General features: G+C 42.3%; 1 protein-coding gene across 1 annotated transcript; it reads right to left on the bottom strand.

Annotated features, from left to right (window-relative positions):
• Positions 1-31,866: 31,866 nt before the first annotated feature.
• Positions 31,867-55,286, bottom strand: LOC140870872 (uncharacterized). Its single transcript, XM_073273278.1, has 2 exons — positions 55,237-55,286; positions 31,867-32,392 (listed from the first exon to the last, which is right to left on the bottom strand). Exons 1-2 carry the CDS (start codon positions 55,284-55,286, stop codon positions 31,867-31,869), a joined length of 576 nt encoding a protein of 191 aa, XP_073129379.1.
• Between the last annotated feature and the right edge of the window lie 16,803 nt (positions 55,287-72,089).

Raw genomic sequence — 72,089 nt, 5'->3', positions numbered from 1 at the left:
CCTAGAGTTGGTAGAGCTTGCACTGTTTTTAGGTACGAAAGTACTGTTCGAGATATCCTGACTGAGTATGCATGTATTATGTGACTGCATGGTTTATATGTCATTGATTTATGCTGCATTTGCATACTGAGCTATCTCCTTCGAGATGTCTGTTAGTAGGGTTTTTCCCTATCCTGTTAGTGGTTGGACTTCCATCGATTTGGGTCCGGCATATCCACTGGTATTATGGTATGGGAGCCACCTTCTGAAGCGACGGCACAATGTGCTACATACCAGGGCCCGGTCTGTCTCTGTTATTTGATCCTTGACCTCGAGTTTATAGGGAGTTCACTTTGCATGCATGTATACTCATACTCTCGTACTGAGCATTATGCTCACGTCTCGTACTCTATGTTTCTGGACACCCTATTCCATGGGGCAGGTTTGCGATTGGACGAGGCGGGTGGATCCAGGAGGGGCTAGTCAGTGGTTGACCAGCTGGAGCTTCGTCTAGGTTTTATTTCTGTTGTTTTGCGGTTAATATAGCTATTCGATTTGGTTGTATATTATTTGGATAAATTACAGATTCCTTTACATGGGATTGTATAATGTTTATGGTTTCCGCAAGATTATTTTGATATCTGTTTTATTAAATTAATTGCATGCCTAAGTTCTGTTAGTAGGTGATCCGGGTAAGGGTTACTACATTTATGGTATCAGAGCATGCAAAAGTATTCTTGGGATTTAGTCTCATCATGAGGTATTTTTGTAGATGGCAAATCGTGATGACCAGAGTTCTCATGGCAGTATTGGTGGGCGTTGGGGTGATGCCGACCGAGAGCATCGTCGAGAACGGCGTCATCGTCATCATGACGATGAGCGTTTCACTGTGCGTCGATTCTTAGCTATGGGTCCTAAGCCCTTAGTTGGAGGTGAGTCTCTGGAGGATGCGGAGAACTGGTTATACCGCATGGAGACAACTTTTCAGACTTTCCAATGCACCGAGGAGCAGAAGATAGAGACCCTTGGCTATCTTCTGGATGGGCGTGTGCGCAGGTGGTGGAGGTTTACTTCTGCACCTTTTGTTGCGGCGAGAGGAGTGGCCACCTGGGCCGAGTTCCGCACAGCTTTCCAAAAGCGGTATTTTCCTCCTGCACTCCGTCAGTCGAAGGCAGGCGAGCTACTGAGTCTGCGACAGGGAGCCATGTCTATTGATGAGTATCAGCAGAAGTTCTTTGATCTGCTATCCTATTGCCCCGAGATTGCTGATAGCTCAGAGATGAAATATAATTTGTTCCTTCAGGGCCTTAACCCTGAGATCCATGACCGTGTGGCGGTTGGCGACGACATGTCCTAAGAGGGTTTGGTGAGCCGTTGTCACCAGGTGGATGACAGCTTGCACTGATTTGAGGTACGGAAGTACTGTTCGAGATATCTTGACTGAGTATGCATGTATTATGTGACTGCATGGTTTATATGTCATTGATTATGCTGCATTCATTTTCATACTGAGCTATCTCCTTCGAGATGTCTGTTAGTAGGGTTTTTTCCTATCCTATTAGTGGTTGGACTTCCATCGATTTGGGTTTGGCATATCCACTTTTATTATGGTATGGGAGCCACCTCCTGAAGCGACGGTACAACGTGCTACATACCAGGGCCCGGTCTGTCTCTGTTATTTGATCCTTGACCTCGAGTTTATAGGGAGTTCACTTTGCATGCATGTATACTCATACTCTCGTACTGAGCGTTTTATGCTCACGTCTCGTACTCTGTATTTCTGGACACACTATTCCATGGGGCAGGTTTGCGATTGGACGAGGCGGGTGGATCCAAGAGGGGCTAGGCAGTTGTTGGCCAGCTGGAGCTTCGTCTAAGTTTATTTCTGTTGTTTTGGGTTGATACAGCTTTTGATTTGGTTGTATAATCTATTTTTGGATATTTACAGATTCCTTGTCTTGGGATTGTAATTTTAGTAATGTTTCCGTAGTTTATTCTGATATCTGTTTATTAAGTTAATTGCATGCCTAAGTTCTGTTTAGTAGGTGATCCGAGTAAGGGTCACTACATTTATGGTATCAGAGCATGCATAGTATTCTTGGGATTTAGACTCTGCATAAGGTAACCGTGAGGTGCTTTTGTAGATGGCGAACTACGATGACCAGAGTAGCCATGGTAGTGGAGGTGGACGCTGGGGAGATGACGATCGTGAGCGTCGTAGGGACCGTCATCATCGTCGTCGTGATGAGGATCGTTTCACTGTACGGCGATTTCTGCAGATGGGTCCTAAGCCCCTTGTTGGAGGTGAGTATCCGGAGGATGCGGAGAACTGGTTAGACCGTATGGAGATGACTTTTCAGACTTTCCAATGCACCGAGGAGCAGAAGATGGAGACCCTTGGTTATATTCTGGATGGACGTGCGCACAGGTGGTGGAGGTTTACTTCTGCACCCTTTATTGCGGCGAGAGGAGTGGCCACCTGGGCCAAGTTCCGCACAGCTTTTCAGAAGCTGTATTTTCCTCCTGCACTCCGTCAGTCGAACGCAGGTGAGCTACTGAGTCTGCGACAGGGAGCCATGTCTATTGATGAGTATCAGCAGAATTTCTTTGATCTGCTATCCTATTGCCCCGAGATTGCTGACAGCTCTGAGATAAAGTATAATCTGTTTCTTCAGGGCCTTAACCCTGAGATCCATGACCATGTGGCGGTTGGCGACGACATGTCCTACGAGGGTTTGGTGAGCCGTTGTCACTAGGCGGAGGACAGCATTCGGCGGAATATGTCTTTCCCTCAGTCGAGGCCTGCTAGTTCTTTGGGTCCCCGTGCCCAATATTTCAAGAAGTCTGGATCTACTTCTTCCTCTGGTTCTGAAGGTGTTGTCCGTTTCGGTAAGAAGGACTAGTGTGATCATTGTGGGAAAAACCATCCGACCGACCGTTGCCGTAGAGCTTCTAGAGCTTGTTTCCATTTTGGAGAGACTGGTCATATCCGGAGGGATTGTCCACTATCTGGGGGAGGAGGTTCTGGTTCTGGTTCAGGATCGGGTTCTCAGGCTACCGTTTAGCAGAGGACGCAGGGACAGCCTGCTGGGAGTTCTCATTTGAGGCCACGAGCTTCTGGTCAGGTGTTTGCCCTGAGACATGATCAGGCAGTGGAGGAGAATGAGAAAGTCATCGCAAGTACATTTATGCTTTATGGTATACCTGCTCTTGTACTTATTGACACTGGTGCATCTCATTCCTTCATTTCTGCACGTTTTATTAAGAGGCATAAGTTACCATGCATTGCACTAGACGTAGTGATGTCTGTTTCTACTCCGATGGGCCAATCTACTTTGGTTAAGCGTCTAGTGATGGGTTGCCCTTTAGAGTTCGAAGGGAACATTCTGTTAGCGAATCTCATGGTCCTGGCAGTGGACGACTTCGATTGCATTCTGGGGATAGACATGCTGACTACCTATCGAGCTTCAGTGGACTGCTATCAGAGATTAGTACGCTTTCATTTGGAGGGGAGTGATAGCTGATTTTTCTATGGAGAGGGAGCGCGACCCCCGATGCCCTTGGTATCAGCTTTGAGAGCCTGTCGAGCTCTAGAGTCTGGCGGGGAAGGCTACCTTATCTATGCAGTTGATTTGTCCGCTGAGAGCATTGGGATAGAGAGTATTCCTGTTGTGGATGAATTCCCAGATGTTTTTCCTGATAAGATTCCGGGTTTTCCTCCTGCTAGGGAAGTCGAGTTTGGCATAGAGTTGATGCCGGGTACTTCTCCTATTTCTCGAGCACCGTATCGTCTGGCTCCATTAGAGATGCGTGAGTTGAAGAATCAGCTACATGATCTTTCTGAAAAAGGGTACATTCGTCCTAGTGTATCTCCTTAGGGAGCTCCTGTTCTTTTCGTAAAGAAGAAGGATGGGTCGATGCGGCTGTGCATTGACTATCGACAGCTGAATCGAGTCACTGTGACGAACAAATATCCGTTGCCTTGTATTGATGACTTGTTTGATCAGCTACAGGGCACGTTAGTTTACTCCAAGATTGACTTGAGATCTGAGTATCATCAGTTGAGAGTCCGTAATCATGACGTAGCCAAGACTGCATTCCGTACTCGCTATGGGCATTACGAGTTCCTAGTGATGTCATTTGGTTTGACTAATGCGCCAGCTATGTTCATGGATCTGATGAACCGCGTCTTCAGGAAGTATTTGGACAAGTTTGTCGTGGTCTTCATTGACGACATCTTGGTGTATTCGCGTAATACGGAAGAGCATGTTTCTCACTTGCGGATGATACTGCAGACTCTTCGGGATGAGCAGTTGTACGCCAAGCTGAGCAAGTGTGAGTTCTGGATGGATCGAGTGGTCTTTCTTGGCCATATCATATCCAGGGAGGGGATTTCTGTTGATCCAAGCAAGATTGAGGCGGTGCTTAATTGGTCGCGTCCGACGACGATTGCTGAGATCCGTAGTTTTCTGGGTCTAGCAGGGTATCGTGGCTTCATTCTGAACTTCTCTCAACTAGCTCGACCTTTGACGTAGCTTACCCGCAAGGGTGTGGATTTCGAGTGGTCCTTCGAGTGTGAGGAGAATTTCTGTGAGCTTCGACGGCGGTTGACTTCTGCGCTAGTGTTGGCATTACCGTCAGGATCTGGAGGGTATGTGGTATACACTGATGCTTCTCTTAAGGGGTTAGGTTGTGTCCTGACTCAGAATGGGCATGTGATCGCGTACGCTTCTAGATAGCTGAAGCTTCACGAGAACAACTACCCAGTCCATGATTTGGAGTTAGCAGCCATTGTCTTCGCTTTGAAGATCTGGCATCATTATCTGTATGGCGAGAAATTTGAGATCTTCACCGACCATAAGAGTCTCAAGTATTTGTTCACTCAGGCGGAGTTGAACATGAGGCAAAGACGTTGGATGGACTTGCTTAAGGACTATGATTGCGAGATTAAGTACCATCCGAGAGCTGCTAATCTCACCGCTGATGCTTTGAGTCGCAAAGTGCGACTATCCGCACTTCAGAATTGTTCGATATCTAGTGCGATCAGTGACTGTTGTACTTCGGGATATACCTTCAACCATAAGAAAGGTATGCAGAGTATCCAGATGTTTGCGATATTATCTGAGTCAGCTTTGTATTCGCGGATTCGAGATGCTCAGATGTCTGATTCGAAGACCCAGCGTTTAGCTTGTCTAGCTAACGAGGGTAGCTCGTCTGGATTTCATTATCAGTCAGATGGCTTTCTGTGTTTGTTTGGTAGGCTTGTGATTCCGCAGGATGAAGAGTTGCGAGAGGAGATTTTGTCTCAGGCACATCGCACTAAGTTGAGTATTCATCCTGGGAGCAACAAGATGTACAAGGATCTATGTACTTATTTCTGGTGGAAGGGAATGAAACGCAGTGTTTATCAGTTTGTTTCGAGATGTTTGGTGTGTCAACAGGTCAAGGCAGAGCACCGACGACTTGGAGGATTGCTTCACAGTCTGCCTATTCCTAAATGGAAATGGGAGTTTATCACAATGTACTTTGTGAGCGATTTGCCGATATCCCCGAGGAACTGTGATGCTATCTGGGTTGTGATGGACCGACTCACCAAGTCAGCGCATTTCATTGCCTATAGCCGGGAGTACAATGTGGATCGTATGGCTCAGTTGTACATTCAGGAGATCGTTCGACTTCATGGAGTGCCTGTGAGCATTGTCAGCGATCGGGACCCCAGGTTTACTTCTAGATTATGGGGGAGTGTTCAGCGTGCGATGGGTACTACTATCAGTTTGAGTACTGCCTATCATCCGGAGACTGACGGTCAGTCAGAGCGCACTATCCGTACTTTGGAGGATATTCTTAGGGCGTGCGTCATGGATTTTGGTTCAGCCTAGCAGGATCATTTGCCATTGATCGAGTTCGCGTACAACAACATCTTTCATACTAGTATTGGGATGGCACCTTTTGAGGCGTTGTACGGGTGACGTTGTCGTACTCCACTCTTCTGGGAAGAAGTGGGGAGAGACAGGCTGAGGGACCGGAGTTTATCCAACAGACGATAGACATTGTTGATCAGATCAAGAAACGGATTAAGACTGCACAGGATCGTCAGGCCAGCTATGCTAATACCAAGTGTAGGCCTTTGTAGTTCGATGTCGGGGAGAAAGTGTTTCTGAGAGTGTCACCTTTCCGCAAGATTCTCAGATTTGGCCTTAATGGCAAGTTGTCTCCCAAGTTTATCGGCCTGTTTGAGATCTTGGATAGCATTGGCGATTTGGCTTATCGACTAGCCTTGCCACCACATCTTTCTAGTATTCACGACGTGTTCCACATATCTCTGTTGCGACGGTATGTGGCGGATGAGTCTCATATTCTGCAGAGGTCTGAGGTTCAGGTAAGCAAGGATTTGACTTATGTTGAGAAACCTATTCGTATCCTGGATTATAAGGATAAGGTTTTGCGGAACAAATTCATTCCTCTGGTTTTAGTTCAGTGGCAGCGCCAAGGCACTGAGGAAGCTACTTGGGAACTTGAGGACAGGATGCGTGAAGACCATCCTGAGTTGTTTTGATTTCATTCTTAAGTTGTATTCAGTTGCAAACTCTGTAAACGTTTGATTTGAATAAAGAATGTTTCTGATTTCTGTATTACATTCAGTACTTAAGATCTGATTTCGAAGACGAAATATCTTAAGTGGGGGAGAATTTAGTAGCCCGTAACCAAAATCAGTAATTAAGGAATTAATCATAATTACTTGGGAAGAGTTCGGAAGCTCCGAATAGGATCGGAAGCTCCGATGCAGGATTGGAAGCTCTGATGGTATTACGTCAGGGATGACGTGTGGCAAGATCGGAAGCTCCGATCAGAATCGGAAGCTCCGATCACCCCTATCCGAAGTCAACAAGTGATATTTTGACATGTGGTAGATTAGGATCTTCGGAAGCTCCGATGTCAGGATCGGACGTTCCGATCGAGGTTCGGACGTTCCGATCGAGGATCGGAGGCTCCGATCATTGTCTATAAATAGAAGGCCGAGAATTCACTTTCAATTGCCAATTCCGGATTTCCTCTCTACTCCAGTTTTATTTGAGTTGTTCTAGCCTTCCTAGGCTTGACCCGGGAGTCGTGGAAGCGTTCGATAGTCGTAGCGGAGTTGTGCCCAAGTTCTGTAGGCATCGACATCAAAGGGCTAACGACGGACGAAGGTATAGCTTTTGCTTCCTATAAATATTTAGGAGTATGCAATAGCTTTGTTAAGACTTTTAGAGCACTATAATGATAGTAGTATCATTTGGCAGTGTAGAGCAGACTATAGGCATGGACCTAGAGTTGGTAGAGCTTGCACTGATTTGAGGTACGGAAGTATTGTTCGAGATATCCTGACTGAGTATGCATGTATTATGTGACTGCATGGTTTATATGTCATTGATTATGCTGCATTCATTTGCATACTGAGCTATCTCCTTCGAGATGTCTGTTAGTAGGGTTTTTCCCTATCCTATTAGTGGTTGGACTTCCATCGATTTGGGTCCGGCATATCCACTTGTATTATGGTATGGGAGCCATCTCCTGAAGCGACGACACAGCGTGCTACATACCAGGGCCCGGTCTGTCTCTGTTATTTGATCCTTGACCTCGAGTTTATAGGGAGTTCACTTTGCATGCATGTATACTCATAATCTCTTACTGAGCGTTTTATGCTCACGTCTCGTACTCTGTATTTCTGGACACCCTATTCCATGGGGCAGGTTTGCGATTGGACGAGGCGGGTGGATCCAAGAGGGGCTAGGCAGTTGTTGGCCAGCTGGAGCTTCGTCTAGGTTTATTTCTGTTGTTTTGGGTTGATACAGCTTTCGATTTGGTTGTATAATCTATTTTTGGATATTTACAGATTCCTTGCCTTGGGATTGTAATTTTAGTAATGTTTCCGCAGTTTATTCTGATATCTGTTTATTAAGTTAATTGCATGCTTAAGTTTTGTTTAGTAGGTGATCCGAGTAACGGTCACTACACCCCAAACCCTAGAGAGAAGCATCAGTGAAGACTACAAAACCACCTAATCCAGACGGTAAAGCAAGAACTGGAGGTGTCGTCAGACGACGTCTCAACTCACAAAAACTGTCTTCACAAGCATCAGACCAAACAAAAGAAACGTCTTTCTTCGTAAACTGAGTCAAAGGCTTAGATATCTGAGAAAAATTCTCCACAAAACGACGATAGTATCCTGCTAAACCAAGGAAACTACGAATCTCAGAAGCTATAGTCGGGCGTGACCAATTCAAAATAGCCTCTGTCTTGCTAGGATCAACAGATACGCCCTCCTGAGAAATGACATGACCAAGGAACACAACTCGGTCAATCCAGAAGTCACACTTACTCAGCTTCGCGTACAACTGTCTCTCCCTCAAGACTTGCAGTACAGTAAAGAGATGGTAGGCATGCTCATCCATGCTGCGAGAATACACCAAAATGTCATCGATGAACACCACCACGAATTTATCCAGAAAGTCACGGAAAACTATGTTCATCAGATCCATAAAAACAGCTGGAGCATTCGTCAAACCAAACGGCATCACTAGAAACTCATAGTGTCCATACCGCGTACGAAATGCTGTCTTAGGAACGTCCTCTTGTCTAACTCGCAACTGATGATACCCAGACCGAAGATCAATCTTCGAATAGACAGAAGTTCCCTGCAACTGATCAAAGAGATCATCTATCCGCGGAAGAGGATACTTATTCTTCACTGTCACCTGATTCAACTGACGGTAGTCAATACACAACCGCATCGACCCATCCTTCTTCTTGACAAACAGCACTGGGGCTCCCCATGGCAAAACACTAGGTCAAATATAACCCTTATCAAGAAGATCTTGCAATTGCTTCTGCAGCTCTTTCATTTCTGACGGTGCCAATCGGTAAGGAGTTCTGGAAATCGGTGCAGTCCCTGACACTAACTCAATGCCAAACTCAATCTCCCTTACTGGTGGCAAACCTGGAATCTCCTCCGGAAACACATCTGGAAAGTCACGAACCACTGGTATCTCTCGGATATCTGACTCTCCTAAGGATGCGTCAATGGCATAGATAAGGTAGCCTTCCCCGCCAGACTCTAAAGCACGCCGGGCCTTCAGAGCGGAAACCACTGGCATCGGGGGTCGCGCTCCCTTACCATAGAAATACCATGACTCGTCATCCTCTGGACGAAACTGAACAATACTCTAATAGCAATCCACTATCGCTCGGTAGGTAGTCAATAGATCTATCCCTATGATGCAATCGAAATCCTCCATCGCTAGAATCATCAGGTTAGCACTAAGCTGATGTCCCTCGAAATCCAAAACACAACCCACAACTAGACGCTTGGCTAAAACCTCGCTCCCCATAGGAGTAGAAACCACTAGCAACACGTCTAAAGGAATAAACGGCAATCTATGCTTCTTAGCAAAACGTGCTGAGACAAAAAAATGTGATGCACCGGTATCAATTAAAACAAATGCAGGAAAACCACATAAACTACAGATACCTGCAATCATCCGATCACTGTCAGCCTCTGCCTGCTCCTGGTTAAGCGCAAAGACCTGACCCTGGGCACGTGGCCTCAAAGAAGAATGACCCCGAGAAGGAGTCTGAGTAGGCTGTCTCTGAGACTGCTGCGGCTGCTGGCGCTGCTGCGAATATTGCTGCTGGAAATGTGGCTGCTGGTACTGAGGTGGCTGAACAGATGCCTGAGAACCTCCGGAACCACTCGCTGTTCCAATCAGCATAGGACACTCTCACTTCATGTGACCCTCCTGGCCACACTGGAAACACGCATTGGTCGATCGACCACACTGCCCTGGCGGATGTCTGCGTCGGCACTGACTACATTGGTTTGGTCTCTATCCACCAAAATGATGCACTCCCCCAGATCCAGAGGAAGAAGAAGAAGTACCTCCTGGCTTCTTGAAGGACTTCCCCCTAGGGCCCAAAGCACTAGCACTCGCTGGCCTGGAAGAAGAAGAGTAAAGTCCCCTGTTCCTCCGAATACTGACCTCGGCCTGGCGACAACGGTCCACCAAATCCTCGTAAGTCCCATCGCCGCCCACAGCAACCATACGATGAATATCAGGATTCAAACCCTGAAGGAAATGATCAAACTTCGCCATAGAACTATCAGCAATATGAGGACAAAAGGGTAGCAGATCAAAGAACTTCTGCTGGTAGTCCTCGATCGTCATCGTCCCCTGTCACAAACTCAACAACTCACTGGCTTTTGCCTGATGAAGAGCTGGAGGAAAATACAACCTCTGACAGGAAGTACGGAACTCAACCCACGTAGCTGCACCTCTAGCTGCGCGCTATGAACGGTGAGGAAGTAGATCTCCACCACTTCCTCGCTCTGCCCTCAAGCATAAAGGCAAGAATTTCCATCCTATCCTCAGCCGTGCAACGAAACTCCTGGAAGGTTCAGGGTAAATAAATCCCTACCCTCTACAACCTCGCACTCCCCAAAGCTCAATCTTGCTGAGAGCCGCCTGGACCGTCCAGCCTCAAACCTGCCCCGCCACAAGGTACACAATAGCCAAACACAGGGGCGTGAGCTAGAACTCTCAATACGAAGCAATGATATAAATACAAATATGCGCACACAGATGATTTAAAACTCAAGTGAAAACACTTGCTCATGGCGCCGGGAATATACAGTACCGACTAGAGAGCTACTCCGCGGGGTACTCGTATATTCCATATCACTGCTGAACCAACCCCATCCTGACCCGAATCCAAAACAGGATACAAGCCTCATATGAAAACTGTCATACCTGACTCGAGTCCAAAATGAGATCATTGTTCCCTATGGAGACTGTCAATGACTCACATCTCTCCGGATGCAGTCACACGTAAAATCATGTATGTGCTAAGACGGTAAAACATGCTAAAACATGATAAAACATATAGCACATACTCATGCAACATACAAGCAAATATATCATGCCGGCTATCTCGGTCAGTACTTACGTACCTCTAACACTGCTGGTCAAACCTAGCTCCACTGACCTAGACTTCAAGCCTACAAGTCCAGTCTACTGCTACTACAATGCAAATATCCATGCATCAAAAATTAAGCTCTAAAAGCCTTAAGTAAGCTATTGCATACTCCTAAATATTTTTAGGATGCCAAAGCTATACCTGCGTCCGTCGTTAGCCCTTTGCTGTCGATAGCCTCAAAACTAGGCCAAAGCTCCGCGACGACATCTAGATCACTAAGCCACTTCCGGATTTCCCGTAGGACGCCTAGATCTCCCTAGATCTGAGTTAGAAGGCCTAGGAATCAGAGAGAAGAGAGGGAAATGTGCACTTGAAAATGAAATCTCGGCCCCCTATTTATAGACGAAGTTCGGAGCCTCCGAACCCGGTTCGGACCGTCCGAACACGATCGGAACCTCCGATCGCACCTTCGGAGCTTCCGATCGATCAATATTACATCAGCCATGACATCACCTTGCTGACGTAAGCGATGACGTGTGCCCTGGTCCAGATCGGAGCTTCCGATCTTGCCGACGGAGCGTCCGATCTCGATCGGAGCCTCCGATCCTGCTGAACCAATTCAACTAATTCAAGTGCTCTGAATCCATTTCTGAAGTCAACAGGAACTTACCTAATCATGTTCTACTTAATCTAAACATGATCACGTGATTAATTACTCATTAATCACTAATTAGAAATGCGGGTTACTACACACGCAAAAATCAAAACATGCTTTCATAAAGCCTAAGATCAACAAGGAGTCTAGATCGATAAAATTCCGAACATGCTTCGATTCTAGACTAGGATCCGAATACAGGACAAGTTCAAATTACAAAATATAACAAGTTCGAGTTCTAACATGCTTCAATCTTAAACTAGATAAACATGTTGATTCGACTTTTAAATCGAGTCCCACCACTAACTCTCCATCTTGATGCTAACCAGGTCTTCGCTGACTTGATCCTTCCCCACCTGTTTCCAAGTACACATACAAAACAAAGCAACAGCCGGATAACTCCGGTAAGAAAGATATTCCCAGTAAAAACAGCATAACAAGTAATACATGTAATATATCAACATAATTCTTTCAAGACAAGATAATCAACACAAAACGAATGATATGAATGTCTTTAAAACAGGGATATCAACTCTGATAATCAAGGAATTGCTGCTCTGCTTTTGGGATCCCAAGGATGAGATCTTGTAAACAACCCACCGACACTCCCAATATAGGTGGTGCCGCGTATCCCACTCATCTAGACTTTGAGCAACTATAATGAGTATGCTAGCACTAGGCGAAACGGCTACGACCTAGGCCACTCAATTATAGCTCTCAAACGTCTAATAAAGGGCTGTTCTGCCCGCTGAAACAATAATGATGGCTCAATATGAATGCATATGGAAACATAAAACATTAAGCCATATAATAACACTCAATCAACAACAAAATACAGGTTCCACATGCTAGAAAAAATATTGATGCTAGTGTGTGATTTTAAGGGAAACTCGAGAACCAACTGTCCCGAGTATGCTATCCCGCTAACAATGACTGCTTTTACCTTTCAATGCAATAGCTCCAAATCTGGATAAGCTACAATAAAAAGGTTATATCAGAAACTATACAACCTAACAACAATATCGGCTCAAGGTAATCTCTCTACCGTTCTTCGTCCAAATCTTCTACGAACGAATGCTGCTAACACCGAGCTTGACAAACTCCAAACAATCTGTACGGAGACTAATAGATTATCAACAACAACGATAAAACTCACAAGACAAAGTTCTACAATTCACACGGTTCAAAACCTCAAAAACTCAAACCGGCGGCATAACGGCTATAAAATGAACAAACCGAAAACATAGACAGCAGTACAATACCGATATCAAGTCAATTCAACACATAGACTACAACAACAATGCAAACCCATAAAATCTCAAACTCCAAATTTTTGAATAAACTTCCGAAAATCATAACAAATACGAATGACGCTCTAATTCAAAACCGACAGATAATAAACGATCAGAACTCTGCTAAGAACAACATACTCGAACATCAATCGATTCTAACAACATCCAAAAAATAGAATGTATCTGATCGTAGAAAAACTTACGATATAACAAAGCTCTCGCTGCAGTAATCGTTAATCTTCCTTCAGAAATAAATTCTAACGGCCGGATCGAGCTCGGGACAAAATCTGAAAGCTTGAAAACCAAAGAGGCGGCCAACAATGGTGGGAGGCAAGATGGAGGAAGGAGAAGAAGACTTTCCAACTTAAAAACAAGTGTAGATAATATATAAAATCCACTATTTGCGTTTTAGTCCCTGAAATTTCCAAAATTTGCAAAATAGACCCTGATAAATATTAAAACGGCCCTCGACTTCTGAAAACTCTGATTATCTCAAATAAGCTCAATTAAGATAAAATCAGGGCGTTACAGCACCAGTGATGTTGCAAAGCTTTAAAAGGTATACTCATTAGAAGTCTATTTTTAATACTTTTATAATATTAAAACCCAATATTTAGTTATATACATTATATACAAATATGAAGGATGACCAATCTATTCGAAATATGTTAATCGATATTTTTTAAATAATTGTGTTGTAAAATGGAGATAAATGATTTACCTTTAAAAATTTGTGGTAATTTTGTCAGATGCTTCATTTTATTGTGTTTATTGTGTTACACACGCATTGCGTGTGCTCCATGGGCTAGTATTTTTTTGTGACTCGAGGAATTGGTGCTGAGATATTTGTATGAAGAACTTTGAAATTTAGTTTTTCTGATGCTAATATTTCTTGTTATATTGTTGTCGATACCTGTCTTTTTTGTGCAACATGGCTTATGTGATCGAAGATATCAAGGAATTATGTAAATGAGCCAACTTTCAAGAGTGTGAGAATTTCTTAGACAACAAGAACTTTAAACCAAAAAAAAACAAAAGGAAAAAACAAGTTGTGCTAACTTACCTCAATAATTTTTTTCCATATAATGCAGACAGAGGATCTGAAGAGATTTTATGTCCTGGACTTTGTTACATAGTCACTGGAAAAGAAGGTAGAAGCAGAAGCTCTTAAAGACAAAATCGAGCAGGTGCGATTGCTTGTTAGAGATCATCCAGGATCAGAATCAGTAGAAAATTCTACACAGAAACCACGTCCTCGATCATCAGCTGCATATCATGACATCGCAACATCTGTTGCATGTTATGTACAATCTTGAACCAAGGATTCGACAAAGCACAGAAGTTTGGAAAATAAGATTGAAATGAAGGTTCCAAGTTTATCAAGACTAAGGGTGTAATAGAGCCGAGCCGAGCTCGAGTAGCATAATACTCGAGCTCGAGCTCGACTCAAATTTTACTACTCGAGCTCGAGCTCGATCGAGTAGTAAATTTTGTACTCGAGCTCGAGCTTAAAAATTATATATATATATATATATATATAAATAAATATAATATTATATATATTATATTTATATATATATTTATATTGTATTTTATATATGTGTGTCTTATCGAGTAGCTCGGCTCGTTTGCACCTCTAATCAAGACTAGTTCATAGCTCTACTTTCTAGTATGCATTTAAATTAAAATTTGAATTTTGAATGATTTATAATACTGATAAAATGTATATTAAATTTAATTTTTGAAATTTTAAATTTTGATTGATTTTTAATGTTGAAAATTTGTATATTAAATTTTAACTTTTTTTGTTTTTTTATTTGAGAAACGACAACATTTTTTTCCTGTTGTCGTAGGGGTTTAAACTGTTGTAAAAGGGCATGTTGTTAAAAGTCAAGTACAAAGACAATAGTTTTTAGTTGTTGTCTTTGAGCTTCACTTTTAACAACATGGTCTTTTACAACAGTTTTAAACCCCCTACGACAACAGGAAAAAAATGTTGTCTTTAAGAGTTTTTATTGTAGTAGTTTGGAAGGTGCGAAGACATGAAGTTCGAAAGATCCGATGGTGTTCGGATGATCCGATGCATTTATATCATTATTATATTCTTTGGAAGGGATTTCGGAGGCAACGAAGATGTTTTTCGTACGATCCTAAGTCATGTTCAGACGATCCAATCTTGTTGCGGCTATCAGAGATTTGTTCAGAGAAAATTTGCCCGACACAGCATTTAATTTAGCCATTCTAACGATCCTAAGAGAGTTCGGTTGCTCCGAAGGCCGTCAGATTTGAATTTGAAATTGATTTGGGCGCGTACAGTTTGGACGCTCTGAAGCCTGGATCGGATGATCCGATCTCTATCGAGTTCAGCACTATAAATAGACAATTTCGAAGGCTTTTGGAAACACAACTCATCCAACAATTCTCTCATCCATTCAAGCATCTCTTGAGCATTCCTTCAAGCTTTCTAAGCATATTTCGAGTCTCTCAAATAAATTTGTATAAGTGTGTTTGTATAGTGTTTGAAAATCAAAGTCGTGTATACTTGAGCGTGAAGTTAAGTGTATCGAGTTGTACTTGTGGCTGTCCTTGGAGCCCTTAAGGCCAGGAATACGCGATGATCGTGTTGTTGTATCGGCTAACTTGGAGTCATCAAGGCCAAGACGAAATTCTAGTGATACCTTGGTTAATCAAACTTAACCAAGAAGGGGAGACGTAGATGATTTATCATCAAACTTCCATAAACATATCCTCTCTTATTTACTGCTTTATTTACTTTTCTCCATTTACTTTATTTACTACTGCATTTATAATTTATTGTCCCTAAGTCTTCCGATTGCGTTTTTGCAAAATTATTTTAAATTGCTAAAGAGACCAATAGAACCTAATTCCCCCCCCCCCCCCTCCCAACCCATTAGGCTCTAAAAATAACCTTGGACGTGAGCATAAATAGCCCAGTACAAAAGCACGAGTATACAGGTACTATGAATGCATATGCAAGTGTAAGGTATTTGAAACCTATCCAAAAACTCCTCAGTGAAGACGCCATGGTATGTAGCACGCTGGGCCGTCGCATCAGAAGGTGGCTTCCATACCATAAATCCTATGGGCTTATCACCGGATCCAAAACCATGGAATCCACCCACAAATATTGGGGCTGAGCGACCCCTCTACCGGTAATATCAATAGAATAACAGGCTCAAAATGACAATGCATGTAACATAATAATCAGGCATAAATGCACTCATAAACATGCAAACACAGAACATGTATACTCTACCAGGGTATCTCGGATAGTACGTCCATACCTCTCAGTAGTCAAATCCCAGCAGTCCAAGTCCACTAACCAAGCTTATAATCATAATTCACAGCATCACTATTTATTCTCTAAAAGCCTTAACTAGACTAATATCTACTCACTTAATCTATTCTAAGCTAGTGTTATACTTGCGTCCGTCGTTAGCCCACTGATGGTGAAAGTCCCAAAACTTGGACACTGCTCTGCTACTACTCCAGTAGTGTCCCGTCTCCCCTTAGTTTAGATAAGAACTCCTAAAAACCCTTATAAACGAGCTATAATATGAGAGGGGAGTGGATTGTGCGATTTCCAAATGGGGCTCTCGGACCCCTATTTATAGACGGAGATCGGATGATCCGATCCCCAAGTTCGAATTGTCCAATCATCCCCAACGATTCCCTTCCAAACACATGTCCCCTTATCCTGATAGCTGGTTACCAACAGATTTTGGTTGGTCCGATCCCTAGTTCGGATCTTCCGAACTCCCTATGCTTCTAAACACATCGGAGTCTCCGAAGACTTCGGATCATCCAAACTCCTCTTTGGATCATCTGAACTCCTGCTGATGTCCAATCAAATCTTGATTTTACCTTATCTTATCCATTGGATATCGGATCGTCTGATCCTAGACTTCGGATCATCCGATCTCCTCGGAGCTTCCGATCTATTGCCTTGCCCAGTTTGGATCGTCCGAACTCCTAAGCACTAGGAACTCCTCTTGGACTATTTCGAATGTCCTGAATCCTATTCTTCCCTCCTTTAACTCATTTGAGTATTCCTTAATCATGTTTTAGGAAATGGGTTAGTTGGATTAGTAGTCGGGCTACTACACAGATTCTAGTCTCGAGATCGAGCAATCCTTATCCTTATTTTGGACAACCCAATCGACTTGGAATTTGATTTAGAACATACAATAATTTAAAATATGTGTTTCATGATTGTCATCACATGTACAACCTCATATTTATTACTATAGTATATTCAAAGTTTTTATCTATGCAGCTTGCATGGGTATGCAGATAAAGTAAATGCCAAAATTGAATAAAAGAGTAATTACATTAAAATAAAGATTGTTTATTACACTTGATTCAATAAAATCTCTAGCCAACAGTTGGCTTGCTGGGCATCTATTCTAACAAGTTGCACAAGCATTTGATTGCAGTTGTTTCACCCATCCGCAGATACTCGTCCACACATTTGCATCACACTTTGTATCTTGTTATTTTTTTAGCTCCCTTATCTCGATTGGTATTATAGTATGCTACCATCTGTTTCCAAAAAAACTCACTCTTCTAGGCATTACCAACTATTGGGTCTTCGCTCATGATTGTGTATGATGTGCAAGGAGTTTATCATCTAATATTGTCCACAATGTTCTCTTGACATTATCTCCATCAGATTTTTGGCCCGTCTTGCTTGTCTGATTGAGAATAATATGTTCAAGTCCTATTTGGGAAGAGAATGTAGGAAATTGAATTTCGGACTTTGTGAGGTATTTATATCTCTTTATCAATGTCACGTGCATCAACACCAGCCCTTCTCTATTCATATGATTGAACCTCCGGTGATTGAAGCGGATTAATTCCATGAGATGATGGTTGCATAAAATATTGTCTACTCTGTTCATGATGCCCTGAAACAATCGGGTAGTTGGGGAGGGTGACTACTCGGGCAATAGTAAAAAATCTTGGACAAGTGATCAGTAGATGACCGAATGATGGCTAATCTCGGTATATGAATTTCCACACACTTAAACAAAAGCACGTTAGTGGGGCACCAGAATATTTTACGTGGCCACTCTGATGCTTAAGTCAGCAAAGGGAAAATATATAGGCTGGAAAATCAAGGAAAATTTAGAGAGTATATGTAATACGAAGTTTTAGTGAACATACCCCCTGTTATACCTTGTTCGGGGGTATTAATAGGACCTTGGAATGGAGGGACTCCTACGAAATTCCTAGATAGTGGCCACAACTACGAATCGTGGCTTGTACTACGAAAGTAATCGAGAGCGTGGTAACGTGGGGATGTGAGGAGGACGTGCTCCTGAATAATATGTGATGTCTGTTTATGGTTGACCAAGTCTTACCCTGACTGCCCGAAACCATTAGTTCCCTCTACTCCCTACCCGAGCTTTTCACTTCGACCTGGGTTCTCATCTCTTTCCCACCAGGGCATTTTGCCTTGACCCAGGTTCTTGATATTTTCTACCCGGGCACTTCACCTCGACCCAAGATATGTGATAACATGGGATATTCTCGGTGTATCACCACTCCCCCCTAAAATAGTCGGGCTAGAGCCTGTCTAGCTGTCCCGATTAATCAATGTTAAACCCCCGCGGAGAGGTGATATTTTCTTCTCAAAACCTTATCCAAACCAGTGCTGACATAAGAAAAACGTTAGCCCTAACCGCGCAGGTGCATATGTGTGTCAGAAAGTGTCAGGTGTCTCTTCCACTACTGAAACCTGCCATCGCGTCCGTCCAATTATTTAGCTTTTAAATGGTTACGATTACTAGGTTACAATTATTTCCCCTTTCCCTACGCTTGTATCTTTACCTCATTTTCATCTTCTTCTTGCTCGAGTTCTTCCTGTCTCGTAGGTACCCAGTGCTCTTTCTTCTGCAACTTCTGATCGATCTTACACCCTGTAAGTGCCCATTTATTTTTAGTTATGTATAACTCTACTTACTCTACCTCTGGTGCAGTCTCTTGAGGCTTGCCCGCATATGAATCAGCGGGTAAGAGCTCGAGTGAAGACCACTCTATCTCCGTCGTTCCTTCCACCGCCACTTCTCAAAAAACCACTGCTCAGCCACCCCTCTGCATTAAAGGACCCACCTCCCAATCTTCTCCTAAACCAAAACCCCACCATTCCCCTGCTCGATTTTTTGGCCCTCAAGGGAAAGGTAAACAAAAATCATCCCAAAGGCTTGAAATAAAACACCCCTACCCCTGACCAGCCTCCCCGCAGAAAAAGACACCTCCGATTTCCCTGGTTATCCCACTTACCTAGCACACTGTCTAGCGGGCAATCAAGGAAATCCATAATTCAGGAGACATCCCTTCTCCTATACTATCCTCCGCCCTCGGCCCGAGGATACCCCTGACCTTCCTCCTCTAGGTCACTAAACTTTTTCCGAGATCAAGTCCACAGTGTTCTTTGATTCCCCATCCATACCTTTTATACCAAGGTTTCCCAATTCCTTGGGATCCCTATTAACCAGTTTCACCCCAACTCCTTCCGGATAATGGCTGCCACTTATGTGTTGTTCAAAATGAACAATCTGACCATTACTCCTCTCATCCTCCATTATTATTATGTCTGCCTCTTTAATGAATGGGCTTTCTCTCTGACTGCTTGGCTGAACAACCTCTTTTTTAGTGATATACCCTCTTCTCTGAAGGGTTGGAAATGAAGGTATTTTTACATCCAACCCCCAGTCCCATTCACATGCCAAACCGGCTTCCTGACCTGACCTCCCTTCCTACCCAACCTGATCTTCCCCGCCACTATAAAACATAAGAACCCTATCTCCGAAGCCATGAACTGCTAGACCAAAAGAAATTCCTTTCCCCTGTCCTTATATCTAGGGACAATTTGGAATCTTACGGGTTGAGTGCCCCAGCCGAGGACCCTACAGATAGGTTCATTGATGAATTTGATGCATCGGGTTCTCAACCTGGTAAGTCCTTAAATGGATGTCTTATTTTTTATTCTCCCATCTTTATTTGTCTGACTCCTTTACTTTTATTTTATAGATGATGCTAAGATTATGAGAGAAGCATTTTCCAAGAGGAGGGCCGAGAAAAAGGCTGCAGAAAAGGCCCTGGCGGAGAAAAAAGCAGCTAAAGAGCAAGCCAGGGCTGCCATGCTATTAACCAAGGATCGGGATACAGCCCGAAAACTGGGGCCGGGAGGAAATGAAAAAGGCTTTGAGAAATTTGTCCTGGACCGATCTCGGGTGCCACCAGTCGCACCCCAGGTGATGAAAGAGGTCCTGCCCTAGTAATGAGTCCCACCAACAATTCCTTTTCCTGCCCCAGTTCTCGGGGGGAATAATGAGGGCTTCCAGCTTTACCTATCTCCTGAAGGTTTGGATGATCCCTACCCTCTCAATCACCACAAGAGGAAATACACCTCCACCCTAGAGTCCATAATTCTCAACGAGTTTGAAGATATTTCTCCCGGGTCCTCTTCCCTTCAGGGCCTAGATAAAAATCTTTTGGAGCAAGCTGCCCCGAGTCCTTCCCATGCTATGGGAAAACTGTTCATAGATGGTCCTACATCGGCCAGCATCACCCTTCTGAAGAGCCTCACTTCCCTCGCTAACCTGGCCTACATGGATGAGCGGGGGACTCAGACTAAGTATTTGGATGGCATCTCCCAAGCCTACACGGTAAGTGTTTACCCCCTTCTTGCTTTATATTTATTTACACTTTATCTTTTTCTGATGCCCCTCCGTTCTTGGTGTCAGGGTATCTATATGCTGATAGATGCCTTCAAGGAAACTGTTTCCAATCTCTGTGGAGAAGAAGATCGAGCCCTGGATACCTCAAATATCTACGACCAAACTCGCATCAAACTGGCCTGAGCCCGAGAAACCCATGAATCTGAGGTAGCTGCTCTTAGGAAGGCTAACAGGGAGCTACAAGCAGAGCTGGCCGGTCTTAGGGCGGCCCATGAAGAGTCCCAGGCGCAAATGATCGAGGCCTGCCAGGACCAAGAGAACTACAAGTTCCAGATGGAGGCTAATCAGGCTGAAGCGACAGCTGCCAAAGCGAAGGCCGAATTCTTGAAGAAGTTGGATGATGAGGCCATGACCTCCCTATAGAAGAACTTGAAGTCCGAGGTCGATTGGCGGACTACTTTCCTGGGATCTGCTGAATTCCAAAAAGTGGTGATTGACAAGTCCTTCAACTTCTTTGAGATGGGATTCAACATGTAAAATGCCCAATTCACTGAGGCTAGCCTGATCCCGGCTGACAAGGAAGACTTCCCTGATTTGGACAAAGCCATTGAATCCCTTCCCGAGGAGTCTAAAGGGGAGACCGAAAAATATACTTCTTTGGTGATCCAAACCTTAGAAGCTGAGCCAAATATGGAGAGAGAGTCTCCAGAAAATATTGTAGAGGCCACTGAGCTTGTAGGTGATAGGATATCATGACAGAACTTGTAATGATTCCTCAATGTAATTGCTTTGATTATCAATGAATACCCTTTCTATGCTTCTATCTTTGCTTCTTATTAATTTTTGAATGCTCTTCATATTTGTACCTATACTTTAGATGTTGTAACCTTATACAACAATCGCCAACACCTGCACTTAAGGATACCTGATGCTACTGGATAGAGGGCACCGGGTCCTTATGCTCTTTAGGAAAGGATCTCGGGTCTGATGCCTCTTGATCTTTTAAGGATGTTCCATGGCCTCCAGGACTTTGATAAGTGTCAGGGTCTCATGTCTCCTGGGCTTTGAGAATGCGCCTGGGATTCATGCCTCCTGGACTTAGAGGATGTTCCAGGGTCTCATGCCTCTCGGACTTTGAGAGGTGTCAGGGCCTCATGCCTCCTGGACTTTAAGAGGTTTCGTGGCCATGTCTCCCGGGCTTTAGAGTGTGCCAGGGCCTCATGCCACCTGGACTTTAAGAGGTGTCGAGGCCTCATGTATCCCGAGCTTTAGAATGTTCCAGGGCCTCATGCCTTTTGGACTTTAAAAGGTGTCAGGGTCTCATGTCTCCTCGACTTTAGAATGTTCCAGGGCCTCATGCCTCTTGGAATTTAAGAGGTGTCAGGGTCTCATGTCTCCCGGGATTTAGAGTGTGCCAGGACCTAATGCCTCTTGGACTTTAAGAGGTTCTGGGGCCTCATGTCTCCTGGGCTTTAGAGTGTGTCAGGGCCTCATGCCTCCTGGAATTTAAGAGATGTCGGGGCTTCATGTTTCCTGAGCTTTAGAGTGTTCCAGGGCCTCATGTCTCCTATAATTTGAGAGGTTCCGGGGACTCATGTCTCCCGAGCTTTAGAATGTGTCAGGGCCTCTTGCCTCCTAGAATTTAAAAGGTGTCAGGGCCTCATGTCTTCTCGAGCATAGAGTAATATGTCGGGTGCTTATGTTCTCGAGATTTTCGTACAACATTCTTTCGAAGAATAACTGAATTTAATTAAAAAATACTGAAATACATGTAGTAGCCCGTACCCTAATTGAGTAATTAAAGGATTAATGTTAATTAAATAAATTGGGTATCGGACGGATCGGAAGCTCCGAAGGCACGATCGGAAGCTCCGAACAGGATCGGAAGCTCCGATGAGCGATCGGAGGCACCGATGATATTATGTCATCCATGACGTGTGGTTGGATCGGAAGCTCCGATCAGGATCGTAAGCTCCGATCACCCCTATCCGAAGTCAACAAGTGATATTTTGACACGTGGCAGATCAGGATCTTCGGAAGCTCCGATGGCAGGATCGGACGTTCCGATCGAGGTTCGGATGTTCCGATCGAGGATCGGAAGTTCCGATCGTTGTATATAAATAGAGGGCCGAGGCTTCATTTCCAATTGCCAATTCCGAGTATTTCCCTCTCCTTTCTAGTCTTTTCGAGTTGTTCTAGCCTTCCTAGGCTTGACCCGGGAGTCATCGAGGCGTTCGAAAGTCGTAGCGGAGTTGTGCCCAAGTTTTGGAGGCATCGACATCAAAGGGCTAACGACGGACGAAGGTATAGCTTTTGCTTCCTATAAATATTTAGGAGTATGCAATAGATTAGTTAAGGCTTTTAGAGCGCTATAATGATAGTAGTATCATTTGGCAGTGTAGAGCAGACTATAGGCATGGACCTAGAGTTGGTAGAGCTTGCACTGATTTGAGGTACGAAAGTACTGTTCGAGATATCCTGACTGAGTATGCATGTATTATGTGACTGCATGTTTTATATGTCATTGATTTATGCTGCATTCATTTGCATACTGAGCTATCTCCTTCGAGATGTCTGTTAGTAGGGTTTTTCCCTATCCTGTTAGTGGTTGAACTTCCATCGATTTGGGTCTGGCATATCCACTGGTATTATGGTATGGGAGCCACCTCCTGAAGCGACGGCACAGCGTGCTACATACCAGGGCCCGGTCTGTCTCTGTTATCTGATCCTTGACCTCGAGTTTATAGGGAGTTCACTTTGCATGCATGTATACTCATACTCTCGTACTGAGCGTTTTATGCTCACGTCTCGTACTCTGTGTTTCTGGACACCCTATTCCATGGGGCAGGTTTGCGATTGGACGAGGCGGGTGGATCCAGGAGGGGCTAGTCAGTGGTTGACCAGCTGGAGCTTCGTCTAGGTTTTATTTCTATTGTTTTGAGGTTAATACAGCTATTCGATTTGGTTGTATATTATTTGGATAAATTACAGATTCCTTTACTTGGGATTGTATAATGTTTATGGTTTCCGCAAGATTATTATGATATCTGTTTTATTAAGTTAATTGCATGCCTAAGTTCTGTTAGTAGGTGATCCGGGTAAGGGTCACTACATTTATGGTATCAGAGCATGCAAAAGTATTCTTGGGATTTAGTCTCATCATGAGGTATTTTTGTAGATGGCAAATCGTTATGACCAGAGTTCTCATGGCAGTATTGGTGGGCGTTGGGGTGATGCCGACCGAGAGCATCATCGAGAACGGCGTCATCGTCATCATGACGATGAGCGTTTCACTGTGCGTCGATTCTTAGCTATGGGTCCTAAGCCTTTAGTTGGAGGTGAGTCTCCGGAGGATGGGGTGAACTGGTTAGACCGCATGGAGACAACTTTTCAGACTTTCCAATGCACCGAGGAGCAGAAGATGGAGACCCTTGGCTATCTTCTGGATGGGCGTGCGCGCAGGTGGTGAAGGTTTACTTCTGCACCTTTTGTTGCGGCGAGAGGAGTGGCCACCTGGGCCGAGTTCCGCACAGCTTTCCAAAAGCGGTATTTTCCTCCTGCACTCCGTCAGTCGAAGGAAGGCGAGCTACTGAGTCTGCGACAGGGAGCCATGTCTATTGATGAGTATCAGCAGAAGTTCTTTGATCTGCTATCCTATTGCCCCGAGATTGCTGATAGCTTAGAGATGAAATATAATCTGTTCCTTCAGGGCCTTAACCCTGAGATCCATGACCGTGTGGTGGTTGGCGACGACATGTCCTAAGAGGTTTTGGTGAGCCGTTGTCACCAAGCGGAGGACAGCATTCGGCGGAACATGTCTTTCCCTCAGTCAAGGCCTGCTAGTTCTTTGGGTCCCCGTGCCCAATCTTTCAAGAATTCTGGATCTACTTCTTCTTCCTCTGGCTTTGCTGGTGTTGTCCGTTTCAGTAAGAAGGACAAGTGTGATCACTGTGGGAAGAACCATCCATCCGACAAGTGCCGTAGAGCTTTTGGAGCTTGTTTCCGTTGTGGAGACACTGGTCACATCCGGAGGGATTGTCCACTATCTGGGGGAGGAGGTTTTGGTTCTGGTTCAGGATCTGGTTCTCAGGCCACCGTTCAGCAGAGGTCGTAGGGACAGCCTGCTGGGAGTTCTCATTTGAGGCCACGAGCTTCTGGCTAGGTGTTTGCCTTGAGGCATGATCAGGCAATGGAGGAGAATGAGAAAGTCATCGCAGGTACATTTCTGCTTTATGGTATACCTGCTCTTGTACTTATTGACACTGGTGCATCTCATTCCTTCATTTCTGCACGTTTTGTTAAGAGGCATAAGTTACCATGCACTGCACTAGACGTAGTGATGTCTGTTTCTACTCCGACGGGCCAATATGCTTTGGCTAAGTGTCTAGTGATGGGTTGCCCTTTAGAGTTCGAAGGGAACATTCTGTTAACGAATCTCATGGTCCTGGCAATGGACGACTTTGATTGCATTCTGGGAATAGATATGTTGACTACCTATCGAGCTTCAGTGGACTGCTATCAGAGATTAGTACGCTTTCATCCGGAGGGGAGTGAGAGCTGGTTTTTCTATGGTGAGGGAGCGCGACCCCCGATGCCTTTGGTATCAGCTTTGAGAGCCTGTCGAGCTCTAGAGTCTGGCGGGGAAGGCTACCTTATCTATGCAGTTGATTTGTCCGCTGAGAGTATTGGGATAGAGAGCATTCCTGTTGTGGATGAATTTCCAGATGTATTTCCTGATGAGATTCCGGGTTTTCCTCCTATTAGGGAAGTCGAGTTTGGCATAGAGTTGATACCAGGTACTTCGCCTATTTCTCGAGCACCGTATCGTCTGGCTCCGTCAGAGATGCGTGAGTTGAAGAATCAGCTACAGGATCTGTTGGACAAGGGGTACATTCGTCCTAGTGTATCTCCTTGGGGAGCTCCTGTTCTCTTTGTAAAGAAGAAGGATGGGTCGATGCGGTTGTGCATTGACTATCGGCAGCTGAATCGAGTCACTGTGAAGAAAAAGTATCCGTTGCCTCATATTGATGACTTGTTTAATCAGCTGCAGGGCACGTCAGTTTACTCCAAGATTGACTTGAGATCTGGCTATCATCAGTTGAGAGTCCGTGATCAGGACGTAGCCAAGACTGCATTCTGTACTCTCTATGGGCATTACGAGTTCCTAGTGATGCCATTTGATTTGACTAATGCGCCGGCTATATTAATGGATCTGATGAACCGTGTCTTCACGTAATATGGAAGAGCATGTTTCTCACTTGCGGTTGGTACTGCAGACTCTTCGAGATGAGCAGTTGTACGCCAAGCTGAGCAAGTGTGAGTTCTGGATGGATAGAGTGGTCTTTCTTGGCCATATCATATCCAGGGAGGGAATTTCTGTTGATCCAAGCAAGATTGAAGCGGTACTTAATTGGTCGCGTTCGACGACAGTTGCTGAGATCCATAGTTTTCTGGGTCTAGCAGGGTATTATCGTCGCTTCATTCTGAACTTCTCTCAACTAGCTCGACCTTTGACGCAGCTTACCCGCAAGGGTGTGGATTTCGAGTGGTCCTCCGAGTGTGAGGATAATTTCTGTGAGCTTCGATGGCGGTTGACTTTTGCGCCGGTGTTGGAATTACCGTCAGGATCTGGAGGGTATGTGGTGTACACGGATGCTTCTCTTCAGGGGTTATGTTGTGTCCTGACTCAGAATGGGCATGTGATCGCATACTCTTCTAGACAGCTGAAGCTTCACGAGGATAACTATCCAGTCCATGATTTGGAATTGGCAGCCATTGTGTTCGCTTTGAAGATCTGGCGTCATTATCTGTATGGCGAGAAATTTGAGATCTTCACCGACCATAAGAGTCTCAAGTATTTGTTCACTCAGGCGGAGTTGAACATGAGGCAGAGACGTTGGATGGACTTGCTTAAGGACTATGATTGCGAGATAAAGTACCATCCGGGAGCTGCTAATCTCACCGCTGATGCCTTGAGTCGCAAGGTGCGACAATCCGCACTTCAAACTTGTTCGATGTCTAATGTGATCAGTGACTGTTATACTTCAGGTTATACCTTCAAGCATAAGAAAGGTATGCAGAGAATCCAGATGTTTGCGATATTATCTGAGCCAGCTTTGTATTTGCGGATCCGAGATGCTCAGATGTCTGATTTGAATACCCAGCGTTTAGCTCGTCTAGCTAACGAGGGTAATTCGTTTGGATTTCATTATCAGTCAGATGGCTTTCTGTGTTTGTCTGGTAGGCTTGTGATTCCGCAGGATGAAGAGTTGCGAGAGGAGATTTTGTCTCAAGCACATCGCACTAAGTTGAGTATTCATCCTGGGAGCAACAAGATGTACAAGGATCTACGTACTCGTTTCTGGTGGAAAGGAATGAAACGCAGTGTTTATCAGTTTGTTTCGAGATGTTTGGTGTGTCAACAGGTCAAGGCAGAGCACCGATGACCTGGAGGATTGCTTCACAGTCTGCCTATTCCTGAATGGAAATGGGAGTTTATCACAATGGACTTTGTGACTCATTTGCCGGTATCCCCGAGGAACTGTGATGCTATCTGGGTTGTGGTGGATCGACTCACCAAGTCAGCGCATTTCATTTCCTATAGCCGGGAGTACAATGTGGATCGTATGGCACGGTTGTACATTTAGGAGATCGTTCGACTTCATGGAGTGCCTGTGAGCATTGTCAGCGATCGGGACCCCAGGTTCACTTCTAGGTTGTGGGGGAGTGTTCAGCGTGCGATGGGTACTACTCTCAGTTTGAGTACTGCCTATCATTCGGAGACTGATGGTCAGTCAGAGCGCACTATCCGTACTTTGGAGGATATGCTTCGAGCGTGCGTTATGGATTTTGGTTCAGCCTGGCAGGATCATTTGCCATTGATCGAGTTCGCGTACAACAACAGCTATCATACTAGTATTGGTATGGCACCTTTTGAGGCATTGTACGGGTGACGTTGTCGTACTCCACTCTTCTGGGAAGAAGTGGGGGAGAGACAGGCTGAAGGACCGGAGTTTATCCAGCAGGCGATAGACATTGTTGATCAGATCAAGAAATGGATTAAGACTGCACAGGATCATCAGGCCAGCTATGCTAATATCAAGCGTAGGCCTTTGCAGTTCGATGTCGGGGAGAAAGTGTTTCTGAGAGTGTCACCTTTCCGCAAGATTCTCAGATTCGGCCTTAAGGGCAAGTTGTCTCCTAGGTTTATCGGTCCGTTTGAGATCTTGGAGAGCATTGGCGATTTGGCTTATCGACTAGCTTTGCCACCGCATCTATCCAGTATTCACGACGCGTTCCACGTATCTCTGTTGCGACGGTATGTGGCGGATGAATCTCATATTCTGCAGCGGTCTGAGGTTCAGGTGAACAAGGATTTGACCTATGTTGAGAAACCTATTCGTATCCTGGATTATAAGGATAAGGTTTTACAAAACAAAGTCATTCATTTGGTTTTAGTTCAGTGGCAGCGCCGAGGCACTGAGGAAGCTACTTGGGAGCTTGAGGACAGGATGCGTGGAGACCATCCTGAGTTTTTTTGATTTCATTCTTAAGTTTTATTCAGTTGCAAACTCTGTAAACGTTTGATTTGAATAAATAATGTTTCTGATTTCTGTAGTACATTCAGTACTTAAGATCTGATTTCGAGGACGAAATATCTTAAGTGGGGGAGAATGTAGTAGCCCGTACCCTAATTGAGTAATTAAAGGATTAATGCTAATTAAATAAATTGGGTATCGGACGGATCGAAAGGCACCGATGATATTACGTCATCCATGACGTGTGGTTGGATCGGAAGCTCCAATCAGGATCGGAAGCTCCGATCACCCCTATCCGAAGTCAACAAGTGATATTTTGACACGTGGCAGATCAGGATCTTCGGAAGCTTCGATTGCAGGATCGGACGTTCCGATCGTTGTCTATAAATAGAGGGCCGAGGCTTCATTTCCAATTGCCAATTCCAAGTATTTCCCTCTCCTTTCTAGTCTTTTCGAGTTGTTCTAGCCTTCCTAGGCTTGACCCGGGAGTCGTCGAGGCATTCGATAGTCGTAGCAGAGTTGTGCCCAAGTTCTGGAGGCATCGACATCAAAGGGCTAACGACGGACGAAGGTATAGCTTTTGTTTCCTATAAATATTTAGGAGTATGCAATAGATTAGTTAAGGCTTTTAGAGCGCTAAAATGATAGTAGTATCATTTGGCAGTGTAGAGCAGACTATAGGCGTGGACCTAGAGTTGGTAGAGCTTGCACTGATTTGAGGTACGAAAGTACTGTTCGAGATATCCTGACTGAGTATGCATGTATTATGTGACTGCATGGTTTATATGTCATTGATTTATGCTGCATTCATTTGCATACTGAGCTATCTCCTTCGAGATGTCTGTTAGTAGGGTTTTTTCCTATCCTGTTAGTGGTTGAACTTCCATCGATTTGGTTCCGGCATATCCACTGGTATTATGGTATGGGAGCCACCTCCTGAAGCAACGGCACAGCGTGCTACATACCAGGGCCCGGTCTGTCTCTGTTATCTGATCCTTGACCTCGAGTTTATAGGGAGTTCACTTTGCATGCATGTATAATCATACTCTCGTACTGAGCGTTTTATGCTCACGTCTCGTACTCTGTGTTTCTGGACACCCTATTCCATGGGGCAGGTTTGCGATTGGACGAGGCGGGTGGATCCAGGAGGGGCTAGTCAGTGGTTGACCATCTGGAGCTTCGTCTAGGTTTTATTTCTGTTGTTTTGAGGTTAATACAGCTATTCGATTTGGTTGTATATTATTTGGATATATTACAGATTCCTTTACTTGGGATTGTATAATGTTTATGGTTTTCGCAAGATTATTCTGATATCTGTTTTATTAAGTTAATTGCATGCCTAAGTTCTGTTAGTAGGTGATCCGGGTAAGGGTCACTACAATACATTACAAAAATATGCTAAGCATAATATTTCTTGAGATGAAATGTGTTCCAAGGCCTTTTGAGATTTCTCCCCTGGCTATCTTCTACGTACCAGGTGTTGGTGCCAACCGTGCGAACTATCTTGTAAGGTCCCTCCCATCGAGCTTCCAACTTCCTCACTTCGCCTGTTAGATTAGCTTTTTTTTAGACCAGATCTCCCACTTGGAATTCCCGGTTTCTGACCCTCTAATTATAAGCCCGCATGACCCAAATTTGATAAGCCTCCATTCTCACTACAGCCCGGCCTCTTTTCTCTTAATTAAATTTAGCTCTTGTGCACGATCGTTTGACCCATCTTGCTGATAAGTTTCTACTCTAGGTAAGGTCTGCCTTATCTCAACTGGAAAAGCTGCTTCAGACCCATACACAATACTAAAGGTTGTTTTCTTAGTTGTTGTTCGAGGAGTAGTACGATAGGCCCATAATACGCTAGGGATCTTGTATTAACCCGTATCCAAAATTAACGATTAATGAGTAATTAATCATGTGATCATGTTTAGATTAATTAATACATGATTAAGAAAATTCCTGATGGATTAACGGAGTCCAAAAATGGATCCAAAACACTCGAAAATAGCCGGGAAGCTCCGAGATGATCGGACGGTCCGAACAGAGTTTGGAGGCTCTGAACCTCTCCTGCCAGCTGTCTAGAAATATTACGTCACTGGCGATGTCAGCAGGAGATCGGGCGCTCCGATGTAGGATCGGAGGCTCCGATCGTAACAGTACAGGTGTATGGTTGCATGTGAGAGTGTTGACATGTGGCACAGATCGGGAGGCTCGATGCGGGATCGGAGGCTCCGATCAAGTTTGGACGATCCGATCGTGCTCTATAAATAGAGGGCCGAGGAGTTCATTTCAACTCGTACCATTTTCCTCTCCTTCGCCCAGATGGCTCTATTTTAGGGCTTTGGGTACTCTTATTTTAGAGTTGGAGTAGGGAATATATCTTAGTATAGTCAGACAGTGTCTGACCTAGTTGTAGAGCAGTGCTCGTGTAGCGGAGCCGTGCTCGAGGCTGTGGAGTTGCAGTAGGGTTGTGCCCCTATTTGCGGGATAGTCGCCATCAGTGGACTGTCGACGGATGCAGGTATAGCTATGGTTTCCTTAAATTATTTAGGAGTATGCAATAGCTTAGTTAAGGCTTTTAGAGTTTAATGAATGATGCATGAGTATTTGCATTGTAGAGCTGATGATAGGCTTGAGATCCTAGAGTGGGACTGCTATGACTGCCTTTAATAAGGTACGTTAGTACTAACTGAGATGGCCAACATGATATATGATATATGTGTTGCATGAGTATGTGCTATGTGTTTCCCATGTTTTTACGGCTTTAGCACATGCATGATTTTTACACTGGACTGCATCTGGTATGATGTGAGTCATGACAGTTTCCATTGGTGATGAGTTACTCCTTATGGATTCGTGTCAAGGGACACTCAGCCCCTGGTTTTGCTATCACTAGGAGCGACCACGATGGTGGAGTAGACGCTATAGTGGATAGGTGAATATAGGAGCGGTCCCGTGGACTAGCTATCCAGCACGGCCTTGTATATTCATGGCGCCCCTGAGTACTGTTTTACTCTTGTTTTAAAGTCATTTATGTGATGCATATATTTTATATATCATTTCTTCTGTATTGAGCGTAGTCGCTCACGTCCAGAATTTTCTGTATGTCTGGACATCCCATTCGGCGGGGCAGGTACAGGTGCAGGTGGTGTACCCAGTGGCTTGAAGAGGCCAGAGACCGTGGAAACAACAAGAAAAGCTGTAGGTTTATTTTGCCCTAGGAATTTAATTATTCGATTGGGTTGTATAACCAAATTTGTTTAACCGGTTGTATTCTGTCAGTCTGCATTTATTAAATTCTTCCGCAGTGATTTATTTAATGCATGCTTAATTATGCTCTAAACTCTGATTAGGTAGTGGATACGGGTTGGGTCGCTACAGATCTCCTCCACCCAATCTTTCCCGACTCCATACAGTCTGGCCTGGAGGGATCGGACGATGGTCCGATTAGTAACCTCGGTTTGCCCATTGCTCTGCGGATAAGATACTGAGGTGAATGCATGTTTGATACCCATCTCTGCGCACCAATCTGTCATCTTTCGTCCCTGGAACTCTCTGCCATTATCAGAGACCAGCTTCCAAGGAATCCCAAAGCCACATACAATATTCTTCCACACGAACTTCAATACTTCTTCCTTGGTAATTTTTGCTAAGGGATCAGCTTCCACCCACTTAGAAAAGTAATCCACTGCCACCAGTAGGAACTTATTTTGGACCCGGGCTATAGGGAAATGTCCCACTATATCCAAGTCCTATTTATCAAACGAACAAGATGCCAAAATAGGTTGCATATATGTGGTCAGGCTATGATGAAAATTCCCATACCGCTGGCAGCCTTCACATGACTGGGTTGTTTTCTTAGCATCAGCATATAGGGTAGGCCACCAATATCCAGCCAACAAAACCATGCGGGTCAAACTCATGTCTCCTCCATGATCTCCACAACACACTTCATGGACCTCCCGGATTATATACTCCGTTTCCTCTTCCGTCAAGCATTTAAGCATCAGGCCATGATAAGAGGGGCGATATAATGTGCCATTAAGTATAGTGAATCGAGATACCTGTCTCTTGATCTTCCTGGCATGATCAGGCTCCTTGGGAAGGCTTCCCGTTAGGATATAGCTTATTAAAGGAGCCATCCAGGAACCAATACGAGGATCAGGGGTCCCGATCTCTATTGCCGCCACAAGCTCTGTCAATCTGATGACTTCCCGATCACTCGCATCAGCCACCAATGACGCCGTCTTATCCAGGGTATCTACTTCTGTAGTGACCCTGCATGGAATCACCTACTAACTGACAACTAATAGCATGCATTAAACTTAATATAGCAAAATACTTAACAGAGTAAAAACGTGCGGAAACATAACCATAAATTACATATCAGCTTAGTAATATAATCCAAGCTTAAATCTGTAGTGATACAACCATATCGAAAACTTAAAAGTAAACATTATACAGCTAAACAAATCCTGCTGTATAAATCCCTTCAAGGCTCCTGCTCCCTAGTCCTGCCTTAAACTACCAGCTCCGTCCATCCTGCGACCTGCCCCGTGAAATAGGGTGTCCAAGATAACAACTAGGACGTGAGCACTAACGCCCAGTACATAGACATGAGTAAACATATTTATATAATGCATGCAACATGATGACTGGTAAAGGGTCATCCGAAAAGTCATGCTCAGAACCGGTGCCACATGAGTGCTGCCACCACACGGATCAACCTTTGGGTGCAACCACACTCGTCTAGTACACCAGAGTAGACAGACATAAATGCCCTCGCCGTCGCGGTACCCTCAGTGATAGACTATCGAGTATAGAGCTGAGCGGCTCTATAGTCAGGTATAACAAGGTATAGGCTCAACGTGTATATGCACATGACATATGAATATGGAAAACGGTAAATCATACATCATGCCATATAATAATGCCAAATAAAAGCAACATATAAAAATGTATACTCGCTGGCAATCTCAGTCAATGTGTACGTACTTAACACCGAAGTCTGAATAAGCTGGAAAAAGACAACCCCTAGCTGTCCTAGGTCAACTCCCGACCCGACCTGGTCTCAAGCTTGACCCCGAGCTCTTCCTTCCCAAGCTATTCCTTCCTGAATTCCTGAGCTAGTCTTTCCCGAGCTCCCGAGCTACTCTTTTCCGGGCAAAGATATGAAGTGAGATGGAAGTGATGTGAAAAAATAACTGAATCCCCAGCTCCTATTTATAGACAAACATTTGGGGTGATCGGGAGTCTTGAGCTGACGTCGAGACGTCCGAGCTCCTATAAGCATGCCACGTATCAGATGCTTAAGCTGAGTCACTACCATAATTGACAGCTCATGCTTAGGCGCCAACTGTCATTCATGCAAGCGTCCACACACCTGCCTGCCTGTCCTGGAGGGTTCGGGCTTCCCTAATAGCAGTTCGGGATTCCCTAGCAGCTTTTCAAACTTCCTTAGTAACGAAATTCTCTAACAGGCTAACAGCAGAATTCCCTAGCCGTATAATCCCTAGTAAGAGAATTCCCTAGCTAAAGAATCCCTAGCTGTATAATCCCTAGCAGCAGATTCCCTAGCTGCTCATGTTTTCCTAGCTGCTCATATTCCCTAGCTGCAGTTCAGCAGCTCAACAGTTCAGCAGTTTAGACTGGACCCTTAATCATGATTATCATATTATTATCTTAAAATGGAATCTGGGTTACTACATTCTCCCCACCTTTAGATATTTCGTCTGCGAAATAAAATCTAAAGACAAATTAAGATAACAATATGAAACAGAAAACCATGTCTTATTACAACAAATTGTAATTACACTGATACATGGTAATCAAAAGTATAAAGCAAACAACTCAGGATATTCCGCTCGCATACGGCTCTCGGTTTCCCAAGTTGCTTCTTCAATTCCTCGGCGCTGCCATTGTACCATTACAAGTGGTATATTCTTGTTCCGAAGAACTTTCTCCTTCTTTTCTAGGATACGAAGTGGTCGTTCAACATAAGACAGATCTAGCTCTAGCTGAACATATGTAGGCTGGATAATATGAGATTCATCAGCTATATACTGTCGAAGTAACGACTCATGAAAAACATCATGTATACTGGAAAGATATGGCGGTAACGCCAAACGATACGCAACATCTCCGATCTTTTCCAGTATCTGGAAAGGTCCAATGAAACGATGTGACAACTTGCCTTTCTCACCGAATCTCATCATCTTCCTGAAAGGTGATACTCGCAAGAACACATATTCACCAGGCTCAAACTGCAATGGCCTGCGATGAATATTAGCATAACTGGCTTGTCTATCTTGAGCAGTTTTGATTCTCCGCTTGATCAAATCTACCTTGTCTACAATCTGCTGCACCAACTCAGGACTCTCGACTTGTCGTTCTCCTACTTCATTCCAGAATAACGGAGTACGACACCGTCAACCATACAATGCCTCGAAATGTGCCATATCAATACTACGATGATAACTGTTATTGTAAGCAAATTCTATCAAAGGTAACTGATTCTGCCAAGATAAACCAAAGTCCATGACAGAAGAACGTAGCATATCCTCCAACATACGAATCGTCCGTTCTGACTGCGCGTCAGTCTCCGGATGATATGCAGTACTTAAACTCATAGTGGTACCCAACGCCTGCTGAAAATTACCCCAGAAAAGTGAGGTAAATCGCGGGTCTCAATCACTGACTATGCTCACTCGAATTCCATGCAATCGCACTATCTCCTGGACATATAAGTGTGCCATGCGATCATAAGAATACTCCCGGTTGTAAGGAATGAAATGTGTTGATTTCGTCAAACGGTCAACAACGACCCAGATAGCATCACACTGACGCGAAGTCATAGGCAATTGGGTGACAAAATCCATAGTTACGTGCTCCCACTTCCATTCGGGAATCTCAAGATTCTGCAGTAATCCACCTGGTCGTCGGTGTTCAGCCTTGACCTGTTGACAAACCAAACATCTTGAAACAAATTGATATACACTCCGCTTCATCCCTTTCCACCAGAATCTAGTTCGCAAGTCCTTATACATTTTCATGCTTTCAGGATGAATAGACAATCGACTCATGTGAGCTTGAGAAAGAATATCGTTTCTAAGCTCCGCAACATCAGGTACAACCACTCGATTTGATAAGCATAATAAACCATCTGCCTGATAATGGAATCCAGATGTATTAACTCCATTGGCTATACGTGCCAAACGCTGAGTCTTAACATCAGATATCTAAGCATCTCTGATCCGAGAATACAATGCTGGCTTAGATAGAATAGTATACAATCGAATCTCATTTCTCCCTTTTTTGTGCTTGAGCGTAAAACTCAATGAACAGCACTCTTGAATCATATGAGATACTTCACTAGTTTGAAGTGCAGAAAATCTCACCTGCCGACTCAAGGCATCGGCAGTAAGATTAGCAGAACCTGGATGATATTTGATTTTGCAATCATAATCCTTCAGAAGATCCATCCAGCGTCTCTGTCGCATATATATTCAACTCTGCCTGAGTGAATAAATACTTCAAACTCTTGTGACCCGTGAATATCTCAAATTTCTTGCCATAAAGATAATGTCTCCAAATCTTGAGAGCAAATACAATGGCGGCTAACTCGAGATCATGTACTGGATAATTATTCCCATGTGTCTTCAACTGTCGAGAAGCATAGGCAATAACATGTCCATGCTGTGTCAGAACACATCCTAACCCCTGACCAGAGGCATCAGTGTAGACAACATAACCTCCCGATCCAGAAGGTAGAGCTAACACAGGTGCAGTAGTAAAACGTCTACGGAGCTCGTGAAATGACTCCACACAATCCGAGGACCATATGAAGGAAACATCTTTCCGAGTAAGCTGAGTCAAAGGCCTGGCCAACTGTGCAAAATTTTCTGTGAACCGACGGTAATATCCAGCTAGACCCAAGAAACTACGAATCTCAGCAACCGTCGTCGGACGAGACCAGTTCAGCACTGCCTCTATCTTACTAGGATCAACAGATATTCCTTCACTAGAAATCACATGACCGAGAAACACTACCCGATCAAGCCAGAATTCACACTTGCTCAATTTCGCATACAGCTGCTTATCTCGTAACGTCTGCAACACAATCCTCAGATGTTGTGCATGCTCATCCTTGTCATGAGAATAGACAAGAATATCATCAATGAAGACAATGACAAATCTATCCAGATATTCTCGAAATACCTGATTCATCAGATTCATAAAGACTGCCGGTGCATTCGTCAAACCGAATGGCATCACCAGAAATTCATAATGCCCGTATCTGGTTCTGAAAGCAGTCGTAAAAATATCTGAGTCTTGTACCCGCATCTGGTGGTATCCCGATCTCAGATCTATCTTGGAGTAAACAGAAGTACCCTGTAATTGATCGAACAAATCATCAATTCGTGGAAAAGGATACTTATTCTTGATGGTGACACGATTCAGCTGCCTGTAATCAATACATAATCGCATCGATCCATCCTTCTTCTTGACAAACAAAACAGGTGCTTCCCTCGGAGAAACACTCGGATGAATATATCCCTTATCAATCAGATCCTGAAACTGCTGTTTTAATTCCCTCATCTCTGATGGTTCTAGACGATAAGGTGCTCGGGATATAGGCGTAGTTCCTGGTACTAGATCAATACCAAATTCCACCTCTCGAACCGGAGGAAAACCAGGAATCTCATCAGGAAATACATCAGGAAACTCGCTGACTACCGGTAGCTGATCAATACCCGGACTACTTGCGGATATATCAACTGCATAGATGAGGTAGCCCTCCCTACCTGACTCCAAGACATGACATGCCTTCAGAGCCGAAACAAGTGGCATTGGAGGTCGCGCACCCTCACCATAAAAGTACTAGCTATCACCCTCAACAGGATGAAACTGTACCAGACGCTGATAACAATCCACAGTAGTGTGATACAAAGTCAGCATATCTATTCCCAAAATACAATCAAAATCTGTCATTGCTAATATCATCAAATTAGCCAATAACACAATACCCTCAAACTCCAGAAGGCAACCCATCACTAAACGCTTAGTTACTACCTCCTGCTCCAACGGAGTAGATACAACTAAATCCATATCTAATGATACATAAGGTAATCTATGTCTCTTAACGAAGCGACTAGAAATAAAGGAATGCGATGCTCCAGTATCAATTAAGACAAGTGCAGGAATACCACATAACAAAAAGTTACCTGCCAACATGCGATCGCTTACCTCAGTAGCCTGCTCCTGAGACAGAGCAAATACCTGCCCTTGAGTCTGGGGACGATAACCAGAAGAACTCTGTGGTGCTGGCTGCTGACGTGGAAAAGTAGAAGCCTGAGATCCAACCTGGGATCCCGATCCACTAGCAGAACCCATGTGCTAAGGACAATCTCTCCGCAGATGTCCCTACTGACCACAAATATAACAAGAACTAGTAGCTCTCCGACATGAAGCTGCAGGATGCTTCCCACCACAGTGGCTACAAAATTCCTCCTTCTTCTTCTTTTTCCCAAAACGGAATGTACCTCGTGAACCATGAGAACCAGACGAAGTAGTAGGAGTAGAAGAAGACGTAGGTACATATTGCACAACAGATTGAGCTCGAGGCTCAAAAGATCCACTAGGTTCTCCTGGCATCATCAACTGTGCCCGCCTGTTTCTGGTCTCCACAAGACGGCAACGGTTCACCAAAGTCTCATAAGATGTCGGATCATCACAGACGACAACTTGTGAGTAGATATCCTGATTCAATCCTTGCAGAACGATATCATACTTTGATGCATCACTGTTACTGATATGAGGACTGAAAGGTAGCAGATCAAGAAATCGTTGTTGATATTGATCAATAGTCATTGATCCTTGCCTCAGAGTAAGCAACTCCATCGATCGTGCTTGGCAAACAGCCGGAGGAAAATACAGTTTCTGAAACTGCTGACAGAAATCTTCCCAAGTCACATGTCCTCTCTCAGTACGTGCCTGAGCAGCCTTGGCATCCCACCAAAAACGTGCTCGATCCTCTAGAACGAATTCTAGAACTTCCAGTTTCTGCTCCTCAGTGCACTCGAAAGCTCGGAAAGTACTCTCGAGTTTAGACATACAGCTTCTAGCTTGTTCAGGATTCTCGCCTCCCACCAAGGGTTTCGGCCCTACTTGCATGAACTTATTGAGAGTGTAGCGATGTCTACCCTCATGAGGACAATGTCGATCATCCTGATGGTGATGGTGATGATGATGATGACCACCTCCCTGGCCAACACTACCGTGACTCTCGTCAGCCATATCCTGAAAAGAATTGCACATTAAAATCCCAAATACGCAAGAATTACTCAAGACTAAACTAAATCCCAAGTACTAATCCCAAAATCTATGCATGCTCTGATACCAAAAATGTAGTGACCCTGCATGAAATCACCTACTAACTGACAACTAATAGCATGCATTAAACTTAATACAGCAAAATACTTAACAGAGTAAAAACGTGCGGAAACATAACCATAAATTACATATCACCTTAGTAATATAATCCAGGCTTAAATCTGTAGTGATACAACCATATCGAAAACTTAAAAGTAAACATTATACAGCTAAACAAATCCTGCTGTATAAATCCCTTCAAGGCTCCTGCTCCCTAGTCCTTCCTTGAAATACCAGCTTCGTCCATCCTGCGACCTGCCCCATGAAATAGGGTGTCCAAGATAACAACTAGGACGTAAGCACTAACGCCCAGTACATAGACATGAGTAAACATATGTATATAATGCATGCAACATGATGACTGGTAAAGGGTCATCCGAAAAGTCATGTTCAGAACCGGCGCCATTATGAGTGCTGCCACCGCACGGATCAACCTCTGGGTGCAACCACACTCGTCTAGTACACCAGAGTAGACAAACATAAATGCCTCCGCCGTCGCGGTACCCTCAGTGATAGACTATCGAGTATAGAGCTGAGCGGCTCTATAGTCAGGTATAACAAGGTATAGGCTCAACGTGTATATGCACATGACATATGAATATGGAAAACAGTAAATCATACATCATGCCATATAATAATGCCAAATAAATGCAACATATAAACATGTATACTCGCTGGCAATCTCAGTCAATGTGTACGTACTTAATACCGAAGTCTGAATAAGCTGGAAAAAGACAACCCCTAGCTGTCCTAGGTCAACTCTCGACCCGACCTGGTCTCAAGCTTGACCCCGAGCTCTTCCTTCCCGAGCTATTCCTTCCCGAATTCCTGAGCTACTCTTTCCCGAGCTCCCGAGCTACTCTTTTCCGGGCAAAGATATGAAGTGAGATGGAAGTGATGTGAAAAAATAACTGAATCCCCAGCTCCTATTTATAGACAAATATTTGGGATGATCGGGATTCTTGAGCCGACGTCGAGACGTCCGAGCTCCTATAAGCACGCCACGTATCAGATGCGTGAGCTGAGTCACTACCATAATTGACAGCTCATGCTTAGGCGCCAACTGTCATTCATGCAAGCGTCCCCACGCCTGCCTGCCTGTCCTGGAGGGTTCGGGCTTCCCTAATAGTAGTTCGGGATTCCCCAGCAGCAGGTTAGGATTCCCTAGCAGCTTTTCAAACTTCCTTAGTAACGAAATTCTCTAACAGGCTAACAGCAGAATTCCCTAGCCGTATAATCCCTAGCAAGAGAATTCCCTAGCTAAAGAATCCCTAGCTGTATAATCCCTAGCAGCAGATTCCCTAGCTACTCATGTTTTCCTAGCTGCTCATATTCCCTAGCTGCAGTTCAGTAGCTCAACAGTTCAGCAGTTTAGACTGGACCCTTAATCATGATTATCATATTATTATCTTAAAATGGAATCTAGGTTACTACAACTTCAATATTCTCTTCCCGGGGTATCTGCTCTATACTCCTGCTGGAGAAATCTTCCCCTGACTTTTTGATGAGGTCGAGATATTTCAGTAGTCTTTCCTCTCGGGTACTGAAGACACCCTGTTACGCCTTAAACGCATACAAATATCTTAAATAAGATTAATGTTTTTAATGCGATAACTTATCTTGTTTTGATAATTACAAAACTAGGTTATTATTTCTAATCGTTTAAAGTGAGACTTTGCAGATTAGATTATTATAAACATTATTATGAAGAAGAATATTGCAAAAATTACTGAGCATGTTTGAGTCATCCAAATTCGATCTCCACCTGTCATATTAAATTTTAAGATGCTCAAAAGCTACGGTCCAAAATTCAAGTAGATCCGACGGACGGATTTGGAGTTATGAATTTTTCAAAAGTACCGCGCAGAATTAGAAGCAAAAATACGATGAAGTAAATTCAAATAAATAATGGAATCGTTTTATACATTCAAATCCGATCTTTACCGTTCACAATGAAATTCAGGATGTTTTGAAGCTACTGTCCAAATTTAATTCGATCTGACGGACGGATTATGAGATATGAATTTTTGAAGTTTGTCGCGCAGTCTAAATTATGCCGAACGGACGCAACGAACCTAGGAACGGACGCAACGTTCCTTGTCAAGAACACGATCCAATTTTTAAGGAAAAAAGTCATCCAACAAAAGCCGCAATGCGCCGAACGGATGCAACGAACCTAAGAACGGACGCAACGTTCGTCACCAACACCGGAAGAATTTAATGTGCGCCGAACGGACGCAACGATGGCCCGAACGGACGTAACGAACCTGCCCAAATTTTCAACTAGAAATACATGCCATTTGAAGTCATTTGAACTCACCAATTCATTCTCATCTCTCATTGCAAGCAACATCTTCTCCTTCAAAGTATTCAAGTGATAGTTGAGCGTTTTATTCAAAATCGAGGGTTGTTTGTAATATTTCGTGAGTTGGTTGCTCGGTTGTTGTAAACACTTGTGTGTGAAGCCAAGTGTATTATACGAGTGTTGTGGCTATCCTTGGAGCCCTTAAGGCCAAGTGTTGAGTTGTATCGGCGCGGTGATCGTGTTGATTTGTACGGCTATCCTTGGAGCCATCAAGGCCAAGACGTTGAAGTGCTAGTGGATCCTTGGTTAATCGATCTTAACCAAGAAGGGCAGACGTAGATGATTTATCATCGAACTTTCATAAACATCTCTTATCCCTTTTACTACTTTATTTACATTACGCATTTATTTACTGTGCTTATATTTGATTGCTTTAAGTCTTCCGCTTGCGTACTAGAATAATCGCTTTAAATTGCTAAAGTTGCCAATAGAACCTAAATCCCCCCCCCCTAAATTAGGTTCTAACAAGTGGTATCAGAGTCACCTTTTTACAAAATATTTTCAAAAAGGCTCTATGGCAAATCTAGCTAGCGATCATGCTCAAGGGCAATCAACCAATCGTCCTCCTCTTTTCAACGGCATAAACTATGGATACTGGAAAAATCAAATGTCCCTATATATCCAATCCATAGATTATGACCTTTGGAAAGTAACTGTGAAAGGTCCCTACATACCTACGAAAAAGGTTGAGGGAGTCAAAATTCCTAAGGGAATGGACGACTTTTCAAAGGAGGATATGAAATTGATATCTCAAAATGCTAAGGCTATGAATATTTTTCATTGTTCCTTAGATATGAACGAGTACAACCGGATCTCGATTTGCTCATCCGCAAAAGAAATTTGGGACAAATTGAAGATATGCCACGAAGGGACCAATCAAGTCAAGGAGACAAAGATCGATCTACTTCAACTCAAATACGAGACATTTGAGATGGAGGCTAGTGAGGATGTTGATACCATGTTCCGAAGGCTTTCTCAAATCATCAATGAGCTAGCCCAACTTGGAGAACAATATCCAACCAAGCAAGTGTGAAGGAGAGCTCTACGCGCCTTACCCAAGGAGTGGGATGCAAAGAGGACGACCATCATAGAATCCAACAAAGGCGACACCGCTTCATATGACCTTGATCAACTCCATGGGACTCTAAAAACCCATGAGTTGGAATTTTCTACAAGGAAGGAAATAAAGAAAGAAGATATCAAGGCAAAGGGGATTGCTCTATCTAGCCAATCCAAAGAAGAAGATGAAGATGATGATATGGCACTCTTCGCAAGAAAATTCAAAAGATTTATGCGAGAAAACAACTTCAAAAAGAAGATGGAAAAAGAAGTTACATGCTACAACTATCAACAACAAGGCCACTATGCAAATGAGTGTCCTCTCAAGAAAAAAGTTGACAAGGGAAAGAAGAAAGAACTCATAGCCACTTGGAGCGATAGCGATGATGACGAGGAGGAAGCCAACATCTGCCTCATGGCTAGGAGTGATGACATCATCTCTGACGATGATGACGAGGTACCTTCCTATGATGAATTATTGCATGCATATAAACATATGTTTAATATGGCTAAATCTCTTAAAAAGGAAAATAGAAACCTCAAACTTGAATTAGAAACTAAGGAGCATGAAAACCTAAGATTAAAAGATGACATAGCTCACTTAGAAAAATCTTTTGATAAGTTCAATGTTAGTATTAATAAATTGAATAATCTACTTAGCATGCAGAAATGTAGTTTTGATAAGGGTGGAATAGGGTACGGTAAGAAATCAATAGACTTTACTAGCCTTATTGCTAAAGCAAAAATGAGATCACCCCCTACATGCTCTTATTGTTGTAAAATAGGTCATGCTAGACATAAATGTAGATCTTTAAGATTTCAATATGATCAAAAGAGCTATATGAAATGGAGGCCTACGAGTACTTAACAACTCATCAGTTGGCATTATGAGATCATGATCTAAGGGAGTTCATCATAGACCGGTTTAAACTGCCTTGACTTACGACTGATCTTCCTGATGAACGCTGCTCTGTCAAAGAAAATAGATTTTTAAAGAGGCCATAGCCCTACCTACTACAGGGAGCACTCTTAGAAAGTGGCGATGATGTTGCTATGAGAGACTGAACTCTTAGAAGTTTATTTTGTATCTCTCTTTTCTAACACTGTGGACCCAAAAAAACTAAAGGGTACCAAAATCAAATTCTTGTAGGGAAATAGGAAAATTGTTCTTCCTAGCATATGGTATCTAGACAGTGGATGTTCTAGACATATGACGGGGAACAAGGAGCTACTTCCAATCGATCAAACCAAAGGAGAAGGGATCTGTCACCTTTGGAGACAACAGCAAAGGAGTTATCGAAGGAATCGGCTCAATAGGTATTTCTAAATCCTGCTTGATTGATGATGTACTCCTAGTGAAAGAACTTAAGCATAATCTACTAAGCATAAGTCAATTGTGCGATAGAGGTTATGAAGTCAAATCCACTCCCCAACACTACACTATATCACTCACATCTGACAAATCCATAAATTTCAAAGGATATAGAAGTGAAAATGTTTACAAGGTTTCTTTAAATAATTTATCTTTATCAAATATTAAAAGCTTTGTATCCTTGAATGTTGATGACAACATTCTTTGGCATAAACGACTAGGTCATGTTGGTTCTAGTACCATAGAAAAACGTTTTAAACTTGACTTAGTTGTTGGTATGCCAAAACTCAATTAAAAATTAGATTCTGTTTGTGATGCATGTCAACTTGGCAAAGACACAAGGGAATCTTTTAAAAGAAAAAATTTTGTATCAACTTCTATGCCCCTTGAACTTCTTCACCTAGATCTATGTGGTCCATCGAGGAATGCTAGCCTAGGAGGGAAGCTTTATGCATTTGTCATTGTGGATGATTTCTCACGTTACACATGGACATTGTTTTTAGCCCACAAAAATGATGTCTTTGATTATTTTAAAACTTTTGTCAAACGTGTTGAGAATGAGAAAAATCTTTCAATAAAACAGATCCGTAGTGACCACGGAATTGAATTTCAAAATGAGAGTTTTACATAATTTTGTGAAGAGAAAGGCATGGGTTACAATTTTTCTTGTCCTAGGACTCCTCAACAAAACGGGGTCGTTGAGAGGAAAAAAAGGACACTTGTGGAGATTGCGAGGACCATGATATGTGAGCATTCTCTACCAAAAAATTTTTGGGCTGAAGCAATGAACACTGCCTGCTACATTATCAATCGTGTATCAATAAGACCAATTCTCAAGAAAACTCCATATGAATTATGGAGAGGGAGAAAGCCTAACATTTCATACTTTCGGGCTTTTGGATCAAAATGCTACATTCATAATAATGGTAAGGACAACCTTGGCAAATTTGATGTCAAATCCGACAAAGGTATTTTTCTTGGGTATTCTACTACGAGTAAGGCTTTTAGAGTATTTAATAAACGCACTTTACTTGTTGAAGAATCAATGCATGTTGTATTTGATGAATCTATGTCTATATTTTTCTCGTAATACTAACGATGATGTAGAATTACTCGAAGAAGAGATGGCCTCCTCAAGCTAAAATGAAATAGATGTTTCTGTTGAGGAAACACCACTTCCGAAGGATTGGACTCTTCACAAAGATCATCCTATAGATCTTATCATTGGAAGTCCTTCGAAGGGAGTAACAACTCGCTCTTCACTTAATAATATCTGCAATCATCTTGCTTTTGTTTCGCATGTTGAACCTAAGTGCATTGATGATGCTTTATTATATGATTCATGGATTATTGCTATGCAAGATGAATTAAATGAATTCAAGCGCAATGATGTTTGGTATCTTGTTCTTAGGCCGCATGATAGATCTATTATTGGTACTAAATGGGTCTTTAGGAATAAACTTGACGAGCATGGTACTATCACTAGAAATAAAGCTAGGCTTGTAGCTAAAGGATATAGTCAAGAAGAAGACATTGATTATGATGAAACTTATGCTCCTGTTGCTAGACTAGAATATATTCGCATGCTACTTGCTTTTGCTTGCTCTAGAAATTTTAAGTTATTTCAAATGGATGTCAAAAGTGCATTCTTGAATGGTAAATTAAAAGAGAAAGTGTACATTGAACAACCTGATGGCTTTGTTGATGCATTATTGCCTGATCATGTGTATAGACTAAACAAAGCATTGTATGGTTTGAAACAAGCTCCTCGAGCTTGGTATGAAAAATTATCAACTTTCCTTCTTTCAAATGGTTTTTCGAGAGGAAAGATTGACATTAATTTATTTACCAAAAATTTCAAAGATGATTTATTGATTGTGCAAATTTATGTTGATGACATAATATTTGGTTCTACTAACGAAACGCTTTGTCAAGATTTCTCCAAGCTTATGCAGGAATACTTTGAGATGAGCATGATGGGGGAACTTAACTATTTCATTGGATTGCAAATCAAACAGTGCAAGGATGGGTTCTTTGTGAACCAAAGCAAATACATCAAGGAGATTCTAAAGAAGTTTGGGATTGAGAACACAAAATCATCATCCACACCGATGAGCACAACAATCAGACTTGATAAGGATGAAAATGGCAAATTTGTAGATCAATCTTTCTTTCGTAGTATGATTGGCTCCTTAATTTATGCTACTGCTAGTAGACCGGACATTATGTTTAGTGTTTGCTTGTGTGCATGATTTCAATCATGTCCAAAGGAATCACATTTGTTCGCCTTAAAACGCATTTTCAAATATCCAAATCTCGGTTTGTGGTATTCGAAAAATTCTTTCTTTGATTTAAAAGCTTACTGTCATGCCGACTTTGGTGGATATAAGGTGGACAGGAAAAGCACTAGTGGAACTTGTTTCTTTTTAGGAAACTGTTTAGTTTCTTGGTTTTCCAAAAAGCAAAATTGTGTTGCGCTGTCAACGACCGAAGCTGAATATATGGCCGCCGGTAGTTGTTGTGCGCAAATTCTTTGGATGAAGCATCAATTTCTCGACTATGGTGTATCTTTTTCAAAAATTCCTATTTTCTGTGACAACACTAGCGAGATATGTCTTACAAAGAATCCGATTCAACATTCGCGCACCAAACATATTGATATTCGTCATCATTTTATTTCTGACCACATCGAACGAAATGAAGTTGAACTTCAATATGTTGACACGTCAAATCAAATTGCCGATATTTTTACAAAACCACTAGATGAAAATACTTTTATTCGTTTGCGTGGTGAACTTGGCATGATTGAGTTGTAATCACTTGTAGACATAAGTTTAAATTTAATGTCATATTAAGGGGGAGCTTAATATTAAAATTCGAGCAAATTAATGTTGAATAATACAAATTAATTGTATTTATTCATAATTATAAAGCTCACATTTTATGTGTATTATTTTGTTTAAAATATAACTCTAAGAGACAAAATCCAAAATTTTGTTTAATTTTCCGAACGTTGCATCCGTTCCAAGCAACGTTCCTTCCGTTCGCTTACTCTTCGTTGCCAACGTTCTTAGAACGTTGCTTCCGTTGCCTCCTATTCCCGCCTCATTTTAAAATTTTAACCGCAAAAATTTACCGCCAATAGCACGAACGTTGCGTCCGATGGACCAACGTTGCTTCCGTTAGTTGCAATTCCCGCCTCAATTTCAAAATTAACCGCAAACTCTTGCCGCCAAAAAGACCTAACGTTGCATCCATTGGTGGAATGTTGCTTCCGTTCATACCTTTTACCCGAAAATTTTTCCCGCCAGGACGAAGGTTGCTTCCGTTCGTGCAACGTTGCTTCCGTTCCATCCCTTGCCTATATATAGAGGCCGAAACTTTCAGATTTTTGCACACCAAAATCATTCTCCTTTCTTTCTTTTGCACGAAAATATCTCTCCAAAATGGCTTCTAGACGCCAAGTTGATCCCTCCAATCCGAGGCAACGCACTCGTGCTCGTACCCAACCTTTTGTCAACAACCTTAATCAACCTGCTATCTCATGACCTATTCCTGCCGACTATAGGGATATGCAGATTTTTCCAAGCCGTATTCTTGATTGCTCTTACTTGGCGACCTCTCATCTTCGTTTGTTGGATCTTATTGATTTCCAACAATGGGGTGCATTTTTCCAACCCTCTGATCCAGATTTCATCTATTCCTCCCTTATCCATGAGTTTTATGCCAATTTTGAACTCTGGTAGCGCTAAGTCGTGTCACGCCCAAATTACCCAACTCAAATCAGATAACAAAATATGCAGTAGTGTGAGTAGGTATCGTTCCCACGAGGAAAGTGAAATTTAAAAGTGTTCTAAAAATACTGAAAATAATAAAAGGGGATATTTGGAATTTTACTACTACTATGCAAGAATTAAAATAGGAAAAATCAATAAATTAACAAGACTTGGTATCGATCGACTACACCCTTGAAATTATTCTTTCGATCATCAATTTCCTAAAAATAATTAATTCACATTGAATATTCATCATTGAAAATTTAATTTCTGTTTCACCTTAATTTTAGTTAACTAGACACCAGCGTTCTAAGTTAACTCTTACCCCATAAATTAACCCAATACCAGCGATTATATTTAAATCCACGGTAGAATTCAAATGAGTAAACTGATGAATCTAGACATTGAAAGAGTGGGTGCCCGGTGAGCCAACTTGTGGCTAAGGGCTTTGATGACTCTTTGTATAAACAGTCTTTTGTTTAATATAATTTACACTTTTATTAATGGCAATGACTTTATCTTTCTTCATATTGTTATATTGTGATATACTATTGTTGTTTTGATAAAGACCTTGAATATACTATAGTGTATGTAAGATGTGGTAGTACATGGGGATGTCTATCATGAAACACATCTTATAGTCACTGTATATTCTAAACAGTTCCTAGTCGATTGAGCCGTCCGTTAATAAGGATAAGGATCGCTCGAGATTGAGACTAGCATTTGCGATGCCGAGTGCCACGTTTCATTGGTATGGAACATAGAGATATTCAAAGCATGCAAATGGATATTCATACGATGAATGATCGAACTACCCTATCCGGACTTTCCAAGTGGTTATCACTTATCGAGTGGATAAAGTCCGCGGTTTTGGTTGTACACCATTAGTCCTTACTACTTGAAACATCATTGAGACTCTATATGCTAGTACTGTACTTTGACTCGTTTACCGACTCTATTGGGGTCATCAGGTGTCGGGATTGGGTACAGTTACGACACATATAGGAGTCGATGCTTTGTTGTCAAGGATTCACCACATACTTGCGAGTGTGGATATCCTATGCAATATGAGGAGATATTAGTGTGACGAATCTATGGCCAGAGTACATGATGTGTTTTAAGAAATGGTTTCTTAGTAGCACATGCGATGTCCCTATTTGATCTTCAAGATGTATTGCATAGCTATCGAATCTCGAACGACTCTCGATTTACCAATGGTTGTTGATTCGATCGGGATATTTGGATGAAGGGACCGTACTGTACGCTAACCAAAATCTATTGGTTCTTGCAGGCACTATCAGTGATACCTAGGGAATCATGGGGCGATGTTGCTAGGCGCTCATACCATGATTCGATGGGCAAGTCGTAAATTGTTGTTCCGAGTCACAAGGAGTTGTGAGCCCACGGCTAGCTGTATCCCTGAACCATTGAGGGTCACACAGAGTAATGGATTTTTAATCCCCGTTGAGATAGTTAAATTTAAAGAGTTAAATTTAATGAACAAAGAAGTGGGACTTCTTATTTAAGAGTAGAGGAGTAAGATTTCCTAAAATGACATAGGGATGGGCATTTTTGGAAATCACTGAATTCGGATTCAGAAAATTTATCTTGACTTTAAAAGATGCAGAAATGGTTTCTGTGCACATTGGTGAAATTGGTTTATCAATCTGAGTCACGATGAATTTTATATTTGTGAGACCCCGATTCTAAACTCGAAATAATTAAACATAATCGAACACGGTAAGTCGTGGGAACAAATCAGAATTTTTTTTTTTTTTAAAAGACATGCCTCGCGCCCGCGCGAGCTATCGCCTCGCGCGTGCGCAGGAACAAGGGCCAGTGGCCTCGAGGGAAGCTCGCGCCCGCGCGAGGAAGGGGCTCGCGCGCGCGCGGGCAAAAATACCCGAGCCACTCCAGGCAGCTCGCGCGCGCGCGAGGACAAGCCTCGCCCGCGCGCAGGCCAAACGGACAGAAAACAGGGGAACCTGGAGAAAATCAAGCCAAACACGAATCAAATCAAATCCAAGCTCCAACATACAATACAACACGAAATCAGAACATACCACAAGTTCTAAATCCTTCCCGCAATACAAAACAAGTCGAGTTCTAAAATCAGAGTTCCAACGACTCAACAAAACTAATACAAGTTCAAAAGACTCGACCCTACGACGCGGAGTCTCACTTCTATCCATCTCACCCCAAGCTAACCAAGACGACTCGGTCCAGCTCCTGATCCTCCTGTTGCCAAGTTACACATACAAAACAAAGACAACAGCCGGAATAATCCGGTTAGAAATATAATTTCTAAGTAAAAGAGACAGGCATGCAATATCAAATAAACACCTCGTATCAAAATCCACAAACATCAACAACTTCAAAGAAAAGGGATGTATGCATGACTTTAAAACTCGGGACTATCAAATCAGATAATCAAAATGTCAATCGATACTCGGTTGGGATCCCGGGGCTAAGTATTCACAACAACTCACCGACACATCCATTCGGGGTGGATGTCGCTCAACTCTACCCTTAGACTTCAGAGCAACTATAAGAAGTATTCTGGTACTTAGAAAAACTCAAAATCTAAGCCCACTTCAATATAGCTCTCTAAATCATCTAAATTCAAACGAATTGAATAATCGGCTCAATATGAATGCAAGTGTAACAAGATACTCAAACAAGTTCACACAAGCAAATAAACATGTAGTATGTGATTTTCGGGGCTCGAGAATCAATCGAACTCGAGTATTCAAACCCATTCAATTCAAAGTCATCTTTTACCTTTCGAGTTCGTCGAAGATTCAAATCTGAAAATAATAACGAACTCAAATAAATAATCAATCGAATCACAAAACTTCATAACAAGGAAATTCAATCAATATACCGTCTTCAATTCTCGACAGACTCAACTTCCAAGTTCAATCCAATTCCAAGACTCCAATCCAAATCTGAAAATGAAGAATATACGGATTCGGTAACAATCTACCAATTCAATCAAACCCGGAAGTCAAACCGAAACAAAACAACCAATAATCCAAACTCGATTCCGATGGCATAACGGCTATAATCGGGCAAACCAAAAATCTCCGATAACAACCAACAATCCCAAATCATCCAAAACAACTCCTCAATCAACAAAACAAATCAAAAACCATCAAAATCCAACAAAATCTCACAACCCCATTTTCAAATTTAACTTCAAAAATCATATAAAATCCAAACTTCGTTCTTTTTCCGATTCGACTTCGAATACACGATCTATGCTAGCTCAAGAACAACATACTCCAAGATTATCAAATTCTAACAACCCAAAAAAAACGAAGTTCAAGAGATCGTAGCAAAACTTACGTCCAAATGAAGCTCTCGTTGCGGTAATCGTGAAACTCAACTCGGAAAAGAAATCTAACGGTCGGATCGTGCGAATCGAACGGAAAGAAAGCTTGAAGAAACGGTTTCCATGGCTTCCGGGAGAGAGAGGAATCGAGAGAGAGAGTTGGGGAGGAAGAGAGTATGGGGGGTATGGGCTTAGTCAACTAGGAGGGATAAAATAGTATAAAAATCCACTTTTTGCATTTTGGTCCCTGAAACTCCCAATTAAATCAATTCAGTCCCGGCTCAAATAAATCTCAAAAATAAAAAAATAATCAATTTTGCTAATCCGCAATAAATAATTTCAGGGCCTTACAATTCTCCTCCTCTAAGATTCGATTTCGTCCTCGAAATCTGACAGATCAAAACTGAAACAAGTAAGAACAAACTGAAGACGGACTCACCTCAATCGAACAACTCGGGAAAACGTTGCCTCATATCGGATTCGGTCTCCCAGGTTGCTTCTTCAACTCCGTGACGACTCCACTGAATCTTCACCAACGGAATTGACTTGTTTCTGAGCTGCTTTTCTTTTCTGTCAAGGATCTGAATCGGTCTCTCGAAGTAACTCAGAGTCTCATCCAACTCGGCCTCATCTGGCTGAAGAACGTAGGACGGATCTGGATAATATTTACGAAGCATGGAAACATGAAACACGTCGTGGATTCCGAACAAAGAAGGGGGAAGAGCCAATCTGTAGGCAAGATCGCCTAACTTCTCCAGAATCTCATAAGGACCAATAAAACGAGGCGACAACTTCCCTCGCTTCCCGAATCTGACAGTACCTAGAAAAGGAGAGATCTTCAAGAAAACTCGGTCTCCTATTTCAAAACTCAGAGGTCGACGTCGAACATTCGCATACTTGGCCTGTCGATCCTGGGCTGTCTTCATCCTCATCTGAATAATCTTCACCTGATCGGCCATGTCACGAATCATATCGGGACCTAACTCAGGTGACTCTGAAATCTCATCCTAGAACAACGGAGATCTGCACTTCTTCCCGTACAAAGCTTCAAACGGTGTCATCCCAATACTCGTCCGAAAACTGTTATTGTACGAAAACTCTACTAAAGGCAAAGAATCCTGCCATCCTGAGCCAAAATCAAGTACCACGGCTCGAAGCATATCCTCCAAAGTCTGGATCGTACGCTCGGACTGACCGTCGGTTTGAGGGTGATACGCTGTGCTCAAGTGCAAACGAGTACCCAATGCCGCCTGAAGACTGTGCCAAAAGTGAGAAGTGAACCTCGGATCTCTGTCTGATACGATCGACTTCGGCACACCGTGCAATCTCACCACCTCTCTAACATACAACTCGGCCATCTGGTCGTGGCGGTACATCATACGGTACAGAATGAAACAAGCAGACTTCGTCAACCGGTCAACCACTACCCAAACTGCATCGCAACCTCTGAATGAACGTGGTAGCTTCGTGACAAAGTCCATAGTGATGTGATCCCACTTCCATTCCGGAACAGGCAAACTGTGCAATAAACCTCCGGGCTTCTTCCTCTCGGCTTTCACCTGTTGACAATTCAGACAACGGGACACAAACCTCGTGACGGCTTCCTTCAACTGCTTCCACCAAAACTGAGTCTTCAAGTCGTTATACATCTTTCGGCCTCCAGGATGAACACTGAACCGACTGCAATGCGCCTCTCGAAGAATACGTTGTCTCAACTCAGAAACATCGGGCACAACAATACGGCTATTCACAAACAGAACATCATCCCTGACCTGAAACTCGGACTGGTGGCCTGATCGGACTCTCTCTATCGAACTCTGAATACTCGGATCTGACCTTTGTGCCTCTCTGATCAACTGAAACAACTCCGGCTCGGCCTGAATCGCAAAAACTCTGATGGATCTCCTATCGGTCTCAAACTCCAACCCAGAAGTACAACAATCTTCAATCAAACGAGAGACACCAATCGTAGAAAGAGATAAAGAACAAAGCTTCCTACTAAGAGCGTCTGCAGCTGCATTCGATTTTCCAGGATAATACTTGATCTCACAGTCAAAATCCTTCAGCAGATCCATCCATCGCCTCTGTCTCATGTTCAGCTCGGACTGGGAAAACAAGTACTTGAGGCTCTTATGGTCAGAAAATATCTCAAACGACTCGCCATACAGATAATGGCGCCAAGTCTTCAAAGCAAACACGATTGCAGCTAGCTCAAGATCGTGGATTGGATAACGAGTCTCGTGAGGCTTCAGCTGCCTTGACGCATAAGCTATGACGTGCTTCCTCTGCATCAGAATGCATCCAAGACCACGGTGAGAAGCATCGCAATACACGGAGAAACCTCCAGTACCTGATGGAATAGACAAGATCGGAGCGCTGGTCAATCTCTTCTTCAGCTCAATGAAACTGGCCTCACACTGCTCGGACCAAACAAATGGTGCATTCTTCTGGGTCAACTGGGTAATCGGCTTTGCAATGCAAGAGAAGCCCTCGATAAATCGACGGTAATACCCTTCTAAACCCATGAAACTGCGAATCTCTGGCACTGATGTCGGTCTCGGCCAATTCATAACTGCCTCGATCTTGGTGGGGTCAACAGATATTCCCTCTCCTGATACAATGTGGCCTAGAAAGACGACTCGGTCCAACCAAAACTCGCACTTTGATAACTTCGCATACAACTGCTCGGATCTCAAAATCTGCAACACAGTCCTCAAATGCTCGGCATGATCTGAACGGTTCTTCGAATAGACCAGAATATCGTCGATAAAGACAATGACGAACTCATCTAGATACCGCTGGAAGACACGGTTCATCAAATCCATAAAAACCGCTGGAGCGTTCGTCAAACCGAAAGGCATGACTAAGAACTCAAAATGCCCATATCTGGTTCTGAAAGCTGTCTTAGGCACATCCTCGTCGCGAACTCTCAGCTGATGATACCCTGATCTCATATCTATCTTCGAGTACACTGCAGAACCCTGTAACTGGTCAAAAAGATCATCAATTCGAGGGAGAGGATATCTGTTCTTAACGGTAGCCTGATTCAACTGGCGATAATCGATACAAAGTCGCATAGAACCGTCTTTCTTCCTCACAAAAAGGACTGGGGCACCCCAAGGCGATACACTAGGTCGGATGTATCCCTTGGAAATCAGATCCTCCAACTGTTCCTTCAACTCTTTCAATTCTAAAGGAGCCATTCGGTAAGGTGCCTTGGAAATAGGCTGAGTACCTGATGCAAGCTCAATGCTGAATTCGATCTCTCGAATCGGCGACAATCCGGGAATCTCTTTTGGAAAGACATCAGGAAACTCGCTAACCACTGGTATCTCTGTCAACTCAGGGCTAGACCTCATAACATCCACTGCATAGATCAAATATCCCTCTGCTCCTTTCTGTAACAAACGAGTCATGGACAAAGCAGAAATCAAAGGGATTCGGGATCGAGAACCCTTACCGAAAAACTTCCACTCGTCTGCCATAACAGGTCTGAATCGGACTACTTTTTGAAAGCAATCTACCGTTGCCCTGTACTTGGTCAGTGCGTCAATCCCAATGATACAGTCAAAATCAGATAACCCAAGTACAATGCAGTCAATCTCAATCGAATTCCCCTCGGATTCTAAGATGCAGTTACGGACTAATCTCACCGAAACAATTCCTCCACCCAAAGGTGAAGTAATAGAAACAACATCATATAAAGGCTCAACAAATAAATCATGCATCAAGACAAACCTTTCAGAAATGAAACAGTGAGAAGCTCCCGTATCAATCAACACAAACGCAGGATAACCAAAAATCGAACAGTTACCTGCTATCACGTCATTCGGGGCTGCATTGGCTTGATCCTCTGTCAATGCAAACACTCTAGCCTGTTGTCGAGGAGGTTGGTTCTGATTCTGATTACCTCCCTGACGATTCTGCTGCTGGGGCTGAAAGAAATGAACTGCAGAAGATGACCTCTCGGGCTGAGCGGATGGTCGAGAAGAACTACCTCTCTGAGCTCTATCGGATCCCCGCTAAGGACAGACTCTAGCAAAATGACCCGGTTGCTGGCAGATGTTGCAACTACCAAACACACCACGGCACTGATCCGATGGATGGCATCCTCCACACTTGCTGCATGATACTCCAGAGAACCCTGAACTCTGCCCAGAACTGAACTGTCTAGAACCACTGGAACTCGAGGAACTGTTCCCAGACTTCTTAAAAGTCTTCCCCTTCGGTCGATACTGATCTCGCCGGTTTCTGCCACTGTTGCCTCCATCAACCCTCTGAGACTGATTCGGTTGCGGAGAAGGTTGGTACTGATACTGAGACTGTTGAGGCTGAAACTGAACAGGCGGATTCTGAAAAGATCTCTGCTGCTGCTGAGGAGCTGCCTGATTTCCTCGTTGCATCAAAATCCCAGCTTCGGCTCCCTTCGCCTGATCCATGGCATCTGCAAAGTTGTTGGGTCTCCCGGTATTGACTAAGGTAAAGATCTCCGGGTTCAAGCCATTAATGAAATGGTTGGCTTTGGCTTCCTCGTTATTGGCGACATGAGGTGCGAACCTCAAAAGGCTGTCAAACTTGCTCACATAGTCCTCGATGCTCAAATTTCCTTGCTTCAGATTTGAAAATTCGGCATCTTTCTCCTTACGATACGAGACAGGAAAGAACCGCTTGTAGAACTCAGTCTTGAATACACCCCAAGTAATCACGGTGCCTCAGTTCTCGTTCGCCCTCTTGGTCGTAGTCCACCATTTCTTGGCAACACCCTGCAACTGATGACTGACTAACCTGATTCTGCGGTCATCGTTGTAGTCAAGAGAATCGAAGAGTTCATCCATGTCATCTAGCCAACTCTCACAGTCGATGGAGTTCTCGGTACCAGTCAAGGTAGGCGGTCGAAACGATCGGAATCTTTTCAAAAGAGTCTCCATCGGGGTTGCAGTAGCATCAAACTCATCCACTCCTGTACTGTCCTGATCATTCGGAGGAGTTATCACTGGCGGCGGATTCTCAGTCGAAGGAGGAGTCAAAGGTGGTTGGATCCTTCACAAAGATCGTCGAGGTGCCATCTGATACCAAAGGGTTAGGACACAAAATCTCAAACACAATCTCAAACACATAACCTCGGTGTCCAAAACTCTGCTCTGAGTACCCAAGAATCTCAACAATATTCGGAAATGGATAATAGTACAAGGACAAATATATCTCACGAAATTCATGCTTTATAACTTAAATCACAACTCATGTAATTTTAATTAATTCAAGAATCAATAAAGCATGCTCGCACGTATTTAAAATAATCATTTAAATAAATCAAACACATGCGAGAATTCAATTCATGCGGACTCGATCTACCCCGTTCACTCTAGTTCGACTCCAAGAATCTTATGTCTCTGATACCACTTAATGTGAGACCCCGATTCTAAACTCGAAATAATTAAACATAATCGAACAAGGTAAGTCGCGGGAACAAATCAGATTTTTTTTTTTTTTAAAAGACATGCCTCGCGCGTGCGCATGAAAAAGGGCCAGTGGCCTCGAGGGCAGCTCGCGCGCGCGCGGGCAAAAATACCCGAGCCACTCCAGGCAGCTCGCGCGCGCGCGAGGACAAGACTCGCCCGCGCGCAGGCCAAACGGACAAAAAACAGGGGAACCTGGAGAAAATCAAGCCAAACATAGAATCAAATCAAATCCAAGCTCCAACATACAATACAACACGAAATCAGAACATACCACAAGTTCTAAATCCTTCCCGCAATACAAAACAAGTCGAGTTCTAAAATCAGAGTTCCAACGACTCAACAAAACTAATACAAGTTCAAAAGACTCGACCCTACGACGCGGAGTCTCACTTCTATCCATCTCACCCCAAGCTAACCAAGACAACTCGGTCCAGCTCCTGATCCTCCTGTTGCCAAGTTACACATACAAAACAAAGACAACAGCCTGAATAATCCGGTTAGAAATATAATTTCTAAGTAAAAGAGACAGGCATGCAATATCAAATAAACACCTCGTATCAAAATCCACAAACATCAACAACTTCAAAGAAAAGGGATGTATGCATGACTTTAAAACTCGGGACTATCAAATCAGATAATCGAAATATCAATCGATACTCGGTTGGGATCCCGGGGCTAAGTATTCACAACAACTCACCGACACACCCATTCGGGGTGGATGTCGCTCAACTCAACCCCTAGACTTCAGAGCAACTATAAGAAGTATTCTGGTACTTAGAAAAACTCGAAATCTAAGCCCACTTCAATATAGCTCTCTAAATCGTCTAAATTCAAACGAATTGAATAATCGGCTCAATATGAATGCAAGTGTAACAAGATACTCAAACAAGTTCACACAAGCAAATAAACATGTAGTATGTGATTTTCGGGGCTCGAGAATCAATCGAACTCGAGTATTCAACCCCATTCAATTCAAAGTCATCTTTTACCTTTTGAGTCCGTCGAAGATTCAAATCTGAAAATAATAACGAACTCAAATAAATAATCAATCGAATCACAAAACTTCATAACAAGGAAATTCAATCAATATACCATCTTCAATTCTCGACAGACTCAACTTCCAAGTTCAATCCAATTCCAAGACTCCAATCCAAATCTGAAAATGAAGAATATACGGATTCGGTAACAATCTACCAATTCAATCAAACCCGGAAGTCAAACCGAAACAAAACAACCAATAATCCAAACTCGATTCCGATGGCATAACGGCTATAATCGGTCAAACCAAAAATCTCCGATAACAACCAACAATCCCAAATCATCCAAAACAACTCCTCAATCAACAAAACAAATCAAAAACCATCAAAATCCAACAAAATCTCACAACCCCATTTTCAAATTTAACTCCAAAAATCATATAAAATCCAAACTTTGTTCTTTTTTTGATTCGACTTCGAATACACGATCTATGCTAGCTCAAGAACAACATACTCCAAGATTATCAAATTCTAACAACAAAAAAAAAACGAAGTTCAAGAGATCGTAGCAAAACTTACGTCCAAATGAAGCTCTCGTTGCGGTGATCGTGAAACTCAACTCGGAAAAGAAATCTAACGGTCGGATCGTGCGAATCGAACGGAAAGAAAGCTTGAAGAAACGGTTTCCATGGCTTCCGGGAGAGAGAGGAATCGAGAGAGAGAGTAGGGGAGGAAGAGAGTATGGGGGGGGGGGTATGGGCTTAGTCAACTAGGAGGGATAAAATAGTATAAAAATTCACTTTTTGCATTTTGGTCCCTGAAACTCCCAATTAAATCAATTCAGTCCCGGCTCAAATAAATCTCCAAAATAAAAAAATAATCAATTTTGCTAATCCGCAATAAATAATTTCAGGGCCTTACAATATTAATTTCTGAACATGCGAGCTTTGCTTGTCAGGCTTGAACTTATGACTAATGGGCCCTAAGTTGTTAGCAGTCCACATTATAAATAAGTTATTGCAGTACAGAAATTACACAAGAGAGGACACAATTTTCGAAAACCTAGTTGTTTTTCTCTCTAAAGTGGCCGCCCCCCTCCCTCTCTGCTCGGGAAAATCCAGCCTGTGAATTTTGAATTTGCAGTCTGGTTTAACGGATCAAATTCGTTAATTCTCTTCGTAGAAACTTCTGATAGATTTTCTAGTGCAATCTATCAGAGGGATTAAATCTCTGTTCGTGGACCTGATTGAAGAACAGTTCGTCCATCAGTTCCTGGGATATACAACAAGAGCAGAGTAATCTGTTGGTGTCCATAATCTCGATTCGAGATTGGAGGTAAAAATTTATAATTGTTATTTAATTTTTACACACACAATTTAATCGTAAAGTTTTGATACCCATTATGGAATCATTCCATATAAAAATTTTAAACTTCCGCTGCACCGGGTATCAATTCTGATTGATCTGATCGCCGTTTTCCAACAGTGGTATCAGAGCCAGGTTGCTCAGATCAAGCGATTAAATTAATCGATTGTACAAAAATTTTTAAGCCTCGGTTTTTGAAACAAAATAAATTTTTTAAATTAAATTTTTTTTTTTCGGGCAAAACACGGGCAGCGATTGGATCGCTGCCGGGGGGGGCAGCGATAGTCGCTGCCCAGCGCAGCGCTGGGATCTGCGCAGGGCAGCGCACGGCGCTGCCCGGCCCGAGCCCCTTTGGGGCGCGGGCATCCCGGGAGCGTCCCGGGCGGCCCGGGAAAAATTAATTTTTATTTTTTAAATTAAAATTTTAATATGTTAAAATTCTATTTTTGGTCCGATCGAAAACTGTTTTTGATTGGTCCACGAGGCGTCGGATCGAATTGTTCGAGTCCGAAAATTTTAAAATTGATTTTTGGATAAATTTGAATTTTCGGAAAATTTATAGATTTTATCCGTTAAATCAGATTTTATGAAATTAATTATTTTTGGTACAATTGATGATAAGATATGATCTTATGGAAATATTGAGTAAAATATGATTTTATGTATAAAATTGGATTTTATATGTAAAATATGATTTTATTTGATAAAAAGATAAAATATGATTTTGTATGTAAAATAAGATTTTATATATGGAATATGATTTTATCCTTTTAAATTTAATTGCCATTGCATGTTATCCAATAAATTAATTTTGAATTAAATGTTATTGGATAAGGATGATCGATTGCCATGACCAATTTTGTAGGTGTATGTTAGGAATTTACATTTGTTTTTATTGTTGTTGGATTTATTAATGGGCCTGGTTTATGGCCCAATATGAATTGTCATATGTAATAAAAGTGGGTCTGGTTTATGGCCCGTTCCCACCCCTTAAAATGTATCCCCTACTTGTCATGGTTATTTATTGTAAATACATTAGACTTAGTGGGAGATGAAGATTTGAAGACGGAGGTGGGCCCAGCAGACAATAAAGACTGAAGAAATGTAAATTGGAAGCTCAATGTAATAAGATTGCATTGCATACCTGCATATTACTTAGGATTGGACTTAGACTCGTGATTGGCAACCACGGGTCGATTAGAAATGGAATCGATCATCCTATATAATATATGATATTATAGTTGTATGCATATTTTAGACAAAATTGTATGAATCCCGCAAGCATACAAATTTTTAAAATGATGAGACAAATTTTCAAAATTAAAATCCCTCATTTTAAATATGATTTAAAATTGATATCAAGATAAATAAAGGAAATTTAAATATTGTTTAAATGTTCATACCTTCCATCAACGATCAATGTATGAGATGCTACCCGCGGATACGGTCCGGCTCATATTATTGGGGGGGCCCGTTCGTCGAAAAGCTGTACATTGGATCGACACATGTTGTAAGTTGGGTGGAACTCCCATGGGATCGGCTCATATTATTGGGGGATCCACATGGCGACCGTCCATCACAACTTAATATTGATGGGTCATCTTGACATGTCACAATAAACAGCGTCATATTATTGGGCCCTTATTGGACATGAGGTAAAAACGTGGAGGTTGCTTTGGAAGCAATTGGGCTCTACCTTTTGAAAATTATGGTTGGCTGATATTATTCGGGACCATAGTTTGTCAATTGGACTCCATGTTCCCACTAAGGAAAACAGTTTCCCGTTTTCACTAGAGGGTAGTGAAATCGTTAAAATAGTGGGAGTGAGATTCATAAAATAAATTTCGCCTATTTTATGTCTTAGTAAATTAATTAAACAATCACTGATAATTGTCTGTTTCTTTTCAGTATTTCATTAAGATGAATTCGCGCAATCCACTATTCTCTATCCTCGAACAAAATAAACTGACTGGCGCAAACTATACGGAATGGTTCCGTAAGTTGAAGATTGTCTTGACCTCGGAGAAGATGCTCTACGTGTTAGAAAAATCTCCTCCGAAGGAAGCACCAGCTGATGTAAGTCCGGAAGAGTTGGTCAAACTTGATACATGGTGGGACCATGATATCAAGGCCAAATGCTATATGCAAGCCTCGATGTCTGATGAACTCCAGAGGCGATTTGAGGATACCGTGAATGCTGCTGACATTCACGTACAACTCAAAGAACTTTTTGGGGCTCAATCGAGAGCTGAAAGGTTCGCTACTGTAAAAGAGCTAATGACATGTCGCATGCGTGAAGGGACTTCGGTCCGTGATCATGGGGTACGAGTGATTTGGCTCATACAGAAGTTGGTAACGCTTGATTTGGTGTTGGAGCATGAACTCAACGTGGACTTATTACTTCTATCTCTTCCTTCTTCGTTTGACGGATTTGTGGTGAATTTCAATATGAACAAGATAGAGGCCTCCCTTGAAGAGATGGTCAATATGCTTGTAACATATGAATCCACTTTAAAGAAGGATAAACCGGCTTTCTTGGTGGGCTCCTCTTCTTCTGCTAAGAAGGGGCCAAGTACAAAGGGTAAGAAACGTTCTGCCCCACCCAAGAAAACCGAACCCGAGAAGAAGTACAAGACAAAGGCTTCAAACATGGAAAAGTCCAAGGATGTTTGCCATTACTGCAAGAAGCCCGGTCATTGGAAACGTAACTGCAAGGAATATCTAGAGCAGTTGCGAACTGCGAAGGGTATGTTCTATATTGAAATAAATGTTTCACTTAATACTACTTCTTGGGTATTGGATACCGGATGTGGATCTCACATTTGCAATGATTTGCAGGTGATGACAAGAAGTCGCAAGCTTAGAATGGGTGAGACCCAGCTGAGGCTCGAAAATGGTTCTAGAGTTGAAGCTAAAGCTGTGGGAGATGTTTATTTAATTTTGCAGAACGATTTTAAGTTACTTTTAAGAGATGTTTTATTTGTTCCAGATTTGATTAAAAACATTATTTCTGTTTCTATGCTTGATAGAGATGGTTATTCTTGCAATTTTGTGAATGGGATTTGCAATATTTACAAGAATGAATGTTTGATTGGAAATGGACAACTTGAAAACAATCTATATAACTTAAAATTAAAAGACGTTCCAATAAATTATGTTGATAAACCGGTAACAACAAACAAAAGGAAAATCGATAGTCAAAACCCGGCAAACCTATGGCATGCTAGGCTAGGTCATATTTCCTCAAGGAGGATGAACAAGCTAGTGGGAGAGGGCATGTTTGATATGTCTGATATTAACTCTCTACCTACTTGTGAGTCCTGCCTGAAAGGAAAAATGACTAAATCTCCTTTTAAGGGGAAACCTGAGCGTAGTCAAAATCTGTTGGATTTGATCCATACAGATGTTTGTGGTCCATTTAGAATTAGTACTCAATATGGACACACCTACTTCATTACCTTTACTGATGATTATTCTAGGTATGGGTATTTATATTTAATGAAATATAAGTCTTAAGCATTTGAAAAGTTCAAAGAATTCAAGGCTGAAGTAGAAAACAAGCTAGGTAAAAGTATTAAAGCACTTCGATCGGATCGAGGTGGAGAATACTTAAGTACCGAGTTTTTGGACTATCTAAAAGAGAATGGGATTCTCTCTCAGTGGACTCCTCCTATGACACCTCAGCTGAATGGTGTATCGGAGCGTCGTAATCAAACTTTGTTGGACATGGTTCGATCCATGATGAGCTTCACTGAGCTTCCACCTTTGTTTTGGGGCTACGCGCTTGAAACGGCGGTGTTGTTGTTGAACAACGTCCACACCAAAGCAGTGGACAAAACACCATACGAGTTATGGAATGGCAAAGCTCTTAAGTATTCGTACTTGAGGATTTGGGGATGTCCTGCTTACGTGAAGCAGACAGTGGGAGATAAGTTGGATAGTCGATCCACCTTATGTTATTTTGTAGGGTATCCGAAGAATTCAATCGGATATTATTTCTATCATCCTGCTGAAACAAAGGTGTTTGTTTCAAGAAATGACACCTTCTTGGAGAAGGAGTTCTTATTGGATAAGAAAGGCGAGATGATGGAACTCGAAGAAATTCAAGAAGAACCCGAAATACAAAATAATGATCCTACACCTCAGGAACCATTGATGCACACGCCTATACCTAGAAGATCCGAGAGGACTTCTAGACCTCCCATTCGATATGGTCTTCTTCTTGAAGGGGATCAAATGAACCCGATGTTGGATGTGATCTAAGAAACTTCAAGGAAGCAATTTCTGATGCGGATTCAAATTTATGGCTTGAAGCTATGCTGTCGGAAATAGATTCGATGCATACAAACCAAGTTTGGTCTTTAGTAGATCCTCCCGATGGAATTGTTCCAATAGGGTGTAAATGGATCTACAAGAGAAAGCTTGGGCCTGATGGTAAGGTATTGACCTACAAGGCACGATTGGTGGCGAAAGGTTATACTCAAAGACAAGGAGTTGACTATGATGAAACCTTTTCACCAGTTGCAATGTTCAAGGCCATAAGAATCCTTATTGCCATAGCTGCTTGGTATGACTATGAGATATGGCAAATGGATGTGAAGACTGCATTTCTTAATGGAAACATTAAGAAAGAGATCTATATGACGCAGCCTGAGGGATACACATCCATGGGAAGCGAGCATAAGGTATGCAAGCTTCAGAGATCGATCTATGGTCTCATACAAGCATCAAGAAGTTGGAACCAGAAATTTGATGAAACAATAAAGGATTTTGGTTTCATCAAGAACCCGGAGGAACCATGCGTGTACAAGAAAGTAGTTAAGGATGCTGTGACATTCTTAGTACTTTATGTTGATGACATCCTACTCATTGGGAATGACGTAGGGATGTTGCAGTCAACAAAGATATGGTTATCAGGTAGATTCTCGATGAAGGATTTGGGTGAGGCATCCTATATTCTAGGGATACAGATCTATAGAGATATATCTAAGAGAATGATAGGACTTACTCAAGCAACCTACATCGACACCATATTGAAACGGTTTTCAATGGATGGGTCCAAGAGAGGACATCTACCTATGTGTCATGGAGTTTCTCTATCCAAGTCTATGTGTCCCAAGACAGATGAAGAGATAGAGAAAATGACACATGTACCATATGCGTCAGCCATTGGTAGTATCATGTATGGGATGATATCTACCAGACCGGATGTAGCATTTGCTCTGAGTGTCACGAGCAGATATCAAGCTAATCCCGGTCAAATGCATTGGAAAGCCGTGAAGGACATTCTTAAGTACTTACGAAGGACTAAGAATATGTTCATGGTATATGGAGGAAGAGAACTAAAATTGGAAGGCTATACCGACTCTAGCTTCCAAAGTGACGTGGATGACTCGAATTCAACCTCTGGATTTGTGTTCATGCTCAATGGCGGTGCTGTCTCTTGGAAGAGTTCCAAGCAGGACACCACAGCGGATTCCACCACTGAGGCAGAATACATTGCAGCATCAGCTGCTGCTAAAGAGGCCGTTTGGATGAGGAATTTCGTCCAAGAGTTGGGCGTTATTCCGGAAGTTGTTGGTCCAGTCCCGGTGTACTGTGACAACACGGGTGCCGTTGCTCAGGCAAAGAAACCAAGGTCTCATCAAAGATCCAAACACGTACTGAGGAAATACCACATCATCCGGGAGATCGTGGAAAGAGGAGACATCACTGTCGAAATAGTGGCCTCTGCAGACAATATCGCTGATCCACTTACTAAGCCCTTGCCAGGACCATTATTTGACAAACATCGCGAAGCAATGGGTATACGTAGTATGACTAGTTGGCTTTAGGGCAAGTGGGAGATTGAAAGAGTGGGTGCCCGGTGAGCCAACTTGTGGCTAAGGGCTTTGATGACTCTTTGTATAAACAGTCTTTTGTTTAATATAATTTACACTTTTATTAATGGCAATGACTTTATCTTTCTTCATATTGTTATATTGTGATATACTATTGTTGTTTTGATAAAGACCTTGAATATACTATAGTGTATGTAAGATGTGGTAGTACTTGGGGATGTCTATCATGAAACACATCTTATAGTCACTGTATATTCTAAACAGTTCCTAGTCGATTGAGCCGTCCATTAATAAGGATAAGGATCGCTCGAGATTGAGACTAGCATTTGCGATGCCGAGTACCACGTTTCATTGGTATGGAACATAGAGATGTTCAAAGCATGCAAATGGATATTCATACGATGAATGATCGAACTACCCTATCCGGACTTTCCAAGTGGTTATCACTTATCGAGTGGATAAAGTCCGCGGTTTTGGTTGTACACCATTAGTCCTTACTACTTGAAACATCATTGAGACTCTATATGCTAGTACTGTACTTTGACTCGTTTACCGACTCTATTGGGGTCATCAGGTGTCGGGATTGGGTACAGTTACGACACATATAGGAGTCGATATTTTGTTGTCAAGGATTCACCACATACTTGCGAGGGTGGATATCCTATGCAATCTGAGAAGATATTAGTGTGACGAATCTCTGGCCAGAGTACATGATGTGTTTTAAGAAATGGTTTCTTAGTAGCACATGAGATGTCACTATTTGATCTTCAAGATGTATTGCATAGTTATCGAATCTCGAACGACTCTCGATTTACCAATGGTTGTTGATTCGATCGGGATATTTGGATGAAGGGACCGTACTGTACGCTAACCAAAATCTATTGGTTCTTGCAGGCACTATCAGTAATACCTAGGGAATCATGGGGCGATGTTGCTAGGCGCTCATACCATGATTCGATGGGCAAGTCGGAAATTGTTGTTCTGAGTCACAAAGAGTTGTGAGCCCACGGCTAGCTGTATCCCTGAACCATTGAGGGTCACACAGAGTAATGGATTTTTAATCCCCGTTGAGATAGTTAAATTTAAAGAGTTAAATTTAATGAACAAAGAAGTGGGACTTCTTATTTAAGAGTAGAGGAGTAAGATTTCCTAAAATGACATAGGGATGAGAATTTTTGGAAATCACTGAATTCGGATTCAGAAAATTTATCTTGACTTTAAAAGATGCAAAAATGGTTTCTGTGCACATTGGTGAAATTGGTTTATCAATCTGAGTCACGATGAATTTTATATTAATTTCTGAACATGCGGGCTTTGCTTGTCAGGCTTGAACTTATGACTAATGGGCCCTAAGCTGTTAGCAGCCCACATTATAAATAAGTTATTGCAGTACAGAAATTACTCAAGAGAGGTCATAATTTTCGAAAACCTAGTTGTTTTTCTCTCTAAAGTGGCCGCCCCCCTCCCTCTCTGCTCGGGAAAATCCAGCCTGTGAATTTTGAATTTGCAGTCTGGTTTAACGGATCAAATTCGTTAATTCTCTTCGTAGAAACTTCTGATAGATTTTCTAGTGCAATCTATCAGAGGTATTAAATCTCTGTTCGTGGACCTGATTGAAGAACAGTTCGTCCATCAGTTCCTGGGATATACAACAAGAGCAGAGTAATCTGTTGGTGTCCATAATCTCGATTCGAGATTGGAGGTAAAAATTTATAATTGTTATTTAATTTTTACACACACAATTTAATCGTAAAGTTTTGATACCCATTATGGAATCGTTCCATATAAAAATTTTAAACTTCCGCTACACCGGGTATCAATTCTGATTGATCTGATCGCCGTTTTCCAACAGACAACACATGCACCAGCAGATGTATTTAATCTAGTCAACTGTTGTTCCTACGATTTAACAAATTCAACAGCAGAAAATATTAATCATAGTTGCTTCACAAATCAGATGATTCAAACAATTATGGATTTGAGTTCTAATTTAGCAATAGATTGTATAGAAAAATCCTAAGGTGATCAATCCTAAGATCTCACATACAAGCATGACAATCAATCCAAAACAACTCTTGATATGCAATTTGGAATTAAACAATAAAAACTGAATCTCACAAATTAAATAACTCAAGGGTTCGTCTTCCTCAACCAAGTACTAAAACTTAGCCACAACAATTCATGAATTTTCTAGAAAAATTCATGAAAAAAAATGAAAATTCATGAAAAAAAATTAAATCTAAGAAAAGAGAGAAGAAACCTAGCCGCCAAGAAAGTTCTTCCACGTTCTACGCCTCCCAATCTGATAATTCCGAATGCCTCTCTCACTCTAAAATTTGAGATATATCTTTTAATTAAGGCTAGAGTCCTTAAAAATAAAAATTCCTAATTTAGAGATTTTTTTTCGAACAGCCCATCTCGCTCGATCGGTTGAACTTTGCGGATCGAGCGAGAAAAAATCTTGGACCCTACTGTTTTCACAACTTTTTGGCACCGCTCGATCGGTAAAGATTGACCGATCGAGCATCACACTCTCTTCTTTGATTTTCTGCAGCAGCGCAGATGGCAATCTTCCAAGCGCGATAGCGCATCCATCAAGCGCAAACCTCCTCATCCGCGCAGATCACAGAGCAAACGTGCAGCTTCTTTCTTCAGCGCATGACATTGCGCAATCGCACATCACACTTCTTCAGCTCTTCCAGTCCTCTTCCTCCTTGCAATTCATCATCCTTGCTCTCTATTCTTCATCCTTAGCGCAGACACAAACTCAGCAGTGCATCATCCTTGTCCTCCAAAGCACAACTTCTTCATTCCTTGCACAACAACAAAGCTCTTGTTATTCTTTTTTCACTTCTCCATGTATGTGCATCTGTCAATTATTCATATGCATATTTTCTGGAAAATTCATTACATCCTACACAAAAAAATCGAAAATATGTTATGTATACACGATGTATGAAATACAAACTAAAACTTAGTTAAACAAATGAATGCATGCAAAAACGACAATAAAATGATATGAAAATATGCAACACAAACACGCCTATCAAATACCCCCACACTTGCTCCTTGCTCGCCCTCGAGCAACACAAAACCAAAAATAAGCTCGAACTCATAATCCATAACAAAAATAACCATGATCTTCACATTTGTGCCTCAGGAAATAAACTCAATGCATGATCAAGAAAGTCGTTAAAATTCTAACAACGGAACAAGTTCAATATCCAGACATTTCGACTAGAGATATAGCCTCGAACGTGCGTGTGTGTATGGTCATTAGCAAGTGTCATGCACACTTCACAGATCCATTCAATGTAAATCCCTACAACAGCTCAAGTTGCAAACCAACAAATCAAATTAAATCATTGAGAAATTTTATATTCTTTTCACTTGTCCGATTAATTGCACCCGGTTATCCTCAACTCCATACATTCTCCTCCATATTTAGCTCTTGGAATTTATAGGACTAGAATTTCAATCCTCATTCCAATGCCTCCCCTCACCTTACTAACTCCATTCTTTACTCTTTTTCTTTTTCTTTTTTCGATTAAGCTCAAAAGGGAGGTTGATAGGCTAGCGACTTCCTAAGACTATCACAAGGCTCACACGACCTTCACTATGTCATATACAATTCACAAGCCATGACTCATGCCTGAATAAGAATATTCAAGAACCACATCAAAGTCTAATTTGCATTGGATATCAAAGTGTTCCAAAGTTAGCAAATCATCTATTTTCAAAAACATGCATGTCATCAATTAGATATCATGGGCTAGTGAATTTCAACAGTCAAATTCATCACAAACTATGAGCTCTAATTTTTATTTTTTTTCAAAAATAGGCTAAATTCTCTCTGACTGGCTAAGTCTCTCCCCCATACTTAAAATCTTACATTGTCCCCAATGTAAGTAAAAATGCAAAATAAAAATAAATAAAAACTAAGAATGAAAGAAAATACTCCCCTTGGGTTGCCTCCCGAGCAGCGCCTCTATTTACAGTCGTCGGCCTGATTGTATGTTTCAGTTTATCAAGGTGGTTCATATCTAGTTCTCTTGTCCACCTTCACCCACTTGAGTAATTTTCCAGTTAATTTCGTCCCATGCTTTCTCTTCTTGGATTTCTTGGGGATTCTTTTTGATCTATCTAGATGAAGTTTCGGCTCAGTTTTAGATTCCTGCAAATCAGAAGGAAAAATTTTAGAATTCGAGTTCTCAGCAGGTCTTACAAAAATCTCCTTCAACTTATCCTCAATTACAAACTTCTTTTGTCCTTGTGATAAGTGATCATTGACATCAAGAATATTAACATCACTTTCACAACTAGGATTTTTCAAGGTATCAAAAATATTAAACTTAGCAATTTTCCCATAAATTCCATAGTGAGAGTACCATTATCAACATCTATGATAGACTTTGAAGTTTTCAAAAATGGTCTCCCGAGCAAAGTTGGGCTATTCAAATCATTATTTTTCATATCAAGCACATAGAAATTAGCAGGAAAAATAAAATTACCAACTTGCACAAAAACATCCTCTATCACTCCTCTAGGAAAAATAGTAGATTTATCAGCCATCTGAACAACAATGTCAGTTTCAAGCAAGGGCCCTAATTTTAAGGAAGCATAAACAGAGTATGGCATAACATTAATCGATTCTCCTAGATCTAACATGGTTGTATCAAGCTGAACATATCCTATCTTACAAGGAATCGAGAACATACCTGGGTCCTTGCATTTTGTAGGTACCTTTCTTTAAATTACGGCAGAGACCTGTTCTCCCAATTCAACTTTCTGACGTCCCTTCAGTTTTTGTTTTCTCTTCATAGTACACAACTCTTTTAAAAATTTAGCATAGCGAGGTACTTGTTTAATAGCATCTAACAGTGGAATATTTACCTCACATCTATGAAACACTTCATACAACCCCTTAATTCCTTCATCCTTCCTAGACTCTTTCAACGCTAAGGGAAAAGGGGCTACAGGTTTATACTCAGAAAGAGGAGGGAACTTACCTCTAGGTGCTTCCTGAATTGTGTCGTCCTCCTCTACCTTGGATTCCTGCTCATCTTTGTTCTTTACTGGTTCTTTTACCACTTCTTCATTAAACTTCAACTCCTTTCCACTCCTCAAGGTGATTGCACTCACATTCTCCCTTGGATTCACCACAGTCTGTGATGGTAAGCTGTTCGAATTCAGTGCCTCCAACCTGTTCACTGCGGTTGCAAACTGCCCCATTTGAGTGTTCAACTGTTGGATACTTGCTCGAGTTTCCTGTTGAAAAGCGGCAGTATTAGTAGCAAGATCCTTAACAATGTTTTCTAGAAACTCACCAGGCGTGGGGACTTGAGGATGCTGTGGTTGTTGGGGGTACGGCGGCCTATAAGCTGGATTGTGCGGTGGTGTTTGAATTGCTTGCGGGTTCCCATATCTCAGGTTTGGATGATCCTTCCAACCAGTATTGTATGTGTTGGAGTATGGATCATACTTTCATTGTGGCGGTCCGGGAAATTCTCCTGCTGCATTGACTTGCTCAACCGATCCCTCTTGAAGTGTGGGACACATGTCAGTCGCATGTCCCCTTGCAGTGCAAATTCCACAAACCTTCATATTTTTTCCATTCCCTACAGTCATTTGACGCACAAGAGACGTCAGATCAATCAGTTGTTGTTCAAGGGAAGAAACATTTACCTCATTATTCCTTCCGGGTGTTGGATCACTCCTGACGGTTCCAAATTGTTGAGAATTGGCGGCCATGTTCTCTATCAGATTCCTTGCTTGGACTGGAGTTTTATCCACAAAAACTCCTCCACTGGCCGCATCCAGCATATTCCTGTCATGAGACAATAAACCTTCATAACACAATTGAATTAATTGGTTTTCACTTATCTGATGTTGCGGACAGCTAGCACAAATCTTTTTGAACCGCTCCCAGTATTCATGAAATGATTCCCCTGTGTATTGCTTTATCCCATAGATTTCCTTCCTGATATTTGCGGCTCTAGAAGCTGGGAAGTACTTCTCCAGAAAAATTCTTTTCATCTCAGTCCAAGTCGTGATGGATCCAGAGGGTAAGTAATATAGCCAATCCTTAGCAGCACTCTTCAAAGAGAAAGGAAAAGCTCTCAGCTGAATCTGCTCCTCTGTCACTTCATGGGGTTTCATACTTGTGCAAACCACATGGAATTCCATCAAGTGTTTGTTAGGGTCCTCACCTGCAAAACCATGAAAAGAAGGCAATAAGTGAATCAATCTAGACTTAAGCTCAAAAGTAGCATTATTTTCTAATGTAGGAAAAGTAATGCATAAAGGTTGTTGATTGGGATCAGGAGTGCCCAATTGTCTAAGACTCAGATTCGCGTTGGCAGCCATCTCTTCCTCAGGAATTTCAGTCCATAGCTCATCCTTTTCTTGTTTCCCACGAGCCTCCTTCCTTCTTCTACGGAGTGTTCTCTCTATCTCTGAATCGTAGGAGAATTCTTCTTCAGAAGATTCTCCTGTAAGAATTAACAAACCCGAGAAGCACTTGGGAAATAATATAAAAATAAAAACAAGAACACAAATAAACTAAACGCCTTCCCCGGTAATGACGCCAAAATTTGGTAGCGCTAAGTCGTGTCACGCCCAAATTACCCAACTCAAATCAGATAACAAAATATGCAGTAGTGTGAGTAGGTATCGTTCCCACGAGGAAAGTGAAATTTAAAAGTGTTCTAAAAATACTGAAAATAATAAAAGGGGATATTTGGAATTTTACTACTACTATGCAAGAATTAAAATAGGAAAAATCAATAAATTAACAAGACTTGGTATCGGTCGACTACACCCTTGAAATTATTCATTCGATCATCGATTTCCTAAAAATAATTAATTCACATTGAATATTCATCATTGAAAATTGAATTCCTGTTTCACCTTAATTTTAGTTAACTAGACACCAGCGTTCTAAGTTAACCCTTACTCCATAAATTAACCCAATACCAGCGATTAGATTTAAATCCACGGTAGAATTCAAATGAGTAAACTGATGAATCTAGACAACACATGCACCAGCAGATGTATTTAATCTAGTCAATTGTTGTTCCTACGATTTAACAAATTCAACAGCAGAAAATATTAATAATAGTTGCTTCACAAATCAGATGATTCAAACAATTACGGATTTGAGTTCTAATTTAGCAATAGATTGTATAGAAAAATCCTAAGGTGATCAATCCTAAGATCTCATATACAAGCATGACAATCAATCCAAAACAACTCTTGATACGCAATTTGGAATTAAACAATAAAAACTGAATCTCACAAATTAAATAACTCAAGGGTTCGTCTTCCTCAACCAAGTACTAAAACTTAGCCACAACGATTCATGAATTTTCAAGAAAAATTCATGAAAGAAAATTAAATCTAAGAAAAGAGAGAAGAAACCTAGCCGTCAAGAAAGTTCTTCCACGTTCTACGCCTCCCAATCTAATAATTCCGAATGTCTCTCTCACTCTAAAATTCGAGATATATCTTTTAATTAAGGCTAGAGTCCTTAAAAATAAAAATTCCTAATTTAGAGATTTTTTCCCGAATAGCCCGTCTCGCTCGATCAGTTGAACTTTGCGGATCGAGCGAAACAAAATCTTGGACCCTACTGTTTTCACAACTTTTTGGCACCGCTCGATCGGTAAAGATTGACCGATCGAGTGTCACACTCTCTTCTTCGATTTTTTGCAGCAGCGCAGATGGCAATCTTCCAAGCGCGATAGCGCATCCATAAAGCGCAAACCTCCTCATCCGCGCAGATCACAGAGCAAACGCGCAGCTTTTTTCTTCAGAGCATGACATTGCGCAATCGCACATCACACTTCTTCAGCGCTTCCAGTCCTCTTCCTCCTTGCAATTCATCATCCTTGCTCTCTATTCTTCATCCTTAGCGCAGACACAAACTCAGCAGTGCATCATCCTTGTCCTCCAAAGCACAGCTTCTTCATTCCTTGCACAACAACAAAGCTCTTGTT

Source organism: Henckelia pumila, unplaced genomic scaffold (assembly GCF_033568475.1).
Source record: "Henckelia pumila isolate YLH828 unplaced genomic scaffold, ASM3356847v2 CTG_270:::fragment_1, whole genome shotgun sequence".
NCBI lineage: Eukaryota > Viridiplantae > Streptophyta > Magnoliopsida > Lamiales > Gesneriaceae > Henckelia > Henckelia pumila.
This window is presented reverse-complemented; position numbering and strand designations above follow the sequence as displayed.

Coding starts and splice junctions, on each gene's coding strand:
- LOC140870872 (XM_073273278.1), bottom strand. CDS start 55,286: ATGGATGAACTCTTCGATTCTCTTGACTACAACGATGACCGCAGAATC. Junction 32,393..55,236: donor AACGATGACCGCAGAATCAG/GTTAGTCAGTCA, acceptor GATTCCATGCAG/GGTCACTACAGAAGTAGATA.